General features: G+C 50.9%; 3 protein-coding genes across 11 annotated transcripts in view; 1 reads left to right on the top strand and 2 right to left on the bottom strand.

Moving 5' to 3' along the window:
* MYO1F (myosin IF) overlaps window positions 1-7,710 on the bottom strand; it is a gene marked incomplete at its 3' end in the record, with an annotated part of 30,253 nt that extends 22,543 nt beyond the window's left edge. The window contains 1 exon segment of the mRNA XM_053911407.1: window positions 7,573-7,710. Within this exon segment, the coding sequence (XP_053767382.1) occupies window positions 7,573-7,575 (3 nt within the window).
* Window positions 7,711-9,051: 1,341 nt separating this feature from the next.
* ADAMTS10 (ADAM metallopeptidase with thrombospondin type 1 motif 10) lies at window positions 9,052-27,364 on the bottom strand. 9 transcript variants are annotated; one of them, XM_053911402.1, is made up of 26 exons: window positions 27,251-27,364; window positions 25,096-25,156; window positions 23,689-23,910; window positions 23,111-23,457; window positions 22,601-22,757; window positions 21,444-21,661; window positions 19,959-20,042; window positions 19,722-19,867; window positions 19,265-19,308; window positions 19,013-19,118; window positions 18,774-18,920; window positions 18,438-18,579; window positions 15,539-15,646; window positions 15,116-15,261; window positions 14,963-15,026; window positions 13,945-14,047; window positions 13,562-13,695; window positions 13,349-13,472; window positions 12,465-12,545; window positions 12,228-12,391; window positions 12,014-12,140; window positions 11,797-11,926; window positions 11,237-11,441; window positions 10,792-10,968; window positions 10,557-10,716; window positions 9,806-10,133 (listed from the first exon to the last, which is right to left on the bottom strand). In XM_053911402.1, the coding sequence occupies exons 3-26, from the start codon at window positions 23,774-23,776 to the stop codon at window positions 10,006-10,008; spliced, it is 3,330 nt and encodes a 1,109-aa protein (XP_053767377.1). In that variant the 5' UTR covers window positions 23,777-23,910; window positions 25,096-25,156; window positions 27,251-27,364; the 3' UTR covers window positions 9,806-10,005. The 9 variants fall into 9 exon arrangements, with proteins under 9 accessions (XP_053767378.1, XP_053767377.1, XP_053767376.1 ...); XM_053911401.1 differs by having other exon boundaries at window positions 23,689-23,875; XM_071219239.1 differs by having other exon boundaries at window positions 23,714-23,875.
* Window positions 27,365-42,262: 14,898 nt separating this feature from the next.
* Window positions 42,263-43,090, top strand: LOC112304946 (superkiller complex protein 8-like). Its single transcript, XM_024560608.2, has 2 exons — window positions 42,263-42,301; window positions 42,581-43,090. The coding sequence occupies exons 1-2, from the start codon at window positions 42,263-42,265 to the stop codon at window positions 43,088-43,090; spliced, it is 549 nt and encodes a 182-aa protein (XP_024416376.1).
* Window positions 43,091-69,495: the final 26,405 nt, after the last annotated feature.

The following is a 69,495-nucleotide window of genomic DNA, read 5'->3' as shown; positions in this document are numbered from 1 at the left end:
CCAGCAAGGAAGACATATTGAATAAACAAGGGGACAGGGTGAAGAAAAAACCCCAACTTCCGAGGAAGACCCCCAAGGGCAAGGGATGCTGAGAAACAAAGTCAGGTCTTCAAAGGTGACCATCACTTGCCGGACAGATTCCAGGGAACAGAAACAGGCATGCTGGGCAGAGGGGACGCTGGTAGGTGTCAAGCAGGAGGGCCAGTATGGGCAGCTGTAGGGCAGAGGTTAATGAGAAGCCAGCCTCCCCTGGAGGTACTGGGGAGCCACAGAAAGTTCCTGAGCAGGAGAGGTGCACGGTCAGCATGTAGATACACTGACAGCCAGGGGGTGTTTGTCAAGGAATGTCCACAGATGTTAAACATGTCCAGCTTCTGGTGTGGGCAGGTCTAGATTCTGATCCCTGCTAGGTGGCCCAACACTGCCATGAGCCTCTGTGGCCTCATCCGTAAAATGGAAGAAATGACTCACTTCCCAGGGCTGATGTGAGGATGAATTGCTCTGGGGAGCAAAGTGGGGCAGGCAGCTGATGTTCTTCCAAGTGATTGTGAGGATGCACCTGGGCAGAGGGGCACGTGACAGAACCAACATTCACTAAGCGCCTACCATGTGCCTGATGTTGGGCAGGGGGTGTCACCAATATTAGCAGCAATCTTTATAGCAATGCCATGGGGTGTAGGCAGGGAGGAAACTGAGGCTTGGGGAGTGGCTTGACACTTGACTTAGGACACAGCTAAATTGTTTCCAAGGGTATGGGGTTCGAGTCTGGGTCCATCTGACAGCAAAGCCCAGGCTCTTTCATCAACACCCACAAGTGGCTGGGACCCATGGGGTGTTTGGGCTGAGACTGAAAGTTGAGAAGGGTTTTGATGCTGAGCAGGAAGGGGTGCACCACAGAGTGAACTATTCGGTGATGCTGCAGAAGTGTGACTGAGGCAGGGACAGACCACGGGGGGGTGGGGAGTGTGGGGCTCGAACTCCTCGAATATCTCCCAGCCTGGGCAGTAAGAGTGGGTTTCTCATCCAGCAGGTCTGATCTCCTCTCTTGGGGCTTTCCTCCTGTCTGCTGCTTCTGTCACCGTCCCATTCACCCATTCTGCAAAGCATTCTTGAGCACCTCCTATGTTGCCAGGAATTTAGATCTTTGGAGAGAACTCCTTTTCAAAAAAATTATATTTTAATCTTCACTTGAGGATTGCTTTCAGAGAGAGAAAAACATCGATTGGTTGGTTGCCTCTTGTACATGCCCATACTAGGGATCAAACCCACAACCTCTCAGTTATGGGAGACACTCCAACCAACTGAGCCACACCAGCTAGGGCTTTGGGAAGAACTCTCAGTTCTTTACTAAATTGCCTCTAAGCCTTTGTAGATACTGAGACCACTGCTCACAACACTCTTCCTGCCTGGTGAATGGCCATCTGTCCTTTAAGACTTGGCTCAGGGGATGCCTCCTCCAAGAACTTCCTGAACCCAGGCCAGTCAGGTGCTCCCTTGGGACCCCCACAGCCCACTGGGCTTCCTTCACCATTGCCCCATCCATGTTTTGGACACTCTCCATATTAGCCTCATCTTCTGGTTTGCAAGCTCCTGAGGTGAGGGGCTCCTGCCATGCCTGGCTCAAGAAGGTATCAGGGCTCATTTGAATGAATGAGTGACAGAGGGAGGGAGTGCATGAATGAATGGAGGAGGCCATCCAGAGCAAGGTCCTGAAGAGCCTTTCATGCTAAGCAAAGCAACTGGGACTTGATTGTCTGTGGCTTGGAGACCTCTCAGCAGGGCCATATTGCCTCTGGGGACATGAGGAAGGGCAGGAGCATTTTTGGTTGTCAGGGGGATGGAGACATGCCTGGCATTTTAAGGGAGCTGTAGGTGCTAGATTTACATTCAGATCATCATCCCACCTGCAGCTCCTCACCCACCCAGCAGGTGTCCATGTAAGTGACACACCTGTTTATGATCAGTCCTTGGAACCTAGAACCAAATTCGATTTTACCTATAAACAGAAAATGTTTTGCTGAGATTTTGTTTTGTTCTGATGATTTTTTTTGGAATTTGTTCAGTGTTTACTAAGAATTGTTCAGCATTTGGAAGCTCCTGCTGCTCGTGGTGGGGTTTGGTAGTGTGTGGAGATGCCCGTGGGTGGGTGCAAGCACCTGGTGGCTCCGGTGGGCCTTGTCAGTCCACTGTCCTGAGCAGTTCGTCTTTATGCACACGGTTCACTGGAAGTGACTTTCTCCAGGGTATTCCAAGGGATTACTGTAATGATTTCTGAAACAATGGTAGTCAGTGTGTCTTATTGTGAATTTCATTTCAGGGCTTCAAGGAGCCTGTCAGGATGGGGTGGCCTGCAGGTGACAAGAGCTGGTTGGGAGAAACAGGGAGCCGTTGATGGCACCACAAGCTACTGAAGAGCATTCTTGCTCCCTGGAGACCAAGAGGGACCCCATGGAGATCATTGGTGACCTCAGGATCATCAGTCAGGTTGGGAGGCCGGGAGGGGTAGAGGATGCTTTGGGACAGTCTGGCTGAGAAGGGGACAAGGGAAAGGGGAGAGATAGGGTCAGGAGAACATGTTTCCTATTTGTGAGATAGGGAGAACAGAGTGTGTTGGTGGTCCTGGTGGGGCAGGAGTGGCCGTGGGTGTGGATGCAGGTAGGTAGGAGCTACTGGGGGGACAGGAAGTGGATTCTCTCTCTGAAGACCTCAAGAGGTGGGGCCTTGGGTAGTAACTATGGTAACCGACAACAATAGCAAGGAAAGTTAACACCCCATGGGGTACTTATTCTGTGTCAGACTCTGGTTAAGGTTTTTCCCTGAATTACCTCATTTAATTCTCTCAACATATGCTAAGGTTGAGAGAACATATGATTAGGTCCACTTTGAGGAAGAGAAAACCATGGCCCAGAGAGGTCGGGTATAACCCCCCAAGGTCGTACAGCAGGAAGGGAGGACTTGGGTGAGGATGAGCAAGGCCTTTCGTTCCCTAGCCTGGTTTGGGTCAGAAGTGGTGGAGGGAGTCCTTTGGGCAAGATGAGGATGGGGCAGGGACAAGATTGGTCCTGTTCAGGGTTTCCCCTTTGGGGTCAGCCTGGTTTCCACGCCCTTGGGCCCCTCAGACAGAGCTGACCTTCAAGGCCACTTCCTTTCTTGGAGGTCAGAGTCTGCAGGGCTGGCTGTGTCTGGCTGCCTCTCCCGACTCTGAAGACTTGGTTCCTCTTCCTGTCCCTCCCCACTTCCCCTACTTGGCTGAGTGGCCCTTGGCCTCTTTCAGCCCCTACCATCTCTCCCTGAGTCCTGCCCCAGGCAACTGGACCCCCAGATCCACTCCTGGCTCCATGTAATCACAAGACATATGGGCTGTGAGCGGTAGAGGGAGAGAGGGTTTTGCTCAAGTGGGCACAGTGGGTGGGAGGACACTGAAGACTTTTTGGCATAGGGCCAGCTGGGTGTGAGGCCTGGCTTGACAGTTGACTCCAGGAGGCCACTGACTTCTCCAAGCCTCAGTTTCCCCATATGTAAAATGAATTTCATAATAAACTTCTGGCATGGGTTCACATGAGAGGAGCCAGTGAGCTAACGCAGAGAACTGAGGTACTGGGTGTGTCAGGAAGAGCAGTGGGCAGCCCCCGAGCATGGAGTGGATATGTCCGTCTTTGGCCACAGATATTTATGGAATGACTGACTGAATGAATGAGGTACCATAGGGATGACACTGCCCCCTCCCCTGTGTGTCATGGGTGTCCCTCCCTCTGAGGCCCTCAAGTCTCCATGGGTCAAGTTGAAACTGTTTGTTCCTAAGTCCCTTCTTTGGAATGTGGGCGTGCAACAAAGAGGTTGTGGTCACAGTTGACCATAAGCCAAGCATGACTCAACCTGCTGAGGCTCTTGTGAAAGACACTCAGGGCTGGAGGTGGCCAGAGTGGGAAGGGGAAGGTAGCTTCTTATTTCAGCTCTTTAGAGAGGTGCTCTTGACTAAAGGCATGGGTGTGTGTGTGTGGGGGGGGCTTCCCCGGTGCCAGAGGAGGGTGGGGCTGTTTGTGACCAGGGGAGGGCTCCTGCAGGGCTGGGCAAGGGAGCCCTGCAGGGGACACACTCCCTGAGCCCCTGATGTGTGTGTGTGGAGGTAGGTGGGACCAGGCCTAGGGGAACTCAGAGTGTCCCAAGCAGGCAAAGTGAGTTGCCCAAGACTGTGGGAGACTGTGGGTCCCCAGCAGTTGGTAGTAAGGAGAGATGGGGTGATCAGTAAGGGCTTCCTGGGGAAGGTGGGTCTTACAACATGAACTTCCCAGATGGAGTTGGTGGTGGCCGCAGGAGCCATGGGCCAGGAAGTCCTTGGGTGTATGTGGGACACCAGGATCCTAGCTTCAGAAAAACAGAGAGTCCAGGTCCAATTGAGGCCGGAATGGGTGGCCCCGGGCGTGTGGGGGTCTGCATACCCTCCTGAGTGGTCTCTCATTTGTAAGAGGAGGTTGTATGTCAAGGTGGCTGTTAAAAGTGTGACCTTGGGGGATTACTGAGTTGAAATCCTATGCACTTTTGGGTTATAGGACAGCTGGCCTAACCTCCTTGCCTCAGATTCAACAAGGTGAAGCGTGTAAAGAGGTAATGCTAGCTTTCCTCACTGTTGCCAGCCACAGTGGCAGCTGGGTTGGTCCTCAGATGCAGGGCGTGGAGCCAGGAGGAAGGGCTGGATGAGAGAGATTTTGCAACTTGCCCCAACTGCTCTGGCCTCCCTGGGTGGTGATGAGCAGAGCCCCAGGCTGGAGAGAGCAACAAAACAGCCACTTCCTTCCTTGCTAGGGTCCTGCAAGCTGTGGTTGCCAGCCAAGGAGGAGGTGTGAAGCTGTTGTGGCTGCTGAAGACAGCCCCTAGCCCCTGGCCTTGCCAAGTGTGCCCTCTGTCTTGGTCCTGCCCTGCCCCAGCTCAGTGGGGTTCTGGGGCCACACCCTGCATTCGTACACTGTGCAGACAACATTATCATCTCCAAAGGCTCCCAGGGTCTCCCCCTCCTTTTTGTCTTAGCCAGAGGCCATTCTCCAACCTGTGGGGACCCTTGTCCTTCTGGAGTATTTCCTCCTAATTCCCTCTCAGCCCCCAGCCTTCCCATGGCCACTGCCCCTGGATCTAGCAGCCACACCACTGGTCTCTCAGCTTCATATCTGTATTTTAAAAACCACCACCATCACCCTCATGTTGCCACCATCACCACCCAAGGACAACAAATTGCATCCCTTGTTCCCATCCCCCACCACCAAAGTCAAACACACTGCTAATAACCTCAGTGACAGCACCATCAGCCAACATCAAACAGAAACAGCACCAGTATCCTCCCATCACATTCCACCAACACCATCCACCCTCACCAGCACCAGCGACCCACCATAACTAACTACCATCAACAGCCACCATCAGGATCACACTAGCCTTCAGCAACCACACACAGCCAGCTTCCACAGAAGCAGCAGTTGGCACTACCCCAATCAAAAACCAGCTGTGCCTCACCATGGCTCCCGGGATTGCCACCACCAACAAAAAATGAATGCTCAACAGCAAACACTACCAAGGTCACCCAACTCTGAATAACAGTGACCACAAGCTGCCATCATTCCACGGATCCGGCCTCCAGCCGAAAGCACCGACCAGCATCCACCAGTGTTCCCCACTAGCTGGCACCCAGACAGCCATCCGCACTGCCCACACGCTCACAGAACCACGAGACCACTGGCTTACAGCGACCAGCAGCAGCCTCATTGCCACCACTGGCACCGGGAACCCAATGGCTGTCTTTCAACAGCAACTCCTCTCCAACAAGGAGAATGTGGCCTCCGCCCACGGCCTTCACTGACTCCAGCCCAGAGTGTCGCCCTTGGTGGCGGTGATGGTGCATGTTCCGTCTCTGTGAAGTGCTTTATGAACATTGTTCCTAAAGTTCCTGGAACTTTGAACACTCTCCCTGGCACTGTCACCCCTCCAGACAGATGTCAGAGGTATTGGCCTCATGGGTGGCTTCCACTCTGCTTTTCGTCCGTGGTCCTCTGGGGTTTCTCCCTCCCAGACCCCATCAGCCAAGCACATGCTGACTAAGCATATTTCACACAGCTTCCTTGGGAGGGGTTGCTTTTCTCTCAAGTAGAATATCATTTCCTGTGTTCTTTTGATCAAAGCCTGCCCACCTAAGGTCCTGGGTCTTCCTGGCTTGGCTTCTTCTCAGAAGAATTTCTTTCCCAAGCCCAGAGCTCTAGCTGATGGCTTAGTTATAATTTATGCAGATGATCCTTGGCTAATGTGCCCAGTCTGTCATCAGCTTTCTGAAATAAGGTGTTCTGAGACAAATACTATCTTGCCTCTTGGTCTGCCTTCCTGACTCCACCTTGGGCAGCTGTTTGCTGCAACAGCAAGAAGCCCCAGTTGTCACCATGAACTCTGTGACTGTTCTGGCCACACGCTCTCAGTGACAGAATGACAAAAAATGAAAGCCGAAGTGGTTGCAGATGCATGGAGCTGTGGGGGTGACTTTTGTCACCAGCCCAAGTGCTCTCTTGGTGTATTATGATGCTATTGGGTTTAAGTCCATGACCATGACAGGCCCCCACTCTGTCACTGTTACATCCCAGCCTCACCAGGCAGTGACGCCTTTGGCCACAGTATCTCCCCACTGTCCTGGCAGGGAAGGGTACCTGTGGTGGTGTGAGCCCTGTGACTTGCCATCTTCTGTGATTGCCACAGCCAGAACTCCCGTCATCCGCACTGGCTGTCACTACACTGTCACCACCCCTCCCCCACCCCCAGGTTGACACGGCTTCCTTTCCTGGGTGTGGACTCAGAGTGGCTGAACCCACAGACCCTCTGAAGTTCCAACTGAGAGGTTCCCAAAACACCTTCCACATCTTGATTGACTTCCAAATACGACATATGTGGGAATTGAGGTCCAGAGAGGGGAAGTGACCTGCCCAAGACTGCATGGGGAGATAAGGGACCAGGCTGAGCTAGAAATCAAGTTTCCTATGCCCTAAGGAAGGGGTATGTCCCTGTCCTTGCAGACACTGTGCGATCCCTCAGGGCCACCTTCTGTCCTTCAGTTACTGCTCCATTTAAAAAAAAAATCCTCACTTGAGGATATGTTTATTGATTTTAGAGAGGAAGGGAGAGAGAGAAACATTGATGTGAGAGAAAGAAACATCAATCAGTTGACTCCTGTACACAGCCTGACCAGGGATTGAACCTGCAACCCAGGTATGCATGTGCCCTAACCAGGGATCCTACTGGCAAACATTTGGTGTATGGGCAATGCTCCAACCAGCTGAGCCACCCAGCCAGGGCTATGCTCCATTCTTGGCCCCCATCATTATTCTGGCATCCTGTCCACCATTAGATGGACAGGATGCACCATTAGATGGGAGTTTGGTCCTGGTGAGGGATGCTGGGGGCACCTGAATGGAGGGACCCCTAAAGGGCCTGCCACGCCCCTCCCCATGTCTCTACTTTGTGATGGTGGCCTCCAGGACACCTCCACTTGGCTGGTACCCCCCGACCCCTGCACCTCAGGGCCCACACCCTTGAAGGACTTACCATGGCAGGGGTGGTGTCTGGATTTCTGGGGGTGCCTGAATGGGTTGTGGGAGGGGTGAAGGCTCAGAGGGCTCCAGGGGGTGGTTCAGGCATGGCCCTGCTCCTTCTCCTTCACCAGACTCCCAGCCCTAGTTCCTCTTACAACAGACCCCTCTCACTTCCTTTGGTGGGAGGGGCCCGTGGCTACAGGGGAGGGAAGCTGGGCCCAGGGGGCGGGGAGGGAGCTCCTGCAGCTAGCAGAGCTGAGGGAGCTGGCTATTTGGGGCTCTGAGCCTGAAGGGAGAGGTCAAGGATTGATGGCAGCTGCTGCCAGACCCCAGAAGTCCCCTTCTCCAACTCCTTGGTGACAGGGGCTGCAGCAAGGAGCATGCAGGTCAGCTGGCTGCAGGACTGACTGCTCTGTTCAGGGTGACCCCAGGAAGCATTTGGGCTGCCCAGGTCTCTACAAAACCACTTCAGACATGTGTCTTCTCTGGGCATCCCTGAACAAACACCTGCTTCCAGCACAGCCTCAGTTGGTCCTTCCTTCAGAACAGTTTTTGTAAGTAGGTGTGTATGTGTCAGGGGAAGGCAACGGGAGTGGAGGGACCAGGAGCCAGGTACTCCTGCCAGGTCCCACACTTTGCAGGTCAGCTCTGGATTTAATGACCCCCAGCTCTGCTACTTGCAGGGTTGCCCCATTTTCTCATAAAACAGGTGCATGAGCCCCCCCAACCCCCCAGCATCTGATACACGCTGGATTGATCAAGTATGAACTCATGGCCTGAACTTTGGGAGATCAGCAGGCCATGTACTGGTCTCCTCCAGATATTTGAAGAAATGGCAGTTCTGAGAGGTTGTCACCTCACTGTGCCACAGAACAAGGAGGTGGCAGAGGCCCTGGGGAAGCCTGGCAGGGAGGCAGGGGGGGCCGGGTTACCCCTGTGGTCCAGGGCTGCACAACATCCTGTCTTGGGGGTGCCAGGGCCCATAGCCCCTTCATGGCCACAGATGAGAAGGCACTCCTTTCTCCCTGGAACTCTTGCTGGGAACATGGGCCACGGGATTGGTTTGGCACCCGCACACCTCAGCAAATGCCTCCAAGCACTCAGAGTAAATAGCAGGCAGCAGGAGGACCCCCACCTTTTGGGAGCATAAAGGAAGGCTTCTGGGAGAAGGCAACCTTATGTTGAGACTGCAGGGTAAGTTGGAGTTGACCGGGTGAAGAGGGAAGGGAAGGGCACAGCTGGCTGAGGAAACAGCTCAAGCAAAGGCATATGCGGCTGGAGCTTGTGGAGGGACCAGGAGTGTGATGGCTAGGATGGCAGGTGCCAGACCCTGAGGCTTCAAGAGCCTCCCCAGGAAGTTGTATATCTGTCCTAAGGTCACTGGGCTCTAGTCTGGTAAAAAGCCCCCTTCCAGGCTGCTGGGGCTGCTTCCAGTCTGGGGCAGGGACACACACACTCCACGTGCGGAAATCTACACAAGACAGAGCTTTATTGATGTAGCACTTCCTGGCAAGGGGTGTGTGGGCCCCAGGGCAGGGCCTGCAGCACCAGGACGGGGCTGCCTGGATGTTGGATCCCCTGGGACAGGCAAAGGTCAAAGTGGTCTTCCCACCTCTAACCCACCCCTGTAGCTGGAATGGTCAGGAGAAGGGTATCAGGGAGGTGGTGCTTTCCCCTTTTCCTCATGGCAGACACAGACCCCGTCCAGCCCAGAGTGAAGGGATAGGGCAGTGCTGGGGGTCAGGGCACCACTGACTCCCTTCCCCACCCCCACTTTTCACAGTATATATTCCGATCAAAGATGGGGGAGTTTGGGGGACTCCCTAGGGGTGGGTGAAAAGGGCGCTAAGTCAAATAGTTGTTCCCTCTTCCAACCCACCCTGGAGAGCGTCTCACTGTGAAGTGGGAAAGGGGCTGAGGAGGGGCCCTGTGGATGGTCAGCCTCATTCCATTTTCCAGCCTGGGGCCCTGCAGGGGTTTCCAATAAATAACTTCCGGCTCCATCTCAACCTTTCACTTCCAGCTCCTGCCCTTGTACTCCTTCAGGCTGGCCGGCTGCAACCCGTTCCCGACCCCCTCCCAAGCCGGCGCTCAGTTGTGCCTCAGGGGTCCGCGCGCCCCCTAGCGGCCATGGCAGGTTTTGCAGCACATCTGGCGGAAGTAGGCTCGGCTGCAGAACTGAAATTTGAGCACTAGGGGGCAGTAGGCGACCTTGTTCACATCCTTGCACTCTGCAGAGGGTGGGAGCGGGGTGGGAATCAGGTCTTGGAGCCCCTGGGCTTCACGTGGATTATTTTATTCCACCTCTCTAATGCAGCACGCTCTCAAGTGACTATATTTTTTACCCCCTGACAGAGGAGAAAATGAAGGCAAGAGGTGGAAGATGAACCCAGGCAGTTTGGTTCCTGTGCCCCCCTAAGTAATCTATTGCTACGAAAAAGTTTACTCAAATAGAAAAAAAAAAGGGGGGGGTATATTTAACGCAGTGGTTCTCTAGGGGATGTGACTTTGCCCCACTCCAGGGGATGTTTGGCGATGTCTGTCCCCACTGGTGGAAAGGGATCCTACTGGCATCTGTGGGGATACAGGTCAGGGATGCTGCTAAATATCCTGCAATGCACAGGACAGCCCCACGACAAAGAATCATGTGGCCCAAGACATCAATTATACTATAGGTTAAAAACTCTGATTTAAAGAAAGAATAGTAGGAAAATAATGCTATCGGTGGAGGTGAATATAAGTTGAAGGTCATGGAGGTGGCTGGGGGAGTGACCCAAGTCTGGGCCCCCAAAAGGATCAGGTGCCTAAAATACTTGGCACACAGTGGCACTTAATAAATGTCTGCAGGGAGGGGACAGTGATACTGGCCTGCAGGAGACAAAAAGGCATTTCAGTGGTTGGGAAGGATTCTGGCCCACGGTCAGGACCCCCACACTCTCCTGTGGCTTCCTCTGGACAGGACTCTCCTGGTGCCCCTTGGCCTCCTGCCCCACATACCTTCAGGACTGTCCCCGGGGGGTGTGCTGTTGCACTTGGCCTCGCACTGCTGTGTGGCAGGTGGCCGCAGGGCCTCTGTGCACTCCCATGACGGTTGGCCGGTGTGGCTGGAGCAGCGCACCGAGCGCTGTTGCTGCCCGAGGCCGCACTGCACAGAGCACTGTGGGGCATCTTGGATGAGCCACTGCACAGCCGCTCCTGTCCTGGCTTCCACCCCCCAGGGGCACCCACCTACCTCGCCCCACTCTCCTGCCACCCAGCGGGCAGGGGGACAGCGCCGCAAGTTGCAGCGCATGGTGGTTGGCGGCTTGGCTGCAGGCAAGCAGTGTGCGGGGGGCAATGTTGCGCGGTGGTCTGCGCTCTTACAAAGGACTACGCGGTGTCGAAGGCCCGGCCCGCAGCTGGGGGTGCACTGCAGTCGGAGGGGGCATTTCATGCTCATTGGGCCATTCCACCCTCCTGTCCCCACGCGCACAGGGAGTGGGAAGGATGCTGCTGGTCCAGTGATGGCAAGGAGGGGCTGGCTAACCTTGGACCAGTCCAGGATGGTCCATTAGGGCTAGAGAAAGGGGCTGGTGACTATGGCGGTGGGACGGTACCTCAGCGGGCACCCAGCACCCATGTCCCGCCCTGCGCTGCACAGCAAGTGGGTTGGGCAAAGGTGGGAAGGGGTGGCTGACCTCTGACCAGTCAAGAGCGGTCCACTCCGGCGGGCAGGCGGGGCCATGGCAGGCCTCCAAGACCGGTGGGCGCGGCTGTGGGCATGCGTTATCATCCAGCGTCTTCTCCTCCGCAGCCGACATGCGGCGCAGACACACAACGGAGCGGCTACGCACACCCGCATCACAGCTGCGGCTGCAGCGTGACCAGTTTCCCACAACCCAGCTGTGGGGGACACGGGGGTCTGAGAGTATAGAGCAGGGCACCCTGACCCTGGGGCTCTAGCATATCCTCCCTCTGCCCAGCAACCAGCATTGCTATGGAGCCGACACCGAGTGGGAAGCCCATACTTGGAACATCGTCTCCCTGTGTCCACACTGGGGTGGGAAGACACATCACCCCAAGAGGAGGTGGCTAAGTTGCACTTGACCAGGAGCACCGACTCTGATTCCAGGAGAGCCCAGACCCGACCTTGGGGAACACTGTCATCCCAATCCTGGGACCACTCCCTCCTCTGATCTCAGCAGCAAGGCCGTTGCAGTATTTGTCACCTCGACCCTGCATGCTGGCGGGTACTCACTCAGGCGGGCAGGGCTCTGTGTTGCAGGGGCGCTGTCTCTTGGGGAGCTTGCTGTGGGCACTGCAATAGTGTGGGGCCACGGCCGAGCTGTCCAGCTGATTGCGGCATTCCACAGCCTGCACCTGGCTGCCTGGGGGTGGGTGAGAGGACTGCTCAGCCCTGCCCCATCAAGAAGGTCAGGTGACTAGTGCTCCACCTGGCCCCAACCTGGCCTCACCTCCAGCACACTGGGCAGAGCACTTGGTCCAAGGTGCATAGTGCCAGGAGTAGGGGGGCAGTGCATCGCGGGTAACAGGCGCGTTGAATCGGTAGCGGAGGGCAGGCAGCTCTGTGTGGGCCAGCACCTGGGGTGGGGAGGGAGTGCATCAAAGTGAAGTCAGGCTTGGAGTCCCCACAATGATATGTCCTCTGCACTTTGCTTCCACCATTACCATGACGATGAGAGATGTATTAATGGGTCCCAGGGCTTCTAGGCTCTGCGTCTGATTTGGCCCTGGTCGCAGCTGAAAGGTGGTCCCAGCCAGGGACAGGCGGTGTGGCTGAGGGGTCCCGGGCATCCCCTCCAGCAGCAGGGACTCCTGGTCCCCTTTTAGGGCTGAGGGGTAGCACAGGAGTCAGAATCTCAGCCAAGCTGACCCCCAGCCCTCTGCCCCTGCCCTCCAGCTCACCTAAGTGACTGAGGGAGAGGTTCAGGTCCTGGATGAAAATGTGGATGGAGCCCTTGGGGATCCAGACGACTTCCTCATACCCTGGACAGTGAAGCTAGGTGTCACCCACTTGACCTGTCCCCCACACCTGCCCGCCTCCTGTGACCCCAGATGATAGCAGCTAACCATTACTGTGCTAAACGCTTATAGGGACCTCATACTGTGTCCCCAGCTCCAGCCCTGGGAAGTAGATTATCATTATACCCATTTTACAGAGAACAAAACTGAAGCTCAGAGAAGCAAAGCCCAGGTTTGACAGCTAGGAAGTAGGCTGGGATTGCAAACAAACTTTCCTGCCTCTCTAACCACCAAAATAGTCCAGTCTGCCCCACCCTCACCCCTGCTCTCTCTCTCCATCAAGCAGCAGGTCTGGGCCTGGGCAGAAAGGTGGGGGTGCTGTGGAGGCTCTGCCCCACACAGGGTGACATGGCTTTAGCCGTCAGAGTGGGGTTCGCAGTAGGCTTCACAGTTTACAGCCTGGATGATCATGGGCTCCTGGGAATCCTCCGTCCCTGCCCACCTGTGTCCCAAATTCTGGTTAATCTGCCTGGACTCCCACTGTCTCCTGAACCACACTTGGGCAGGAGGTCCCCTGTATGGGGGTGGGGAGAAATTTTGGTTCCCACCCTCTTGGACATGTTAATTACCAAGATTTAGGCTCCAGAGCCCAGGCCAGTCCTTGACCTTGATCTGGGGCATCTCTGGGTCCCCCAAGACTTTTTTGGGTCTCAACACTCCACTGGGTCCCTGGGCCTGAGAATTTTCTAATCTTGACTACTGTGGTGGGGGCCAGCTTTGCCCTCAGCCCAGTGGGGAGTGTGGCAGTGCAGGGGGGTGTATCTCACCGGCCCCTGGTGAGGCCGGGCTGAAGACCCCCTCGATGGTTTCGCAGGCACTGCCGTCACCCCCACACACTCGGCACTTGTCTTCCCGAAGGTCAGAGCCCAAGACCCGGTCGCAGCCCACGTGCTAGGGAGGGCAGTGGTGGGGGGGGTGTCAGTGAGTGTCCATCTCCCCAGTCCCCCACCCCCTTCCCTCTCTCTGGGAGTCCCCTCCACCTTGCACTCGCCGCTGACACAAATGTCCACTGTGTCTGGGCGGCAGGGTGTCCCGTCCACCACGGCTGCTGCCCTCTCCGTGTAGAAGTTGAAACCTTCTGCCAGGCAGGTGAGTGAGCAGGCCTTCACGCCCCCTGGGGGGCATGGGCCCATTATACCAAGGGCCAGGAGGCCCTGGGGCTCCCTGCTTGCTCCCTGGGGCAAGGGAGGCCAAGAGGGACAGACCCCAGATTCAAGAATACTGGGCAGGCTAGGCAGAAGGAATAGGGGTTCCCAGTGTCCCGTCTGGCACTCTTGCATGAGGGGAGGGCTCAGGGCTGACCCATGATGCTCTATCCACCTGCTGTTGGATGCTCCCGTGGCCTCCTGAGCCCCCGGCTCACCTCCTCGGTACGTTTTCCATGTGTAGAATTTTCCACGGAAGGGGATGCTGTCAAATTCAGAGCACTGCATTTCCCTGAAGTCCTGGGAGCCAGGGGGACAGTCCTGGGGGCACGAGACGGGAGAGGGAGGGAGGCCAGGTGTCCAGGGATGGAGTTAGGGCAGAGCCCAGGGCAAAGAGCTACTGCTCGGAGCAGAGATGGGCTGGAGGAGTGAGGCTGGAGGTGGGGAGGAGGCTGTGAAGGACTGGGTGATGGCTTGGGCTAAATCCAGACAGTGGGCTGGAGGGACAGGTGCATCTGAGATGAGACTAGGTGATATTAGATGTCAGGTGCAAGCTGGGGTGGTGCTTGGGTTTCTAGTGTCAGACCCTGGGGCCTTTCTTGAGAGAACGGACCTAGAAAGGAGCAAGGCAAGCTGGGGAAGGTGCCCAGCTCTTTGTGAGTGTGAAGGGCATGTGGACTCCTTAGAGATAGTAGCCCACCCCTCACTCAAAAGCTCTCCCCTCTTAGCGCCCCCTTGTGCCTATTGGGTGTGTGCACATAAGATGTGTTTACACCCAGGACAAGACAGGGAGAACCCCAGCGTTAAAAAAGGGGCAGTAGAGAAGCTGAGAAAAGGAGACAAGAAATTGCAGGCTAGGAGGGGCTGGGAGTGTAGGACACTGGGATGCAGGCGAGGAGGCCAGTGGTCCCTGGTCAGAAGACGGCACAAGCAGAGACCGCAAACGTGGCTACTGGGTTTGGTGACAGGGAGCTCAGTGACAGCTTTGGGGCAGGCAGGGCTCTTTGGGGAAATTGGGCTATGAAGGGAGAGGGTGGTGGTGGCCAAACAAGTATTCAAGGTGGGAGAGTCATCTACTGCAAGAGTTGAAAGGAGCCAGATCCCTGGGGAGTTTCGAGGGGGGAACTGGGTGGGTGGCCCAAGTAGAGGGGCAGGGGAGGGAGAAGGCCCGCAGGTGGCCAGCAGTGGCATCTTGTGCCTCTTTTATTCCCAGGGACCTGGCTTAGGGGGACTCACGTCCGTGTTGCAGGAGCGATGCCGTCGTCTCTCACCCAGGCAGTACTTGCCCCCAATGGTGGGCCTGGAAAGGGTAGGGGGACATGAGAGAAATGGGGCAGGGGGAGTAGGGGAGCCCCTTCCATCTCCTTGCTGGCTGTCCTGAGGACTGACCTGGGGCTGTCGCAGTGACGGCTGGAGGAGGACACGCCACCCCCACAAGTCCGGCTGCAGTCACCCCATGGGGTCCACGGGCCCCAGGCCCCATCCACGCCCTCAGGCCGTGACCCGAAGGGGACGCACACCCGCTTGTAGCACCACTGTGGGTGGGATAGGAGAGGTGAGCCCAGCTTGCTTGGCTCTCAGGGGCTTGGTGCTCATTCCTGCATGCCCCTCCCACTCAGCCAGGGGTCTCTCAGCACCCCCTGGAATGGGGGCTGAAATAGGAGGACAGGGGTGAGATCCGAGGACTGGGATACAGTCAGGTGGCATAGGGCTGTAGCCAGGGAGCCAGACAACGTTCATGGAGAGCGCTGTTTGAGGTGTGGGGGTGTGGACTCAGGCCAGGGGCGGGGCCTTGGCCAGAGCATCTCTCACCCCCTTGTCGATGGTGTGCGTCTGGCACAGCGTGCCCTCCGCGGCTGGGATGCTGTTGGTGATGCACCGGTTGCTCTTGCTCAGACACCACAGCTCACTGCAGACCTCCTGAGGGCCAAGATATCTGCTCAAGCTCACCCTCTTCCTCCTCCCTTGGAGCGGGGGTGGGTGTACTCAGGAGGCGTGCTGGGCAGTGGGCCCCCAACGCTCCTCTACTGGGCCTCAAGAAATCTTGGACACTCGAGCAGGTCATGGCCTGGGACCTCCTCTCTGCCTACATATGTGCTACACTTATTGAACACCCATGTGTCATAAATCCCCTCCAGCATCATAATCCCAATTTTACTGCAAGAAAACCAAGGCTCAGAAAGGCAAGGTCATTTGCTGAAGACTGTGCAGCTACTAAAGGGCCTCTTGATTACTAACCCAGACCTTTGACTGAGGGGTCTATGATGTAACCCCTTTTCAGTTCAGCCCCTGGCACCTCCTGAATTTCCAGAAGGAAACGTGGGATTTGCCAAGGAATGAAGAGGAAGGATTCTGGATTCCTTTTTGGGATGGGTAAAGCAACCCCCCTCAAGAGCAGTGGTTTTGAAAAATCAGGCCTGGATGATGGCTCAGGTCAAGGGGCTCATCTCCAACTTTTTTCCAGTGGGTAGTTCTCTTTGTTCCCCTCACCTAAACTGGGAAAGTTCCCAAAGGCTTTCAACTGTGGAAGGTGGGAGAAGACCTGCCAGGCTGGGCCTGTGTGGGATGTCCTTCTGCTTCCACCAATGAAAAAGCAAACCCTTTTTTGCTGTCTGAATCCTGCTTGGGCTGGGCCAGGACCTAACAGCAAGTCCTGTACCAGCCCCAGGAAGTCCCTCTGGGCTTTTAGGTCCAGGGTAACATTCCTGGACAAGATCCCCTGGGTCCAGGTGTGGACAAATCTTAGACTCTCTAGTTTACACCCTGCCCCACCTCCCAGAATGTTCCCCTGTGAAGAGGAAATCCTTCAATCTCCTTTTTATAAGCACATGTAATCTCCTCTTCGAACATAATCCTTCCAAGCTTTGAAGATTTGGGATTGGACCACACAATAGCTGTAGGAAGGGACCTTTTCTGGGTCAGCTTCTGCGAGACACCTGCACACATGTGAAAAATTTGGAGCGTTGTTGTGAGACCTGCTCCTACAAATATCTTCCAGGGTTTCTGCCTTCTACCCCTGCATAGGATACTTTTCAGCTAAAAACTCAGCCTGGTCTTCTGGCTTCACCTGGCTGTGTCCTCCTGGCCATTTACAAAAATATCACATGCTCAATCCCACTTCTGACACCTCTGAAGCCTATTCCAGTCCCATTTCCCCTCCTCCCCACTAGGGCACACTGGAATATGTGGATGCTTCACCCCCACCACTCACTTGCAACACACCTGCCTTCTCTGGGCCAGTTTCCTCATCAACAAAATGGACCTTGCCTCCATAAAAGGCTGAGAGGCATGTGACAGGGTAGATATGAAGGGGCTTGCATGAATGTCCTGTTATTGAGTAACAATGACCTCAGCTATCTCTGGACCAGACACTAGGTAAGCACAGCTCCTTACACATATGAACCAATTTACATGCAGCCAACAACACCCCTTTGCCAGGAGGGCCAGGAAAAAGCTCCTTGGAAAAATGAGTCAATCCAACCTACAGCTAGCACTGGTCTGTGCTTGATATTCTGGCACTTCCTCCCCTCCCCAACCCCTTTATAAAATTTGGAGTCATAGAGAGACCTGGATTCAAATCCCAGCTCTGCCATGTTCTCCAACTGTGACTCTGGGAAAGGCACCCTCCCTATGCCTCAGTCTCTTCATCTGTAGTGTGGGGATAACAGGATCATCAAGAGCTTAAATGAGATGACGCACATTACATACTTAGCATATAGTGAATGCTCAGAAATACCAACCATTGTCATTATTGTTAGGATACCTGGGGCACAGCAGATGCTCAGGGTAGTTTCAGAATCCTTTTGGAATTCATTAGAGGGTGCTGTCCTTACCAGTTAGTTAGGGTGTGGGGGCGAGAGAGTACCGTCAATTACATATAAACTGATTCAGGGTTTACCTCCTTGTGTTGCACTGAAATGAAGCAAGGGCATTTTAACAGCTGCCTCCTGCCCCTTTTGAGTTAATATGGCCTTAGCTTGGACATGGCCTTGCAAACTCTGAGCTTGTGAGTCTGGAGGGTGTAAAGTACTGGGATATGGGGAGGTGGGCAGTAGAGGGGCAGACCTCAGCTGAACTGGTGGCCCTGGTGGCTGAAGCTGGAAGCCAGTAGGCTTTCAGCTGCCTGGGGGGAGCTGGGAGCACGACCCCAGCTCACTTCCCTCTGCACAGATGGGGCTTTGGGAGCTGAGTGTTAATCTCAGGAAAGAGCTGGAGAGTGGTCGGGAGGCTCAGAGCTTGTCCAGCCAAGGACTGGGGCCAGGAGTTCTGTTGGTAGGGGATGTGGGGAGTACAGACAGGGTGTCCCTGGAAGGCTATGTCCAGTTCTTTGCCAAGTGGGGAAAATGGTTCTTCCCCAGGGAAGCTATTTCCACCAAGTCTGCATGTTGGGTTAAAAATGGCCCATTTAGGGCTCTTGGGACTTCAGTCCCACTGCAACCTGCTATGCTCCACAGAAGGTGGCTCCCAGGCTCTCCCCGGCCCAGCCCCCAAATCAGGGGACAGGAGAGACAGGAGGTCCAGTTCTTGCCCCAAAGCTTGTCTGATTGTGATATTTGTATAACCCCAGGTCCCTCTGTGCCCCCAGCCCCATGGGGCTCTCTCCCCTTCCCGGCTGTCCCAACCCCACTGCCCGAGGTGGAGGTACCTGTGTAGAATTGCCCCCCTGCGGCCCCTCCCCTCCCAGGAAGGAAAGCAGGAAGGCTCTCTCTACCCCGTATTTACACTGACGCGATTTGACTCCATGCTGGAAGCGGCATTGCTCATCTGCGTCGTAGGCCTGGCCTGGTGCCACGGTTGGGTACACGAAGTCCTGTCTGGGGGGTCGGTTGTTCAGGCAGAGCCCCAGGCCTGAGCTGTGGCAAGAGGAAAGCAGCTGTCATGCTGGGGGGCTGCAGGCCAAGAACTCAGGGGGTCCGTCTGGGTAGGGTCCCAGGGAACAGCCCTGTGGGCAACAACAACCCTTCTCAGAGGTAGCCCTGACTTTCAGGGGACCGGCCCTGTGGCCTGAGTGGGAGCCTCTGGACAGGACAGGTGGCTCCATCCTCACTCCAGAAAGCTGGTGATGTAGTCGCGGCTGCAGGATGACCACACAAAAGGGTTGGTCTTCATGGTGATGTGGGCGGCCATGAGCTTCGCCGGGTCCTGGCCCCGGGCCCCGCAGCTGTTCCCCACGCCATCGTGGTTCATGCCAAACCTGTGGAGAGGAGTGTTGGCTCTGCCTGGTGCTGAGGCGCCTGCCACCCGCACTCCCCACTGTCCTCCCCTTCCCATGGCCCCTGGCCTCACGTGTGTCCGATCTCATGGGCAATGGTGAATGCTGTGGCCAGGCCAATGTCCTCATTGATGCTGCAACTTCTCTCTCGCTCACACATCCCTCCCACAGGGGCCAGGCCTGGGAAGTGGTCATGTGGGGTGGGGCTGGGGCTCAGGGCTGTGCTGGCCAGTCCATCCACCCTGCCAGGTCCCCACCCCCACCAGGGCCAGGGCCACCCAGCCCACTGCCTTCACAGATGTGTGAAACCTAGGGGGCATGGGTACCTAGTGTGCCACAGGGTTTGTTCTTGTAGATGCAGATGTCATAGCTGTGGAAGGAGAGGGGACAATGAGGAGGCTGGGTAGCCTCCCTAAGCCCTGATGAAGCCACCATGCCTGTTGCTGGGGGTTAAGTTCTGCCTGAGAGGCACTGCCTGCCTCTCACACAAAGCCTTATGCTCTATGTCCCCAGCTGGCCTTGGGGACACTGGGATGTACGAGTGACTGACTGACTGACTGACTGACTGAGTGAAGGAGTGCATCAGCACTCAAGTGGCCCAATACCCACCTCCCCATGTTCTCAGGCTCCCAGCTGCCCCTCCCATCTCTGGCTTGCCAGGGGGGCAGTAGCTGAATAGTCCCAGCCTCTCCATCTAGCAGGTGATACCCTGCTTGGACCTGGATGGTCCCTGGGACCACTGGTTCCCCTGGCCCAAGTCTTGGAGCCCTCCCCACCCCTCACCGCGTGATGAGCACCGCTGTGTCATGGTTGGCCACACCGTTCTCCGGAATGGCGTTGCCATGGCCGCTGCGGTTCACGATGGATTTCTGCCACTTACAGAAGCTGTCCAGTGACTTCCCGGCATGGTGGGTGATCTCCAAAGTGGGCTGAGGATGGACAGAATGAGGTGCATGGGTGAGCCACCCTGGAGAGGGTGGGCAGCACTGGGGTGCTGGGGAAGGGGTGGGGCTCCCACACCTGGTCCTCTGTGAGCAGGATGAGCCGAGTTACCAGGATGTTAACGATGTTTCCCAGACTTGAGTCTTGGAAAAGTTTGGCAACCTGACCTCCAAGAAACAAGAGAAACGGGGTCTTAAGAGGGGCCCAGAGTAGCAAACAGAAAAACAATGACAATAGCTTACTTTAATCAAGCACCTACTGTATGCCCGACCTCAGGCTAAGCCTGTGCATTTATCTTCACATGAGTAGGTGCTGTGATCATTCCCATTTTGCGGATGAACAAACTGATGCTCAGAGAGGTTAGGAAACACTGCTGGTAGGTGTCATAAATGGGGTTCAGGTCTGGTAAGACTGCCTGCAAAGCACTGCTTGCTTGCCAGTATGTTTCTTTCTAACTCACCCTCGCTCAGCTAGTCCATCTTTTTGTCCTTCATCCCTCCCCTGCCAATTCCTGGACTGCCTCCCATGTGTCTGCCCAGAGGTGGCCTGAAAGATGTGAGCATCACCACAGAAAGGTGAAAGTGTGGGGAAGGAAGCTCTACAGACAGTGGTCGGAAGGACAGAAGAAGTGGCCCGGGGTGAGTGGGCACAAATGATACAGTGACCTCGGAGCCCTAGGACATCACTGCCCCACGAGTAAACCCATGGAGACCCTGGCAGATTTTAGGAAACTTTGAAAACCCAAGGGAAGGAGGGAGGCAGGGCTGAGGCAGAAAGTAGTGGAATCCGATATAATGGCAGATCAATGTATTGGGCCATCTGTCTGCTAAACTTTTTCTTCCCCTTTTTGCTTCAGTGAGACGGAAGCACCGCTCATCAAACCCTTATTGTGTGCGAAGTGCTCTACCTAGCTCCCCCCCCACCCACCAACTCTTATGCCCTGCTGTAGATACTATTATAACCCCATTTTACTGAGGGGGAAACTGAGGCTCAGAGAGCTATAGTCTTGAGATCTAGTATGGGCATTGCGTATATCTCAGTGTGGGCCAGCGAGGTCAGCTGTGTGAACGCACAGGTAGCTGTTGGAGCGAGAACTCTGCACATATACTGATGTGAGCCCATGTGTGTACTGGTAACCTCAACAAGTACCTGCAAGCTGCATGCTAATTTTTATATAGCAAACAATTATGCATTCCCTACTGTGTCCCAAGCACTGTCCTAAGTACTTTATCAGTTCACTGCATCCACCTTAGTCTTATGAAGTGGGTCGTCCTATCACTACCCTCATTTTACATGAGTTAACCAAGGCAGGGGTGAAGTCATTTGTCCAAGGGCATGTAGCTAAAAAGTGGCAGAGCCGGGATTTCAGCCCAGGCTGGCTGGCTCCAGAGTCCTGCTCCTAAGCACTGTGCTATGCAGGCCTCCTTTCTCGCCCTGCCCCTTCCCTTCTGTTTCTCTAGCCTCAGGCCAGAAGCCGGGGGTGGGATGGTGACACTCCTTTTCCTGATGTCTGCAGGCTCCAGGCTCTCTGGGCTTCGTCCCCAGGGAGGGGGAGGCACTTACAATGTTCATGATGGCCAGCACATACTGCTCCACATCTCGGCGCCCGTGGTACGCCACCATCATCTTGTCGGCCACCACCAGGGTTTCCACATAGCGTTCTCGGCTGACTGAACGCTTCAGGCCCAGCTGGCTGCGCTCTGTTTCATTGCTCAGTGGCCAGGCAGGTGGCAGCTTCAGGGTGCGCAGCCACCATGGCCGCCCCTTCCATGGTTTCTCATCTGGTTGGAGAATTTCTGGTCAATACATCGATAGCTCCTTTGGTCCAATTCCCTGTCTGCTGGTTCGCCTGCCTGACAGACTGTCAAATATCTTGTTCTTTTGGGTATTCTGGTTGTACCACATCAGGTTCTAGAAATGCACCCTTTCCTGGATGTCTGGTTCTCCAATGATGTGGTTGCCCCACTGCCAAACTGGTTGGTTGAATAGCTGCCCAGCATCCCACGATAACCAGTATGACTACACAACTTCCTGGCAATCCCACTACCTGAGTGTTTGTGTGCAGCAGCTGGACTTGCTGCTGGAATGGTGTGACTGTAGAACCAGCTGCTTTTTGATGGTACCACCCAGCTGTACTCTAGCCTGACTGTCCACTGGCCACCTACCTGTGACACCATCCATTTTTCTGTTTGTACAACTGACTGTGGTTGTGTGTCTGCCAGGGTTTCCAACCACACAACTCACTGCATGTCCTAGAGCACTGCATTTCCACCGGACAGCCATAGTTTTCTAGCTGTATGATCGTCCGGGTAAATGTTTTGATACTGTTTAGCTTCTTTACTCTCCCATCTCCTAAATGTCTGGTAGTACAGCTGTTCTCCTGCAAGTCTGGTTGTGAATCTGACCTTCTAAAAGGTGGCTGAGCCCTTCTTAGGCCTGGTGTTTTAATTGTGCAACTGCTCAAGTATCTGCTATAGCCACCCTGCTGCTCAACTGTCTGATCAGACAGGAATCCCGGAGATGGATAGTTTTACACCTGAGCACCTGTCCAGCTGTCTCACTATGCAGGGCCACTGGACTATGAGAGTGATGGATGGGCTGTTCCTCTGCCCCACTGCCTTGCTGTCTGACTGATGCCACCCCTCCCCTTAGGTAGCTTGCCTACTTCTCCCTCAAGGTAAAGATGTGTGACCTCTTTGCCTATCCCAAGACAGATGTACCTCTCACTCCACAGGCTGTGTCCAGATGTGGGTGACGCAGGGAGGAACGCTTGTACACCACGTGGGGGCCACTCTCCTCTGGGCCCCGGCCCCTCTTAGGTCCACTTTGCAGGGGCTCAATCAAGTATTCTTCCTCATCTGCCACAATCAGGCCATGCTGGAGGTGGGGAGAAGTGGGACAGAGCCCTTGGATCAGGTCCTGGACCCCAGGACCCCTGGGCCCTATCTCTTTATTTTGTTCCTTCTACCTTCCTGGGTTTAGGTTGCTATTCCTTTCCTAATCTTTTGAAGGTGATGTTCAGCTCATCACATTTCAGCCTGACCTAAGGCTATACATTTTCCTTTAAGTACTGCTTTAGCTGCATCCTAAATTAACTAATTCTTTTGATTAGCTCAAAATTCTTTAAATATCTCTACTATGATTCCTCTCTGACTTACATTTAGAAGTATTTTTCTTAACTCCCAAACTCTTGGGCATTTCCTCCCTGCCTCCCAGAATCCTCTGCTCACCAGGCCCCCACAGGTGCTGATGGCCACATGAGAGCTGTCAGCTTGGCCCTGCAGGTGGCCAGCGTAGAGGCAGTGGGGCCGGGCAGCCCTCTGCCAAGCCAGACCCTCCCGTGTCCAGTACTCCACAGAGACGTGCCCTGCCAGAAGGCGGGAGCTGTGGGTCAGGTTCAGCAGGAAGTGGGTGCTGGGCGCGGCCACCTTGTAGAAGAGGCGGGACTCTGCTGCAGGCCCTGTGCCCCGACGCTGCCTCCGGGGGGCAGGAGGCGAGAAGGCCAGCAGTGCTCCATTGTCATCCACTCGGGTGGGGAAGGCGATCTCATAGTTCTCCAGACTGGACAGGAACTCATCTGTGGGCGAGGGTCAGAGGCCTAGGGTGGGCCTGGGGAAGGGGCCCCAAGTCCTGGCTGCCTGGCATGTGATGCTAGCCTCAGTGGCTCCTGAATCTAGGTAATCAGCTGCAAGAGTCTGGACTTATTGACCTCAGGGCCTCCCCCACCCCCTAAACTTTGGCTGCAGTCTCACTGATCCCACCTTAGCTCCTTGCTCCCTCCCCACTGCCACCCCTGGACCACCCCTACCTTGAGACCGGAAGGCATGTGTCACCTCGAATGTGAGGCCCAGCCCCAGGGCAAGGGCCCAGTGGAGGATCTGGCAGGCAGGAGCCATAGAGGCCACGTGTCCACATGTCTCTCCCGAGCCCTGGCTGCCGGCAGCCCCCACAGCGCCGCCTTTCCTGTTCACAGCCTGGGCAGCATCACTGGGCTCCTGGGAGGGAGGAGCCGGGTCAGTGGGGCTGGATCCTGCAGTCAAGCACAGACACTGCCAAGGTCCCTCACCAGGTTGACGGGGGGGACCTGTAGCTCCTCACTCCCAGCCTCGAAGAGGTGCAAGGTATTTCCCCTAGTTGGAAGATTCCAAATGCATTTCATTACACAGTATCTCCTCAGGCCCTATCCTCCCTACCCTCTAGGACATGTAGGGTCTTGGTTCCATGAGCACCTACTATGTGCCCACTATAGGCCTGATCAGTTTCATACCACTTTACTTCATTTTTGAGAGGATCCATTCATTAGGTAAAGGCTGCATGACAGGGACACAATCCCTATCTTCCCTTTTTGGGGGTTTAGTCTCCAGGGAGTGAGAGATGACAGACAAGTAAATAAAGAGACAAACAAGAATAGTTCAGATGTGACACTTTCTCTAGAAGAAATAATGGGGAGGCTCAGAAGCAGAGGTGTGAAGGATGAGAAGAAACGGGAAGAAAGAGACAGGCAGAGAACAGCAGGATCAAAGGCCCAGAGGCAGGGAGGGGTTTTCTGTGGATCCAGGACCACAAAGGCTCACATGCAGGGGCCTGCCCTGGGAGGCTGGCGAGGGACACACTTGAAGGCAGGTCAGTGTGAGGTTTTACCCCAGATGAAACCTGAGGCCCGTGCTCACACCTCCCTCCCCACCCCACCATTTTGGGGTGAGGGGCTCTACCTTTGGATGCTCTGCCCACAGGTAACACTGTTTACCCTGCCAGCCAAGCTGGAGTCCCTTGTAGCATGGCACTGGTCTCTGTGGCCCCTCTCCCACCTTACCCATCCAGCTCGGCCCTCAGTCCTGCTTCCTCTCCCTTAGGATTCTTTCTGGGAGCTCCAGGCTTCCTCTGGTATCTGCCCCTGGCCAGCCTGACACAGACACCACTTTGGGCCACCACTCTGTGCCAAGTCCTCCTGCCCCTCCTGTCTCCACCCTCCTCCCCCTTAATCACACACTGTCTTGTTTTCTTTGCAGCCTGGCCAAGTCTGGAAGCCGATCCCCAAACAGGGCAGTTCAGCTTCAGAGGGATGGAGCCAGGTTTTCTCTAAGATACTGACTTAGAAACCAACATCCCTGCTTATGCTTGGATACCCCCAGTGATGGGGACCTCACTCTCTGGAACCCTGTGACCCAGCTGCTCCTTTCAGCTAGGCTGATGTTTTTTTGGTGTTTTTATTTACCTTATGGGGGCTTCCATTACTGCCACGATGGGGGATCCCTGTGGGTCAGCCTCAGTTTCTTCTTCAGAGCATGGACAGGGAGAGGGTATTGAGGAGGAGCTGGGCTAGGTCTAGAGTTAAGGGGTCACTGAGAAAATGCTGCCCTTCTCTCTGGCCCTGGTGAACCTCCTCTTGGATTTCATCCTTTCTCTTTCCCAGCACCTCCCCCCACCAAAGCTCCCTCCTGCCCTGTTCTGCCTCCCCCTCTTTTCCCATAGCCTCCTCAACCCTGTCTCAGCCTGAGAGGCCTTGGCCAGCTCTGGGATCAAAGCCCTTCCTGGGTGGGCTCCCCTGGACTCCCTCCTGCCTTAAAGGCCCTTCCCCATGCCAAGGTGGCAACATTTTCACTGCAAGTGAGGCTGGACCACCCCCCCAGCACTCCTGTCCCTCTCCTCCTTCCCCCAGTGGTGCTGCATCTTCCTCCCTAAATGGCTCTGTGGTTCTTGTCTTGGCTGCCCTGTCTTTTTGCCTCTCTGCCCACCTCCTCCAAATCCTCACCACTGTTCTGAGGCTGAGCTCCTCCTCCCAACAACCTCATACTCCTCTGTGCTTCTGGTTCAGGTTCAGGTGGGGTGTGGGGGACAGTATGGGCATGAGTGGGTGGAGGTAGAGGCAGGGGGAGTAAGGAGGGGGGCCTGTGGGACACGGGGAGATCACCTGGGGCAGTGGCCCAGTCCCCCAGTGGCTGGGAAGTGTGACCTGCCTGGGCACTGGTGGGGCCACTAGAGGGTCATGGGTCTGGAGGGGGATATGAGGCTGTGTGGGGATGGGGATTCCAGGACCTGAGCCTGGCTGGGGACAACAGATGTCAGCAGGGGATCTATTGTGGTATGTGTGGTTGCAGGAGTGTGACTGTATGGGTGTGACTGTGAGCGTGGTGTGTGCCCATGTGACTCTGTGAGGCTGTGTGTATACCCAGGTCAAACCCCCAGTCCCTCCTCCCAGAAGGCTGGAGGGAGGCAGCTAGCGGGTGTGTGTGTTGGGGGGTGGTGCTGCCAGCAGCTGGAGGAGGAAATGTCGGCGGAAAAGGCCAGGAAACAGAGGCTCCCTCCCCTCCCTAGGATCCTGCAGGGACCCGTGGCTCCACACCCAGACCTCCTGGGCCAGCTAGGAGGACCGGGCTGCTGGGCCTCCCTGTGAGGCCAAGACCTGGGCTGCCCAGGCTGCCAGCTGCCTCCAGACACTGCACATCTGACTGGGCAACCTTGCAAGGCCAGCAGACAAAGGCTGGCTGTCCACTAACCCACCCTACCCTCCCCACAGCCCAGTGGGTCCCCCTAACCAGCCACTAATTAAAGGCCTGGAGCCGGAAGGGCTGGAGACACCCTGAGACAGAAGGCTGCGGCCTGGAGGACCAACTCTGGGGAAGTGGGCGGCGCCATGCTTACACCCGGACACACAAATGCACACTGGCAGCAACACACACACTTGTGGGTGATCACACCTGCACAGCTGGGGACCAACAATCTGATACTACAGACCCACAAAGGATCCCCCCCCACACTCAGTACATAATCATACACCAGAGACACAACTATACACTCCCTAGCCCTATGTGCACACACACACAGAGACAACCCAAACAGACACACAAACACACCTGGCTGACACACACAGACATGCACACACTCATTCACACACATCAGACCAGGGACAGTCACCAAGTCCCACAAACCTTGACACACACCGCAGACGCACTTACATACAGGCATTTACACATTGTTACACTCAGACACACCCGGAGACAAACTCACAAACTCGGCTGTTTGGAGACACACTCATCTAGGCATAGACACACAGCAGACATGATGCCCACAGGCTGGCTTACATTCACACTTCGACACACAATGCCTCACATAATCACACACACATTTCCGTGCAGACTCACAGACATGCAGGGACTCACGTATTTACATATACGTGGATGTCTACATGCACACAGCACACACACCCCACGACAAGGCGCTCACTTGAACTCAGTGTCTCGCACACTTAGGAACATCGCACACCGACACAGCCCCCACAGCAGCAGGATGGCCACGACCGCCCCACCCGACGCGGGCACACCTCCCCTAAGCCATGCACCCCTCCCAGCCCGAGAGCCCCGCGCCTTTACCCGCGGCCGCCCGCCCGCCCGCCGGGGCCTCCTTCGCGACTCCGCCGCCGTCTCGCCGGCCGGGCGCGGGGAGGAGGAGGGAGAGCGCGCGGCGTGGCCGGGGGAGGGGGCGCTGGGACGGCACTTCCTGAGCAGCCGGCCAGGGTTATAAAAAACCCCCCAAAGCGCGCGTCGCCAGAGCCCCGCCCAGGGCCGTGGGCTGGGCCAGAGCCAGGGACCCGGGAGCTCCGGCGCCCCGCCTGGCCTGGCGCCGTGGAGGTGGGGAGGCTAGGGGGCTAGGGTGCGGGGAGGGAGGAGGTGGGCCGAGAGGGGTGAAGTGGGCGGGGGTGGGAGGAGGGGAGAAAGACTGTAAGGGGAATGGGGAGGGAGGGAGAATTGGGTGGGGGTAACGGGACCCAGAGAAAAGGGGGACCCGAATGATTGGGGGAGGGGGAAGATTGACTGGAAAAGGCAGAGGAAGTGGGGGGGCTTGGGGGAGGAGGGAGCAAATCGGGTCGGGGTCCTGAGAAGGAATGGGGTGCGAAAGAAATGGGAGGAGGTGGAGGCGGGGGGAAGGGAGAGCCCGCGCCTGGCCAGCATCAACGGCATCGACAACAGCTGTTATTTATTGAGAGCTAGTCCTCCCTCAAACAGGCACTTATTGGGCGCTTCCCGTGTGCCAGGCGTGATGCCCGGGGCAGCTGCGTCCATCTCAGCTTGCTCTGCCCTCCCAGAGCTCCTCTCTGGGGATTGGACCTGCTTTGGGCCTGGCTGGTCCGATTTGCAGAAACGGAAACTGAGGACAGAGAGGGGGGCAGGGGCCAACCCTGGTCGGTGCTAAAAAGATGTGGAGCTAATGCATGAAGGGGGAGGCGGTGAGCTGGGCAGTTGGAAGGGGTGAGATTGGAACCCCACGTGACCAGCTGCCCCAGGGCCTTCCAGGTGCCTGGCCAGGACCTGGTTCTTCAGCAGGGGGCAGGGGGTGACTCCCAGACTTCACAATTCCAGGCTCCAGGCCTGGTGCCCAGGGAGCTAGGCAGAGCCTGGCCTTGCCCTTGGCCTTCTCTTAGTCTTCATTGCCTCATCCCTGGTGGTGGGAGCCTTTATGGAACTCCCAGGGGTGGGGTTCATTCAATAGCAAACATTTGTTTGTCCTGAACTGGGAGTGACAGGCCAGGGCTCTTGCATACAGCAGGTACAACATCAATACCAATCTCCTTCTGGAGCTCCCACTGGCTTGTGGCTTCACCTCTACCCCATCCTTGTCCTAGGCCAGACTAGAGGAGCAGGGTGTTCTCTTCCCACTGCTCCCAGGGCCTCTTGAGTCCCTAAGAAGAACAGGTTCAGGAAGGCAGCTCTGGCCTCTGCCAGAGGCCCCTCCATTACCTGCAGGCCTACTGGGAGCTTGCCCCACCTGCCTTCCATGGGCCTTTTTCTCCATCCAAGAGGTGGCTGCCTTTGCATTCTGTTTGCCCTGAGGCTAGAAGCTCCCACGTTCAGCCCAGTGGCTGCTCTGGCCACTAACCTTTAGTCTGGTGATAGGTGGCCACCGTACAGCCCTGGGAATTTCAGGCTGCTTTGAGCCAGGACTCCAGGCTCTGCCACTTCCCAGTTGTAAACCTCTTCTAAACAGGCCCTCCCCCAATGCCACAGCCCCAGAAGTCCCTTGGGCTCTCCCTCTCCCTGCTGGGTGTGGTCTGGGTGGGCATGAGACAGGCCCTAAGCCACTGCTACCTTCCTAGTCTTGGGCTCACCATTGACTGGGGGTGTGGGGGGGATGGGCAGATCAGGGCTTTTGGATCTTCAGTAGCATTTGAAGCTGAGTCCTCATCTTAGACAACCTCTTGTAAGAATGAAGCCACCAGATGGAGGAGGCTCATGGTCCCAAGGTCATCATTTCAGCCCTGAGCAAGCTGTCCCTGAAGCCCATAGCTGGGCTTCATGTATGCAGTCTTATTACTGGACACTCTTTGGTGTCAGGTGCTGGTTTAGGTACTAGGGACAAATCCAGGAACAACAATTCTCTCCACCCCTGTAGGTCATGGCTGGCCTTGGGACCTTTGCACTTGCTATTCCTTATGTCTGATATACCCAGGGCCCACTTCATTTCATTCTTCAAGTCTGAATGCAAACAATGTGCATTCAGTGAGGCCTTCCCACCCACTCCACACTTCAAGATTACACCCCACAAGCCTTCTCTTTCATTCCCTGGTTTACTTTAATTTTAGCATGAATAACCACCTGACATGCTCTGTGGAACACTTAACTTATGTTTGTAGCTTCTCTGTCTCCCTCTCTGAAATGTTAGCTCTGAGGGAGGCAGTCTTCAGCTGCGTGGTCCACAATGGTATCCCTGGTTCCTAGGACAGGGTCTGGAGCACGCAGCTGGTGCTGTGTTGAATAAAGAGAACCAGGGAAAGGCTCCCTGTGGAGGTGGCATTGACATTGGAGTTTGAATGTTAAGAAGGAGACAGTGGGGATGAGGGCACAATAAGTTCAAGGCTTCTGGGGCCAGTAGGTTCTCTTTTGACTTAAACCACTTTGGAATGACTAAAAACTCTTTTTTTTGGTAACTTGAAACCTTTCCATCTGGAGTGCTGTAGTGTGTTGCGCCTGGAGGGATGCAGTACTCAGACGCTGCCACAGGAGGGCGCAACCATTGTTGTCCTTGGACTGTGGGAACTGGGAAAATAAGAATATAACCGTTATGACTAAGATGAGGGAGCACTGGCTTCGAGTCCTGTTTTAAATTTACATCAGCCCTAGGAAGTAGACACCACACTCATTTCTCAAGTGAGAAAACCGAGTCACTTGCTCAAGGCTGCTCAGTCAGCAGTGTCAGAATTAGAAAAGAACCAAGATTAAAGTCACAGGTTATATGACTACCAAGGGGAAGGCAGATGAGCTTGGAGGCTGAAGACCCTGCAGGGTGGGAAGGAATCCTCTAGGGCAGGGGTGTCAAACTCATTTTCACTCTGTGAAAATGGGACCACATGGGACCACATCAGCCTCACGGTTGCCTTCAAAGGCCCGAATGTAATTTCAGGACTGTATAAATGTAACTACTCCTTAACTAGGGGCAAGGATCTAGGTGCCGCTGCCGGGTAGAAACAAGCTGCTGGGCTGGATAGAACAAGGTGGAGGGCCCAATTGGCCTGTGGGCCTTGTGTTTGCCACCTGTGCTCTAGGGGCCCTGGGATCCCTGCATGGAGGGTAGGGGCTTTCTCAGAAGCTGCAGCCCCCAGCTCCAGTCCACCTGTTGGATGCTGCCTGCAGCCCTGGGGCTGGTGCCTCTTTAAATGTTGAGATGAATCGCACATGCTAAAGGTCAAGTGAAACTGACTAAAAGCCCTACCTGTCCCAGCTTGGGAGTCAGGGAAGGCTTCCTAGAGGAAGTCACATTTAATAGGGCATCTGAAAGATGAATACGAGTTGGGCATTTGAAGAGGTGAGGAAGACAGTTTCAGGCCTAGGGCTGAGCCCAGGAAGTGAGAGAGTGGAGGGTGTGCAGTCAGTTCCCTTTGGGATTCCCCCTCTGTCTGGAGCTAGTATTTACTCAAACTCCTCCCTGCTGGCAAGTCAGACAGAGAAAGACAAATACTATATGATCTCACTTACATGTGGAATCTAAGTAGATTGGTGGTTGCCAGGACTTGGGGGAGGGAGAATTGGGGAGATGGTGGTCAATGGGTACAAATTTCCAGTTATGAGTAAGTCCTGAGGCCCCAACGTACAGTGTGGCGGTCATAGCTAATAATAATAATAACACTGTATTGTGTGCCTGAAAGTTGCTAAAAGAATAGGGCTTCCAGCCAAGATGGAGGCATAGGTAGACACACTGTGGCTCCTTGCACAACCAAAAGAAGGACAACAATTTAAAAACAAAAACCAACCAGAACTGACAGAAAATCGAACTGTGTGGAAGTCTGACGACCAAGGAAATAAAGAAGAAACATTCATCCAGACTGCTAGGAGGAGCGGAGAAGGGCAGCCGGGGCAGAGAGGACTCGAGGCAAGGCGGCGGCTGGCGGACCCAGTGAGGTGGCCGATTGTGGAACGGGGAAGGCCAGGCTGCAGCTAGCAGACCCCACAAGCTGGTGGCTGGCAGACCCTGTGGCCCCACATTCATGCATAGATAAACCAGGAGGAATGCCTGGGGAGTGAAACAGACCACGCAACCCAGGGCTCCAGCACGGGGGAAATAAAGCCTCAAACCTCTGATTGAAAACACCTGTGGGGGTTGAGGCAGCAGCGGGAGAAACTCCCATCCTCACAGGAGAGTTCGTTGGAGAGACCCACAGGGGCCTAGAGCGTGCACAAGCCCACCCACTCGGGAATCAGCACTAGAGGGGCCCAGTTTGATTATGGATAGCGGAGGGAGTGACTGAAATCTGGCAGAGTGGAGCAAGCGCCATTGCTCCCTCTTGGCCCTCCCCCAAATACAGGGTCACAGTGCAGCGACCAGTGTTACCCTGCCCCGGTGAACACCTAAGGCTCCACCCCTTTACGTAACAGGGGTGCCAGCAAAAAAAAAAAAAAAAAAAAAAAAAAGCCCAAATGAAAGAACAGATCAAAGCTCCAGAAAAAATACAACTAAGCGAGGAAGAGATAGCCAACCTACCAGATGCACAGTTCAAAACACTGGTAATCAGGATGTTCACAGAATTGGTTGAATTTGGTTGCAAATTAGATGAAAAAATGAAGACTATGCTAAGAGAAACAAAGGAAAGTGTACAGGGAACCAATAGTGATGGGAAGGAAACTGGGACACAAATCAATGGCGTGGACCAGAAGGAAAAAAGAAACATCCAACCAAAAAAGAATGAAGAAACAAGAATTCAAAAAAATGAGGAGAGGCTTAGGAACCTCCAGGACATCTTTAAATGTTCCAACATCCGAATTATAGGGGTACCAAGGAGAAGAAGGAGAACAAAAAATTGAAAACTTATTTGAACAAATAATGAAGGAGAACTTCCCCAGTCTGGCAAAGGAAATGGACGTCCAGGAAGCTCAGAGTCCCGAAGAAGCTGGACCCAAGGAGGAACACACCAAGGCACATCATAATTACATTATCCAAGATGAAACAGAAGGAGAGAATCCTAGAAGCAGCAAGAGAAAAGGACACAGTTACCTACAAAGGGGTTCCCATAAGACTGTCAGCTGGTTTCTCCAAAGAGACCTTACAGGCAAGAAGGGGCTGGCAAGAAGTATTTGAAGTCATGAAAGGCAAGGACCTACATCCAAGATTACTGTACCCAGCAAAGCTATCATTTAGAATGGAAGGGCAGATAAAGTGTTTCTCAGATAAGGTCAAGTTAAAGGAGTTCATCGTCACCAAGCCCTTATTATATGAAATGTTAAAGGGACTTATCTAAGAAAAAGAAGGTAAAAAATATGAACAGTAAAAATGACAGCAAACTCACAGTTATTAACAACCACACCTAAAACCAAAACAAAAGCAAACTCAGCAAACAACTAGAACAGGAACAGAACCACAGAAATGGAGATCACATGGAGGGTTATCAATAGGGGAGTGGGAGGGGGAGAGAGGGGGGAAAGGTACAGAGAATAAGTAGCATAAATGGTATGTAGAAAATAGACAGGGGGAGGGTAAGAATAGTGTAGGAAATGTAGAAGCCAAAGAACTTATAAGTATGACCCATGGACATGAACTATAGGGGGGGAATGTGGGGGGGGGTGGGCAGGATGGAGTAGAGTGAAGGGGGGGAAATGGGACAACTGTAATAGCATAATCAATAAATATATTAAAAAAAAAGAAAGTTGCTAAGAGAATAGATCTTCAATGTTCTCACCACAAAAAGAACCGGTAATTATGGGAGGTGACAGAGGTGTAAGCCGATGCTGCAGTAGCCGTCATTTCACAATATATGCATGTTTCAAATTACTACATTGTACATCTTAAACTTACACCACATTAGACTCCAGTCATATCCCAGTAAAGTAGAGGCAAAACAAAACACGACAAAAAAACAAACTCCACCTGGCAAATGCAACACAACCTTTCTACCTGCCCCCTCAGTCTTCCATGAGCCCAGAATTCCCCCTCTTACTCCCAACACACCTCCTATCCTAGCACCCACAGGCCCCACTCTCACCCTCCCTAGCACTGGGGCTTGCTGTTGGGAACATCACATTTAAAAAAAAATTTATTTACTTTTAGAGAGAGGGGAAGGGAGGGAGAAGGAGAAGGAGAGAAACATTCATATGTGAAAGATACGTTGATCAGTTGCCTCTCTCATGCCACCAGCTGGGGACCTGGCCCACAATCCAGACATGTTCCCTGATTGGGAATTGAATCCGTAGCCCTTTGGTTTGCAGGCTGGCACTCAATCCACTGAACCACACCAGTCAGGGCTGGGAACATTCCTCTCGATCTTAGAGTGATGGTCTGAGGGCTGGCCTCAGTTTTGCCTCTGCTGTCGGGGCAGACATGGCTCAGCCAGCCCCCTCTGCCACCCCTAGTGTGCGTTACCTGCCTTACCTGGACTTCCATGCTGCTCCTAGCACACCAGGTGAGTGGTGGTCCTCAGCCTTCTGCTCCTGTCCCAGCCCATGGCCACCCCAGAGGTGTTTGGGCACTTGGCAGAGTGTGAATAAACACTCCCTTCATGCCTGAGTGAGAAACTCCAGTGTGCTGTGACCTCCTCTTGCCTGTGTATATGTGTGTGGGGGGTGAGGGGCCCTCAGGCTGTGGGCCTTGCCTCAGCAAGGCCAAGTTGGCTTCTTGGGTTCTGATTCTCCATTCTTAAATGGCTCTCTGTTGGCTTTGGGGACCAGAGACCCCCAGGTGGCCTGTGTGCCTGGACAGCCATCTTGCCCACACAGCAGTCATCCAGATGTGCTGCCTTCTCCTGGGTGGGGGCACTGGTCTTACTGAGGGGGCCAGGGGCTGCTGGGGAAGACTAGGAGGGACCAGGAGCGTGGGGAGTCCAACCTGAGAAGGAAGCAGGCCTGGTGAACACCTGAGAGGTTGGCTTCCACCCCAGAGGATCACCCGAGGGGCAGTGTCCAGGGCAAACCAAGAGCCTGGTGGACACCCAGCCCCTGGCCTCCTGCTGAGCCCCATCAGGGTTTTGTCCCTGGCCGAGGGAGCAGAGAAACCTCGAGAGAGAGCAAATGTGTGTTCTGGTCCTTAGACCCTGTGCATACAGGGCTGGTCCAGTGGGGCTGGGGGCATGGTAAGCAAAGTGCAGGTGACCCTGGGAAGGGCCCCGGGTGTGGGGGCTGCAGAGGTTAATGGGAGAACTCCTGACTCTGGCTTAGCTGCTGTGTTTCTCTGGAAAGTGGCATGGCCTCTCTGAGCCTCATTTTGTGTGTCCATGAAATGCAAATGCCAACGTTGGCACTTACTAGGTGCTCAGCTGCCTGAGAGGCTGGGAATGGCACCGCAGGCAGGCTTGGTGGGAAGGCAGACAGCTCAAGACTAGCTTCAGTACTCTGTTCCTAGCAAAGACATGGAGCACACAGTAGGTGCTTTAAATGAAACCTGGCCGAGCCATTGTTAAGGTCTGAGACTCCTGGGATGGAGGGTCCTCACTTGGTGCCTGTGAAGGCTCTTCTGCAAATTTTGAGGGTCTTTTTCCATTTCTTGCCTGACAGCCTTACCTGTGCAGCCCTGGCAGGGCCACTGGCCAGAAAGGCACATGTGGTAGCTAAGTGTAGACTCTGGGGGTCAGGCAGCCTGGGTTCAAGTCCTGGCTCTGCCACTCACCAGCTGTGTGACCTTGGGCAGGTCTCTCCACCTCTCCGTGCCAGTCCCCATTTCTCTAGGCAGGGGTTCCTTGTGAAGATAAGATGAAGGACTAGACCTGGGGTGCTGGGCATGTAACAGATGCTGTAGAGCCATATTGCATACCACTGGTCATTATTACTGGCTTTTGTTTTTGGCTGCAGACTGTTCTGAGGTTGCAGCTGCCAGGCCTCTCCATGCTGGTCACTTCCTGTTCATCCCAATGGGCAGGATTAAGGCAGTGGTCCTCAACCAGGGCAGTTCTTCCCTCCAGGGCAAGTCTGGCAATGTCCGGAGACATCTGGGGTTGTCACAGCTTGGGGAGGATGCTATTGGCACAGGCCAGGGATGCTGCTCAGCATCCTGTGGTGCACAGGGACTGCCCCATTAGAAACAGTATTCTGGCCCCACATGCAAACTGTATGGAGGTGGACAAACCCTGGGGTAAGTAAGAGTGGGGGCTTGAATCACACCCCCTAGTTCCTTGCCTAAGGCAGGTGGCGTGACCTTGCAGTTTCCTCATCTGCAAGATGGGGATGACAGGTAGTACCAATGACAAAGGGCTCTTGGGAGGACTGAGTTAAGAATGTAGGGGATTAAGGATAGGATCTGGCTCACAGTAAGGGCTCAATTAGTGTGGACTGTTGTCCTTGTTATTAGTGACAAGGGTGGAGGTGGCAGTATGTATCTCTCTCTGCACTGTCCCCTGATTTCAGAACTCTCCTAGAATAACCAGCCATGCTCAACCCTTGCCCAGGCCCCAGCCATCCCATAGCCAAGCAGGATCACTTCTACACCAGAACAGGCAGCGCTCAGCTTATCCATGGCTGGAGGATGCCCTTTGTAAGCACTAGGCTAACTGGGTACTCCTGCAGGAAGGCCGTACAAGAAATAGAATTAGATGTATAATAACCCACTTTACCCTCTATTCTGAGCCCTCATTCAGCTGCAGTGGGGGGTCCATAATCCCAGTGGATTCAGGGTGTCTCTCCCCACCCCCAGAGATTTGTTAAGAGAAGAAAGAATGATCAGCACCCAGGCAGCCTGGGTTGGAATCTGGCTTTGCCATTTATGAGCTGTGTGACCTTGGGCTAGTGACTTAACCTTTCTGAAAAGGAGGACAATAATAATAGTAACCTTTTTACAAAAAGATCACTATGAGGATAAAATGGTCAATGTGTATCAAGCCCTTAGAACAGGACCTGGTACCTAGTAAGTGCACAATTGATGTAATTGATGATGGCATTGGTGATGATAGTGGAGGGGCCTGAGCTTGCCCACAGGGACTGGTACAGGGCTTCTCGCCCTCAGCAGCACTGGCACTTTGGGTCCGATACTTCTTGGTTGTGGGGGGACTGTCCTGTGCATTCTTAGGTGCTGAGCAGTATCTCCAGCCTCTACCCACCAGATGCCAGTAACATCCCCCAATTCTGTTGACCAAAACCGTTGGCATACTGCCCAGTGTCCTTGGGTGGAGGCCAAACTGGTTGGGTGAGATCCACCCCACCTGTCCCAGGTCATCTTTTGTCTGTACTGCTGGCATCTACTGGAATGAGTGGTGTCCCTCTCAACTTGTGCTGTTGATTCTTTCAGCATCCCGACTTGTTTTTTCTTTTTCTGAGACAGCCTTCCTTTAAGACAGTGGAAGCCAATGCAACAGCTTGTTTGTGCTCCAATGAAGGAAGAGGCTCCATACTGGAAAACGCCTGGTGAGACCAGCATCAGTGAATGTTTTACCTCCTACCCAACTGGCTCTCCTGGTGACAGCCCTTAGCAGACAGGGACCCAGAGGCTCAGCTGGACTAGTGTGCCGTCTGAGATCACACACAGTGTGTGATAGGGTGTCTGAGCAGCTGAGTGGGCCTTCCTGCTGAAGCTGGACACACCCTAGGACCATGAGTGTGATCATCCCTCAGACTGTGTGGCCCCCAGCTGGCCAGCCTGCCACCTCCTTGTGGTCTTCCCCATATCAGAACTAGAGGCCATGAGCCTGGTGGCCTCTCTGGTGCATTTGGCTTCTGGACTGGATGAGTCCCCTTATTTTTTAATACACGCACAGTTGATTCTTGTTATTCGAGGTCCTCACCAACACTGAATTGGTGGATACCGTGTCACTGCTCCTAGGAGGGATCCAGGGTTAGGTTCCTGTGGTCATGGCTCTTTTATCACCTGATCAATACATCACTTTGCGCCCAGCTGGTGTGGCGCAGTGGATTGAGCGCTGACCTGTGAAAAAAGGGTTGCTGGTTCAGTTCCCAGTTGGAGCACATGCCTGGGCTGCGTGTTCTCTGGTGGGGGGCATGTGAGAGGCAACCAAACACTGATGTTTCTCTCCCTCTCTTTCTCCCTCCTTTCCCCTCTGTCTAAAAATAAATAAATGAAATATTAAAAAAAAAACAAAAAAACATCACTTGGCATTGTATGTGTTTTGGTTGAAAGATGCCTCATTTAATATACATTGTTGATTCATTAGCACTGAATTGATGGCCAACAGCAGCATGGCTGAGGCCTGAACCAAGCTTGTCTGACACACATGTTTTCTCTGTAAGGTGCCCCCAGCCTTCCTGTGCTCAGGAATGCCAAGCAGAGCTTCAGCACTATACATGGGACTGTTGACAACAGTGACATCACTAACAAAAGCACAGAAATGGGAGCAGTGTGGCACTATAGACTGTGGAAGGGACCCAGGTTTACAGCACAGGAGCTGAAGGAGGCAGAGCGTCGCTGCGTGAGCCTAAGCTGGGGACGTGTACCCAGCACTCCACGTGCATCTGCGTACAACCCCGGAAGTCCCACAGTATTGATTTTGGAGTTGCAGACACATGTTAGTGAGAAAGCGTATTTGCAATTTTGGGATCCATGAATAATGAGGATCACTCGTGGGTGTCTCAGGTGGTGATGAGTGCTGAAATGAGATGAAAAGCTGGGCTGGGGTGTGAGTCCCCAAGGTTGTCCTAACAAAATGTGACAAACTGGGGGCCTAAAGCAGCAGACATGCCTTCTCTCACAGTCCAGCTGGACAGAAGTACAGGGTCAGGTGTCGGCAGGGCTGCGCTCCCTCTCGGGCTCTGGGGAAGGTCCTTCTCAGACTCTTTCTAGCTTCTGGTGGTGGCTGGTGAGCAATGCGTTCCTTGGTTCATAGGTGCACCACTCCAGTCTCCGCCTCTGTGGTCACATGGCCTTCTTGTGTGTCTGTGTCCCTTCCCTAACTTCCCTCCCCTATGAGGACACCAGCCATATTGGATTCAGGGCCCACTTTAAGCCAGTAGAACCTCATCTTAATGTGATCACATCTGCCAAGACTCTTTTTCCAAATAAGGTCTCATTTACAGCTTCCAGGTAGACAAGAATTTTGGGGGAGACCCTAATTCACCCAGTCCAGGGGGGTATTTTAAAGAGGAAGGTTGTGGAGGGCCTCTTGGAGGAAGTTGCATTTGAACAGAGACTGGAAGTGAGGGAGATTTGGAGGAAGCGCAGGGGGACCAGCAAGAGCAAAGGCCCTGAGGCTGGCTGGGCCTGATTTGTTCCAGTGTCCTAAAGAGGCCTGAGTGGCTGGAAAGCTGAGAGTGAGGGAGGGAGAGGGCGGTGAGGATGGAGAAGGGATGGGGCAGGTTGTGCAGGGCCTTGTGGGCAAGGGGAGGACTTGGGGTTTTACCCTAAGGGAGGTGGGGGGCAGTGGGCAGAGGAGGGCAAGAGCAAGCCAGGCCCTGGATTCCGGATCTTGCAGAATCCACACAGCCACCCAGAGGCGATGCCTTCCCTGGCCCTGTTTCCCAGATGAGGTCTGGAGAGTTTAACTGGCTGTCCTAGGATCATACTACTGCCATGCTGTGATTCATGATTCCACCTCGCACCTCTCTGCCCTTCTGGTGTCAGGAACATACATGAAAGGCTAACTTGTTATTGTCTTTGTAAAGTAACCACGTGGCCTTGGGTGGGCTCATGAGGTGATAGCTCTGGGGATGGGCATAGGACTGAGGCGCGGGGGAAAGGTGTCTAGAGAAATCTGAGGCTTAGCAGGGAACAGTGGGTGTGGTTGGAGGGCCAAGAGCTAGAGTGAGGACCAACGTGGTGGCCGTGGGGGCTGAGTCCCCTTCCAGTGCCTTGGAGACATTCTGGTCTCTGAGTGAGGCCAGAGGTCCCTCAGCAGCGTGACTGCCCCACGCCCTCTGGGCTCTGGGGTTAACAGTGGGCGTTTCACTAGGGCCTTGGGTGATCAGAGTATTTCCCTGAAATCGTGGCCAAGTGTGGGGGTTAAGCAAAGAATGGTGTGGTTCTGTGCAGGTCTTCTCAGAGCCCTTAACATGCTCTATGCGGCTTTCCAGAACTTATCCACCCCCCTGACGTGTTCTCCTCTGAAGCATTTGTGGGGCACTAGGGGTTTCTGGAACAGATAAAGGAAACACTGCCTTAACCCAAAGGGGAAACTTGAGTGGTGGAATTTCAGGCACAGACTTCTGGCTGAGCATCAAAGCTCTCTTCCGCCTCCTCTTCCCAGGACCTGGGTACTGAGAACAAGGTGGGTGTCTCACAGCTTGCTCTGGGGTGGCCCAGTGGGGCTGCAAATGCTGGGCCACCAAATTAGGAGCTCAGGACAAGGCTGGATGGGGTCAGCCCAAGCAGAGCTGGGTCTGGGCTAGAGGGGATAAAGGGGCTAAGGGGCTAAGGTGAAATTCCTGAACCCATAGTGTCCCTTGATCTCTGAGGGTTCTGGGGGTAGGGAGAGGCATGTTTTCTGGGAAGGTTGTGGAGTCCCCTGGGACAAGGCCCAGCAATTAGCTCAGGAGAGAAACATCTGAACCCCCCAGGGCCCAGTCCAGGGTCACAGTAGGAGGCTGCAGATTGTCCCCGCTCTTTCTAAAGTAAACACAAAATGCTGGCCTGGCTTCCCCTACTCCAGCTGCCAGGGCCTCTTTGCCCAGCCCCCTTCTGTGGAGGCTCCAGTACATCAGCCTCACCCCCTTCATACTCCATCTCCTTTTGTTCACCCCTCTCGCCTCTCCCAGCACCTCTGATTGTGGGGACCCTGGGGACTTGGTCACTCCAGGCCTTGCCCCTGTGTTCCCTGATGGGCCCAGTCTAGCAAGGCATGGGGAAGTGGGGCAGTGCGGGGTTGGCTTCCCCTGGGCCCACCTGCCCTGCAACGTGGTTGTTATGATGGCTGCTGTCATTGTTAGGCCAGAGAGATGGGGAAGCTGGGACAAAACTGAGGATGCAGAGGAAATACCTGTTTCTGGGACACCTTGACCTTGGGCCTTTCCCAGGTCTTAGAAGGTCAGCCTCCTGCCCCTCTGGCCTCACACACCTCTGGCCGCTGGAGCTACACTGTGGCCCGCATGGGGTGGAGCTCCTTGAAGTACACTGAGGATGGTTTCCTGTCTCAGCTTCCTGCCCCAAGACCTGCTTAGTTGTTCCTGTCTCTTCTCTCCTGCCCAGACAAGCCCCCACTTAGTTGCACGCTGATTCTCTGCAGGGAGGAGGGTATGGAAATGCAGCAGCTCTGTGAGTCCTCAGGGCTGGGCTGGTGGATTTGGGAGGCCTGGGAGGAGTTGAGGCATAGTGTGCAGTGGAGGACCCATAGGGGTCAGTTCTGAGGTGTGCTAGAAGGGAGGCGAGTGCCCAGGCTAGCTGCCCAGGCCAGGGAGTTTAGATTCAGTGAGGCAGGGAAGAGGGAGCCATGGCAGGTTCTTGTTTTTTCTAATTGTGCTAAAGTTACATAACATATCATTTTCAAGTGGTCTGGTTCAGGGTCATTAAGCACATTCAGCCTTGACCGTGTAGCTCAGATTCCTTAGAGCATTGTCCCCACTCACCAAGGTTGTGGGTTTATCCCCTGTCAGGGCACATAGAAGAATCGACCAGTGAATGCATAAATAAGTGGAACAACAAGAATTGAGGCCTCTCTCTTTCCCTTCTTCTCTCTCTCTAAATTCAATGAATTAAGAAAACACACACACATCCATGATGTTGTGCAACCAACCCCACCCACCAACCATCTCCAGAACTTTCTCATCTTCCTGAACTGACACTGTCCCCATTGAACACTAGCACCCCCTTCCCCTCTCCCAGTCCCTGGCTCCCACCCTCTACTTTCTGTCTCTATGGATCTGACTCCTCTAGGGACCTCCTGTGAGTGGAATCATACAGTAATTGTCCATTGTGTCTGGCTTATTTCCCTTTACATGTTGTTAAGGTTTATTCGTGCTGGATCATGTGTCAGAACTCCATTCTTCTTAAGGCTGAATCACATTCCATTGTCTGGACGGGCCACATTGTGTTTAACCATCCATCCGTCGAAGGATACATTTGCACATTTTAGCTACTGTGAATCATGCTGCTGTAAACAGTGTGTACAGATATGTGTTCAAGTCCCCACTTTCAGCTCCTTTGGGTGAACACCTAGGAGTAGAATTGCTGGGTCATATGGTAACTCTTGGCTTAATTTTTTGAAGAACTGCTGTACTGTTTTCTGCAGTGACTACTCCATTTTCATTCCCACCAACACTGCATAAGGATTTTAATTTCTCTGTATTCTCACCAACACTTGTTATTTTTAAAGTAGCCATCCTAGTAGATGTGAAGTAGTGTCTCATTGTGGTTTTAATTTACATTCCCCTAAGGAGTAATGATGTCACTCATCTTTTCATGTGTTTATTGGCCATTTGTATGTCTTCTTTGGAGAAATGTCTATTCAGTTTGAATTTTTTTTTGAGTTGTAGGTGCTCATTAAATGTTCTGGATACCAACCCCTTATCCGAGATGTGATTTGCAAATATTTTTTTTCCCATTCTGTAGGTTGTCTTCTTGCTTTCTTAGTAAATGTCTTTTATGCACAAAAGTTCTTAATTTGGATGAAATCCCATTTATCTATTTTGTCTTTTGTTGCCTGTGCTTTTGATGTCATTTACATGGAATTGTTGCCAAATTTAATGACATGAAGGTTTTCCCCAATGTTTTCTTCTAAGAGCTTTATGATTTTAGCTCTTAAGTTTAGGTCTTTAATACAATGGTAGTTTCTTGAGCAAGGAAAGCTGAGGGAAGACTTGCCAAGCAGTATCTTGAGGCCCCAGAGCACAGCTCACGTGGGAAGCAGACTGGGGGCTCAGCCAACCACAGGCACAGTGTGAGCCAGATCTGGATTCTAGGCCATGTCAATAGAAATAGCTTGTGGGGATCACTGTGCATTGCAGTTGTGCCAAGTGCATCAGATGTGCGCCTGTGCTGCGCGAGGGGGCAGAGAAGCAAGCTGTCTGGCCTTCAGCCCTTCATCCTTGGCTAAGGAAATGACCAACCAGTACAGTATCCTCTTCAAACAAGAACAAGCCCATAATGATGCCATTTGGTCAGTAGCCTGGGGGACAAACAAGAAAGAAAACTCTGAGACAGTGGTCATGGGGTCCCTGGATGACCTGGTGAAGGTCTGGAAATGGCATGATGAGAGGCTGGACCTGCAGTGCAGTCTGGAGGGGCACCAGCTGGGCGTGGTGTCTGTGGACATCAGCCACACCCTGCCCATCACTGCATCCAGTTCTCTCGATGCTCACATTCATCTCTGAGACTTGGAAAATGGCAAACAGATCAAGTTTATAGATGCAGGACCTGTGGATGCCTGGAGTTTGGCCTTTTCTCCTGATTCCCAGTATCAGGCCACAGGGACTCATGCGGGGAAAGTGAACATTTTTGGTGTGGAAAGTGGGAAAAAGGAATATTCTTTGGACACAAGAGGAAAATTCATTCTTAGTATTGCATACAGTCCTGATGGGAAGTTTCTGGCCAGTGGAGCCATAGATAGAATCATCAATATTTTCGATATTGCAACTGGAAAACTGCTGCATATGCCGGAAGGCCATGCTATGCCCATTCACTCCTTGACCTTTTCCTTGGACTCTCAGCTCCTCGTCACTAACTCAGATGATGGCTACATCAAGATCTATGATGTACAATACGCCAACTTAGCTGGCACGCTGAGTGGCCACACGTCCTGGGTGCTGAATGTGGCATTTTGTCCTGACGACACTCACTTTGTTTCCAGTTCATCTGACAAAAGTGTAAAGGTCTGGGATGTGGGGACAAGAACATGTGTTCACACCTTCTTTGACCACAAGGATTAGGTCTGGGGAGTAAAATACAATAGAAATGTTTCAAAACTTGTACCTGTTGGAGATGATCAGGAAATTCACACCTATGATTGCCCAATTTAAATGTCAAGGTCTTCAACGCTAATGCTGCAGAGAGAATGTACAGATTGAATATAATGTTCCTTATCTTTGCAGCTTGTTTCAAAGAAATATAGCATTTATTATGGCAGAAACATAAATTTTGTAGATACAATATAAACCTTTTCATATTTTGTTGGAAAAAAAGAAGAAATAGCTTGTGGAGATCCAAGGAGGTGATGTCAGCACAAATTGGCCCCTAGAGAGTCTTGGGTAGGTGGGTCGGTAAGACAGGATGGCCCAGGCAGAGAGTGAGGAGCTGGGGGAGGCACCCTCAGAGACAGAGGCTGGGGGCGGGGGAGGGCGTAAAGGGGAGGAGGTGGAGAGAGAGAGAGAGAGAGAGAGCGAGCTGTAAGTCTTAAGCAGGAGACAGAGCTCTCCAGTGTCCACTGCTCTTGGGACTTACTGACAAGGAGGGCAAGGAGAATGAAAGGGATGAGTGGCCCTTCCTAGCCATTTGCCTGTACTTGGCCAGTCAGTGGAGTTGGGTCTCAGTGAAAGTAGACTCTGAGGCTGGACAAGAGGACAGGAGGTGAAGAGGTGAGCTGGAAGGTATAGACAGCCCTTCCTTTCCTGTTCAGCCATGAGCTTTACAGCATAGCATATCTCTTCTTCCTGACCCTTTCCCCTTTTTATTTAAGAAAATTAAGGTATAATTTACATACAGTGAAATTCATCCATTTTAGTGCACAATTCCAAATTTGACAAATACAGCCCTAGAACTATCATCTCAATCAACCTACAGAATAGTGCCCCTTCCCCAGCCCCTGGCAGCCACTGATCTGCTCTCTGTTACTACGCGTTGTCTTTTCCAGAACATGTGCATATATATGGAATCATGCAGTATGCAGCCTTTGGCGTGTGGCTTCTTTCACTCAGCGGAATGCACTGCAGGTCCAGCCATGATGCTGTTGGTGCATCAGTATTTCATTCCTTCTTATTGCTGGAGAGTATTCTGTGGTATGAACATGACACCTTTTACTCATTCATCTCTTGGGGAACATTGAGGTTATTTCCAATTTTTGGCAATTATGAATAGAGCTGCTATAAGCATGCAAAGGCTTTCGTATGAAGGTAAGTTTACATTTCTCTTAAATGGATACTTAGGACTCCTGACTGTCTCTTCTTCATTCTAAAACGTAAAACACCTACCATGCAGTTCATCCACTTAAAGTATACAGTTTACAGAGTTGTTTAATCATCACCTTTATCTAATTTTAGAACATTGTCACCTGCCTGAACAGAAACCCGGTATCCATTAGTAATCACTCCCTAGTTCTCCACCCCTTAGACCTTCCCTTTCTGTCTCTATAGTTTGGCCTAGTCTGGGTATTTCACGTAAGTGGAATCATATAATATGTGGTCTTTTGTGACTGACTTCTTTCACTTAGCATCATGTTTTTGATATTCAAATGTTGTGTGAATCAGTATTTGATTTCTTTCTGTGGATAAATAATTTTCCATTGTATGGATGGACCACATTTTATCTCTCCATCCACTGATGGGCACTTGGTTGTTTCTACCTTTGGCCATTATGAATTGTGCTCCTATGAACACTCCTGTGCAGGTTTTTGTTTTAATACATGTTTTCAATTTTTCTCGGTCTATACCTAGGAGTGGAAACTATGTTTAAAAATTTGAGGAACTGCCAAACTATTTCCCATGGTGACTGCACCATTTTACATTCCTACCAGCAGTGTGTGAGGGTTCAGACATATCCTTGCCGACACTTACTATTATTACTTTTTGATCCTAGCCATCCTAGTGCATGTGAAGTGATTTCTCATTGTGGTTTTCATTTTCATTTTTCTAATGGCTAGTGATGTTGAGCATCTTTTCATGTTGGCTGTTTGTATATCTTTCTTGGAGAAAGGTATATTCAGAACCTTTTCCCATTTAAAAAAATTGGTGTGTCTGGTTAGAATGAAGATTCTGGCTCCCTCTTTAGCTGCCCTGACCCAGACCTCACCTAATTCCCACTCCTGTAGCTTCCCTTTGTCCCGGCTCTATCCCTGAATGGTCTCTGTCACCCAGGGGACCAGCAGCACATCTCAGTCTGCAAACCCTCACATTCCCCTAGCACTTACAGGTCTAAGAAGTACCCTTTTCCAACACAGATCTGTGCAACAGTGTCCTTGCTGGTTCCACTTTAATAGAAAAATGACTGGTAGCTGCTGTGGGAAGACAGGTTTTCTCAACATTAAAAACCTTTCAGCCCTGGTTGGTGTGGCTCAGGGGTTGAGTGCCGACCTGTAAACCAAAAGGCCACCCGTTCAATTCCTATTCGGGGCCCATGCTGGGTTGTGGGCCAGGTCCCCGGTTGGGGGCATGTGAGAGGCTGCCAATTGCTGTTTCTCTCACAAATTGATGTTTCGCTCCCCCCTTCCCCTTTTTCTAAAAATAAATAAGTAAATAAAATCTTTTTGAGAAAACACCTTACAAATATACAGAAAAGTGGAAAGAATTGTACACTGGCCTGCCCACACTCAGATTCCACAGTTAACATGTTATTATATTCATTTTTATCACTTATCTGTCCATCCCTCCCTCCCTCCGTCCATGTTATTTTTTGAATGCATCACCAGAACCTGTCACCCTTAAACACTTAAGCATGCACACTATGACCTATAGTTCAATATTTTATGTTTCTTGGTTACTGGGGAGGGAGTGAAATTTACATACAAGAAAGGGACATGTCTCGTGTGTATTCATGGAATTTTGAGAAATGCAGGCACCTGTGTAACAACCTAGATCCAGATATGGAATGTCACCTTCCCCTCCAGGAAGTGGGGGAGTTGGCAATTTTAAGTTATCTGCCTTGCTAGATATCTGTTTAGATATCCAAGTACCTTTAATTACCTCCCCTTGGATAGGATCATACAAATGTCCTATTTTCCTCTGCAAATAGCTGTGGACTTGTTTCCATTCCAACCCTCAGTCGCACATCTCACTCCCATCTCTTGAGGATGCATTCAGGTGAGCTTACACTTTCTAGAAACTTGTCCATGGTGGGGGCCAGGCAGGGCAAGGAAGGGCTTTTCAGGGTGGTGGAGGAGAATTTCTAAGGCTGAGGGAAGGAGTCTTGTGGAGCAGAAGGAGGACAGGCTGTGGAGCAAGGCCCTGTAATGGGCACAGCCCACTCCAGCCTCGGGGCCTTTGCACCTGCTGTGACTCCTGCTTGGTATGCTCTTCCCTGGCTCTTCAAATGGCCGCCAGCACCATCCTTCAGAGCTGAGCTCAAATGCACCTCTTTGGAGAAGGTGGCCATTCATCTCAGCTGGAGGCCTGTCTCTGTCTCACATTCCTTGCTGGGTCATTTGTGGTGCTGCTCTCGGTCTGTCATCACATTCCTTTCTTCCCCCAGGAGTGTTAGCTTCAAGAGGGCAGGGACTATGACTGCCTTCGCCCTGTATCCCCAATACCAGGGCTCAAACACAGTAAGATTCAATATGTGTCTGTGCAAGGAGCATGTGGTCCTAGGTGCTGGGCATGGTGACCAGAGCAGGTGTCCAGTGCTCTGTGCAGTCTTTGAAAGGCTGGAAGTGGGTTTGGGGGTCCGGGATCTGAGCCCAGCAGGCTGGGGCTGTACTCCTGCCTTTCCTATTACTTTGACCCTGCTGGGTCCTTTGAGGCTTGGTGAGGTGGTGGGGACATAAGACCCACACACTTAGTCCTCACCGGCATCCTCCCTGTGAGACCCCAGAGCACCTGAGTTGGCAGGCAAGACCCACGTGCCATTCCTGGTGCGCCAGGACCTGTGCTCAGGGGAGGAGGCGCTCTCGCGTGGGCACGACCTGCTTACACCCTTCCCCATCGAACGCCAGCGCAGTGGCATCCACTGACTTCCACTCTCACCACAGGCTAGGTGCCTGCATGTTGTGCAAGCGGTAGGTGTGAAGCATTCTCAGTGAATGGAAGCTGCTGGGGGTGAACGTGGGGCCTTCTCTGGGGGCCTGGGAGAGTCCTGGAGTGGCTGAGGGACAGAACAGACTCATAGGGGCTGAAGGGACCCTGATGACTGGGGTACATGGGCGTCTTGGCCAGCCCGCACCACGCAGTAGTGAGCAACCAAGTGTTTGCACTTGGAAGCTGGGGTTGAGGGTGTAGGGATGCACATCGAGGCCTGGGTTGGGGTAGGAGGGGCTTTGGGACAGAGGAGACCAGCCAGGTCCTTCTGGGAGTTTGTCCTTCTGGGGGCAAGTCTTTCTGGGGCGGGGCCATGGCTGGGGCAGAGCCTGGGAGGAGGCCTAGGGGGTGTGGTTGTCAAAGTGGGGGCTTTTGTCCCGTATTGTGAGCAAAGCCTTGGTCCTGACTCTGCTTTCTGGTGCAGCCCGGGTCAAGAGTGGGCTGGGAAGGTAGGTTGTGGGAAAAGTCTGAGGGGATCTGGGGCTCCAAGGCTGGGGGATGGTTGGGGAAATCTGTTCTTTTGCAGCCTGTGCTGTGCCAAGGTACACGACTGCCTGCATCAGACATGGAAGGTGGAGAAGCACGGGGTGGGGGGCGGTGAAACTGGGGTGCTGGCATGGGTACGTGGGGAAGGGTCATGGAGACAGCAGGGACTGTCCTCAACAGCCTGGCACATACTCCCCAGGTTGGGGGTGCTATGCAGATTCTGCCCATTGACAGGGCCCAGGAGGGGCAAGAGGGTTTGTGTGGAGGCATCCCTCGCCACACCAGCAACTCTCCCCAGCCTTCCCTTCCTAGGTCGAAGTGCTGGACCTGGCCATCACCAGCCTGGACCCCAGGTGGGTGGCCCATAGCTGTAGTGGCTTATGAGCAGATGCCCTGGTGCCACAACAGCCTGACTGCCCCAGGAAGCTGAATATAAATCACCACAGGATGCAGACCCACAGCTAGTTCCTGCCTGGGGTGTTGGGCCTGGGGGCTTGAGGAAGTGTGGCTGGGCACCGGGAGCCTAGGAGCTAAGGAGGCACCCAAGCGAGGGGTGTGCTTGTGGGTAGTAAGTTCTAATGGATGCTTCTGGTTGTGAAGGGTGTGGGTGGGTGTGGTGTGGACCCCGGCCCACAGGATCCATGTGTTGTGGCTGCAATGGACAAATTCACACAACGACAGAAATCCTGTGGAGAAAAAGGGATGGCATGGCCACTCTGAGTGAGAGAGAGTGAGAGGGCCAGAGGGTCCGACCCCTGCCTGGACAGGCTTTTATTGCTGTTCTGGGTACGTTACATTGGGGATGGTCCTCATTTACTATGCACAGGTTTGCTGTAGGTGATTACCTTTTACAGATAACAAAGGAAAGAATGTTGCTAATTACTTCAAAGAGAAGGATGTTACAGATCAAGGGGGAAAGTGGTTGAACTGGTTACACTCCATACTTGGGAGGTTTAGCACAGACTTTAGGAAGTTAAAGATACTCAGTAAACATTTGCTGCTTCAATTCAGGGTGAGAGAATTTTAGGAAAAAGCAATCCTCAAAGTGGCCTAGGTATAATTCTCCGTGGGAGAACCTATCCACGGGCATGAGTCCTGTGTGCTGGACCTTGCACCCACGTTCTCATGTTGTTTCTTGGCCTGATCGTCCTTTTGTGTAACAGATGTTATCCAGATGTCAGCCTTTCCAAGTGGGAGCTGGGCTACATTTCCCACATGCGGAATGGTTCCCTATATGTGTGTGTTTATCGTATGTTCTTGTGTTAGCTCTTGTGTGCCTTTGGGAGTGTGCAAAAAGATGTGCTAGGGAAAAGGAGCGCAGTGGTTAGGAAGCCTGTGAAGCTGTACTGCCTGGGTTTGAATCTGGCTTCTGCCACTTAGGGACCGTGGACCATGGGCCTTTTGCTCAACTTCTCCCTGCCTCTTCTTTTATTGTGGGTTCATTCATTCTGCAGATATTTACTGAGAGCCTACTGTGTGCTAGGCACTGTCCCAGACACTGCAGGTTACAGCAATGAACCAACCAGACACAAACCCCTGTTCTGGCCGGGGGGCCAGGCTGATGGTAGAGATGGAATGAAGTATGCAGTGTGTTGGAGGATGGTGGGATCTATGTGTGTATGTGGGGAGAGGGTGCCATTTGAGATTGAGAGGCCTCCCTCAGAAGATGACATTGAGATATTGAATCGAAGAAGGTGAGGAGTGAGCTGTGCAGTGCCTCAGGGAGGAAGAGACCCTCTGGCTGAGGGCGGAGCCTGTGCACAGGTGAGGCAGGGATTGACTTGGCATGTTCATAGAACAGCCAGGAGGCCCATGTGGCTGGAGCAATGAGTGAGGGGGAGAGAAGGAGGGAAGAGGGGCAGGTGTGCAGAGCCTTGTGGGCCTGGGGAAGTGTTGGGCTTTATCCTGGGAGGGTGTTGAAGCAAATTCCTTTGGCTCCCGTGTGGATGACAATGGCATTTACCTCAGGAAGTTGTTACAAGAATTAGATGAATGACTATGTGTAAAGTCACAGTGCAGTGACTGGCACATACTAAGCATGGCATTAAATATTAGGTTATGAGTAACTGTGGTGGCCACGTGTGTCCTGGGGTGTGTCTGAGCCACCGTTGAGCTGGGTGGCTTGTTAAGAGTTTGTTGTTATGAAACAATCTCTCTAAACCTATTAAAAAACAAACCACAAAAACAACCCTGTGGAGTGTTTGAAAGCTCTGCTGAGGTTACTGTTTTCTTGCTGGGATGGTCCTTTTGTATAACAGATGTTATCCAGATGTCAGCTGGGGTCACACGGGCCTCAGGGTTTTGGTGCCTGGCTCTCTCTCCCATGATCTAAAGGAAGCCTTGAGCCCTCTGGGAGAAGTCTACATTCTCAGGGCTGGGTTCTCGTGTTGTTTCTTGGCCTGAGCTCCTGCCTGCTGAGCCTCACTCTCACTCACCTTCCGGGTGCCACCCCCTAGACCACCACATGTGACCTTGGCACACTACCCGATTGCCCACTCATCCCCCACAAGATGTGGGCACTCTCCTGAACATTCCACCATTCTGATGATTTTAACATGGGTGGAGCTTCTGTAAGATGTTGCTTGACAAATATTCCAGTGCCCAAAAGAAAAATTTGCACACTTCTTGCACAACGTGGCAAAGTTTATGACCTGCTTAGAATTAACTAGGCTGTCGTGTGAAGAAGACTGTCACTCAAGATGTCCAAAGTCAATGGCTATGAACGGCCAGCAATGCTTTTGATGTGGAGGCTGGTAGGAGGAGCAAAACTAGCTGTGGGGTGTCAAGGCCAAGGCCGGAGGAATTGGGAGCTGGCAGGGAACTGAGATCGAGGACAGCAACCCATTTTGGGGAAACATCAAGAGATCGGAAATAGCTTCAAAAAGCCAGACTCCTGGGAAATTAGGCAAGGGCTGCTTCATACAGAATCTGCTCTTGATTCTCTTGGCAGTTCTGTAATAACCACTGACTTCTTTCTCAGGATGTGGATAGTCAGAGCTTAGAGGTCAAAGCTGTAGCAACAGAACCTTGTGTGGGGCAGGGGTGAGAGGAACCTTCCTGGGCAGGTTAGGACATGGGGACAAGCCCAGGACCATCTAGGTCCAAGACAAGAGTTCTGGGTGTGTTACAAAGATGCATTTCACTCAAGCCTGGAGTTAAGACCAGGGTCATGCTTAGCCTTGATCACAGGTCAGCACTGCTCTCATATGGACTGAATTGTACCCAAGACTGTTCTCTGTAAGGCACACTTGGTTTCTGCATAATTGTAATTGTAGCATTTGGTATCAACTTGATTAGAAACTTGATCCTTGGCATGGACCTTCAAGAGCATATTGTTTGGCATTTCTTTTCTTTTCTTTTTTTTTTTTTTAATACTCACCTGAGGAGGAGCTACAACCAAGATGGAGGCATAGGTAGACACACTGCACCTCCTCGCACAACCAGAACTGACAGAAAATCGAATGGCAAGGAAGTCACCAAGGAGATAAAAAATAAACATTCACCTAGACCGGTAGGAGGGGCGGAGATGGGCAGCCGGGGTGGAGAGGACTCGCGTTGCCGTGGCGGAACCGAGACTGGCGGAGTGTGGGGCGAACGGGGCAGGCAGTCTGACCACTAGCAGACCCTGCAGCCCCACATTCGCACACAGATAAACCAAGAGGGCCAGACTCAGAGTGGCGGAGAACGGGGCAGGCAGAGCGGCGGGTAGCAACCCGAGACCCCACATTCGCACATAGATAAACCGGGACTTACGGCGGGGGATAAAGCCTCAAACCTCTGATTGAAAACACCCGTGGGGGTTGGGGCGGCAGCAGGAGAAACTCCCAACCTCACAGGAGAGGTTGTTGGAGAGACCCACAGGTGCCTAGAGTGTGCACAAACCCATCCACTTGGGAACCAGTACCAGAGGGGCCCAATTTGATTGTGGGTAGCAGAGGGAGTGACTGAAATCCAGTGGAGAGTGGAGCAAGCGCCATTGCTCCCTCTCAGCCCCTCCCTCACATACAGCGTCACAGCGCAGCAACCAGCGTTACCCTGTCCCAGTGAACACCTAAGGCTCTGCCCCTTTAAGTAACAGACACGCCAAGACAAAAAAAAAAAAAAAAGGCCCCAATGACAGAACACTTCAAAGCTCCAGAAATAATTCAACTAAGCAGTGAACAGAGAGCCAACCTATCAGATGCACAGTTCAAAACACTGGTAATTAGGACGCTCACAGAATTGGCTGAATTTGGTCAAAAACTAGATGAAAAAATGAAGGCTATGCTAAGAGAGACAAAGGAAAATGTACAGGGAACCAATAGTGATGCGAAGGAAACTGGGACTCAAATCAACGGTGTGGACCAGAAGGAAGAAAGAAACATCCAACCAGAAAAGAATGAAGACACAAGAATTTGGAAAAATAAGGAGAGGCTTAGGAACCTCCAGGACATCTTGAAACGTTCCAACATCCGAATTATAGGGGTGCCAGAAGGAGAAGAGGAAGAACAAAAAATTGAAAACTTATATGAACAAATAATGAAGGAGAACTTCCCTAATCTGGCTAAGGAAATAGACTTCCAGGAAGTCCAGGAAGCTCAGAGTCCCAAAGAAGCTGGATCCAAGGTGGAAAACACCAAGGCACATCATAATTACATTAGCCAAGATTAAAGATAAGGAGAGAATTTTAGAAGCAGCAAGAGAAAAGGAGATAGTTACCTACAAAGGAGTTCCCATAAGACTGTCAGCTGATTTCTCCAAAGAGACCTTACAGGCAAGAAGGGGCTGGCAAGAAGTATTTGAAGTCATGAAAGGCAAGGACCTACATCCAAGATTGCTCTATCCAGCAAAGCTATCATTTAGAATGGAAGGGAGATAAAGTGCTTCTCAGGTAAGGTCAAGTTAAAGGAGTTCATCATCACCAAGCCATTATTATATGAAATGTTAAAGGGACTTATCTAAGAAAAAGAAGATAAAAAATATGAACAGTAAAAATGATAGCAAACTCACAGTTATTAACAACCACACCTAAAACAAAAACAAAAGCAAACTCAGGAAACCACTAGAACAGGAACAGAACCACAGAAATGGAGATCACATGGAGGGCTATCAACAGGGGAGTGGGAGGGGGAGAAAGGGGGGAAAGGTACAGAGAATAAGTAGCATAAATGGTAGGTAGAAAATAGACAGGGGGAGGGTAAGAATAGTACAGGAAATGTAGAAGCCGAAGAACTTATATGTGTGACCCATGGACATGAACTATAGGGGGGGAATGTGGGAGGGAGGGGCTGGGTAGGATGGAGTGGAGTGGGGGGGGGAATGGGACAACTGTAATAGCATAATCAATAAATATATTAATAAAAAAATACTCACCTGAGGATATGTTCACCGATTTGAGAGAGAGAGAGAGAGAGAGAGAGAGAGAGAGAGACATTGATGTGAGAGAGAAACATTGATTGATTGCCTCTTGTATGCACCCTGACCAGGGATTGAACCTGTAACCTAGGTATGTGCCCAGACTGGGAATCAAACCTACAGTGTTTTGGTGTGTAGGGTGCCTTCCAACCAACTAGCCACCTGGCCAGGGCTATTATTTGGCATTTCTTTTCTTTTTTCTCCTCATTTGATAACATTTTGTCATTGCTTTTTATTTGTTTTTAAAGATTTTTATTTATTTATTTTTTAGAGGGGAAAGGAGGGAGAAAGAGAGGGAGAAACATTGATGTGCAGTTGCCTCTCGTGCACCCCCTACTGGGGACCTGGCCTGCAGCCCAGGCATGAGCCCTGACTGGGAATCAAACCAGTGACCCTTTGCTTCACAGGCTGGCACTCAATCCACTGAGCCACACCAGCCAGAGTTGTCATTGCTTTTTAGAGGGAGAGGAAGGGAGAGAAACATCGATTGGTCGCCTCCCTTAGGTGCCCAGACCAGGAATCATACTTGCTCAGACTGGGGATTGGACCCGCAACCTTTTGGCTACTGGACAACACTCCAACCAACTGAGCCATACCAGTCTGGGCTTTTTGGCATTTCTTAACTTTTACTGTATCACAAATTCATTGGGGATTCTAACCCAATCTGAAGACCACCTTTAACTCACTACCTTCCCTTCCCCCCCCAAATATATTGAATATTTACTCCAAAGATTTTTCATGGTTGCCCTACCCAGGTTAAAAACCTCTGCTTTTAGCTCAGCTCTCTCATTTTACATGAGAAGAAACAGAGTCACAGAGCATAGCACCTCACTCATGGTTACACATACAATCAGTGACGCAGCTGGGTGTTAGTCCAGCACTGCGAGGAACCGCATTCAGAAAGAGATGTACTCTCCCTGTGCCTCAATTTCCTTGTCTGCAAAATCAAGCTACTAATAATAGTTGATTCCTTAGCCTGTACTTCTAACTTAAGGTAAAGTCTGAACCAAATGAATTTCTGCCACCTAGTGGTTCTGTGGTGAATAAAGTAGAATTCAAGGCACTAAAACATGGTGTCCACACCCATGTGTTTGTATGTTATTGTCAGGAAATTAGTGACTGCTCTTTTATGAGTGTGGATTTCTTCTTCCAAAGAGAGTATATTTGAAAATTGTATCAGTTACCCTTTGCTGTGTAACAAAGTACCCTGCAATGTTAGTGGCTTAAAACAATGGTCATTTATTAACAGTTGTGGGTTGGCTATTGGGCTGAGTTCCGCTTGGTGGTTCTTCTGAGGAGCTGCACTTAGCTAGTGGGTTGGCTTGGACTGAGTGATCTTGGAGAGCTTCATGCACATGTTCGGTTGTTGCAGGCTGTCAGCTGGGTGCCTTGGTCTCCTCCACATGGCCTCTCTAGCAGTTCAGGCTGAGCTCATTCCCGTGGTAGTTGTGGAGCTGCCAGAGAGGGCAAGCCCCAAGGTGCAAACCCTTCACAAGCTTACACTTGTGTCACATTTGCTCATATTTCATTGGCCAAAACAAGGCACCTGGTTAAACCCAGATCCAGGAGGAAGAGAAATAGAATCCATACCTTGATGGGGGAGCTGCCAAATATTGTGGGTATTTTTTTTTTCCTTTCAGTCTCCCACAGGTTTGCTGGTGAATGTTTGGGCATTGTCAGTTTGCCATTTAAAAGGTTTCGACCCTAAGGGGTGTTTCCACTTCTCAAAAGAAGAGAACTTATAGTGGGAGACTGTAACCTGTAGGCTAGCCCACCGGTCTGGTAGTGGAAAGTGACTTCCTCTGTACGGGATATTTGCATTTCTCTGTTGCAGGGATCGCTCTCTTACCTGTCTGCATGGCTCCCCAGTACTCCTTCTCCATTGCCTCCCTCACCACCTTTCACCTGCCTTCTGGGTTAAACAGACTATTGTGGGCTGGGCTGGGGACTGTATAGTCATTCCCTGCATTGTTCTCAGTGCAAACTGCTCTTCAAAAATGTATGGGATGGTCACAGCCACCTGCTTGTCCCCTGCCATGGAGATTTAGGGACTGTCTCTCTGTTCCTTGGCTTATGAAAAGGCCCACTGGCAAGGTGGGCTCACATCTGTCTTGTACACCACTTGCCTGGCACGTGGCTGACGTTCAATAAATATTCGTCCAGTGAATGAATGTGCAGGGGCCGGATCCAAGCCCTGTCTGAGCATTTCCATCTTTGCTCACTCGTGTAGCATCTCATGGCTACTTCCTGTTGCCCAACACCCTCCAGTCCTTCTGTAACTTTGAGTGCAACCCCTTAGTGACTTGGTCAGCTGCCCACAATGTCCACAGACTACTCCCCTCCCCAGGACAAACTCTCCTCCCCCCACCACTGGAAATCTGCACTTGACCCTAGACTCAACCTTTGCACAATGACTCCAAACAGAACTCTTTTGTGGTAGATAGCTGGTTTCGCTGTGGGCTGTGAGTGTGCAAGTGTCTGACTCTGAGATGGCCCTGTGTGTGTGTGTTTTGGGCTGGGATACAGATTTTCTCTGCACTAGAGCATTATCTTTGGGGGGCACCATTCACAACAGAAACATGGTCGATTTGTCCATTATTTTGATGACTTTCCAGCAGAGGAAGGTCAAGAGTCCCATGCAATCAAAGCCAGTCTATTACGATGACAAGTGACTTGTTTTAATTTGCCTGAAGGTGTCTTGTGAGCCAGTCATGAACCTGTTTTACCTGTGTGGTGTCCATGTGTATGTGGTAGCCAGAATAATTCCTGCTGCCCCCAAAGTAGTGCACATCCTAATCCCTAGAACCTGAACATGTTCCCTTGCGTGTTTATGGGGTTCTGCAGATATGATGAAGATTATTGATTTCGAGTTGGGAGATGATCTAGATTATCTGGGTTGGCCTAATTGAATTACATGGGCCCTTAAAATCAGAGAACCCTTCCTGGCCAGGTCAGAAATGAAATGGGAGAAGAGGAGGGGGGATTTGAAGAGTGAGAGGGACTTGACCTGCTGCCACAGGCTTTGGGGATAAGCCAGGAGGCTGTGAGCCAAAAAATGTGGGCTCTTCTGGTAGCTGCGGATGGGTCTCAGTGGACAGCCAGCAAAGAAATGGGGACCTCAGTCCTACAACCGCAAGGAGGCGACATCTGCCAAACCTGAGTGAGCACGGGAATGCGTCCGCAGGTACCTGTGGAATGAGCAGCCTGTGGACATCTTTTTAGCCCATGAGCCCCTGGGACTTTTAAGGCCGTGGGACTTCTGACCTCTAGAAATGTAAGGTAATACATTTGGGCTGTTTAAGCTGCAGAGTTTGTTGTGATTTGTTTTGGAAGCAACAAAGAGCTAATACAGTATGGAAATGGCTCCCTCGCTTCCCCAGCAGAATGGTTTCACACCCAGTAGGTAGAGGCAGTGTGTTGCTCTATTAGTGGCCAAGGGTCCACCATGGATAACTGGGTGTCCGGCTGGGTGTCTGTCTGCGGGAGACATGACACTGCCACAGAAAACTGAGTGTCTGCCTGTGAACACTATGACTTGTCTGCCGGCTATTCTCCCACCTGTTACCTGGGGGCCTGGAGGTTGGGTGGGGCCTGCCCTGTCTCTCCCCAGTCCATGCTGCTTCTCCATGAAGTTCTAGTGGCCAGAGCCTACACCTGTGTTTGGGAAACTGAGGCCCAGAACTTGGGGCACCACGAGGGAGCCTAGGATGCTGCAGTGGTGACATCCCTTCCCTCAACCCTCCATCTCCAGGCTGAGGTCCCAGAGAAGGGGAGGTCCACGTGTGCTATCCCTGATCTATCATCCAGGACCAGGTGGGCCTTACCGCATCCCGAGGGGTTGAGCCTGACACTCCCCATGTCTGCCCAGTGCTGGGGAGATGCTGTGGTGGTGGGACACTGTGGTGGGGGGATGCTGTGGAGGGGACATCATGGTGGAGGGAATCTGTGGAGGGGACACTGGTGGGGGGATGCTGTGGAGGGGAGGTGGCTCCAGTCTACCTCTCCCCAACCAGTGCCCACAACCAGGAGGTGGTAGACTTGCGGTGCAGAGGAGCTGACTCCCAGCACAAAGATGCCACACAGCCATGGATAATCCTGCATAGAGACCTTTAATTGCCTGGGCTCTGACAGGAGGAATATTGAGAAATGCTAAAAGGGGAGGGAATGGGGAAGTGGAGGCAACTGTAGCATCCCACTGCTGGAGGATGTGGATTGCTTGGTGGTTTCTCTGGGAGATGTCACCCAGTCAGTGTGTCCAAGGTGTCTGAGGTGTCTGGGCCTGGCTCATGGGTGCCCAGTGGCCTCAGGGGAGCGAGGGCTGGCCACTCTTGGGTCACTAAGACCCCCCTTTAACCTTCTAGCACCACTTGGAAAGGCCAAAAGAATGGTCTGCTTAAAGCAGCAAATCATAGACTTTTCATATCAGGAGTGGCCCCCAGAGTCTATTGATGAGTGATCATCTTATCTCTACTTGAATACCTCTAGGGATGGAGAACTCACTTCCTCACAAACCCTATCACCACTCCTCTAGAGTCAAAACCCACTTGTTTCAGACTCCCACCTCTAATCCTGTTCTCACCATGGGTGGGGGGAGCCACTTAGACCTCCTGCCTCATCCCTCCCTCTTGTTCCAGGTAGCTTGCATAATAGAAAGAGCCTCTGGTTCCCCCCTCTAAAGTAGAGACCATTACACCTACCTCAGATGGTTTGAGAAGATTAAATCTCATTTATTTTGTGCAGAGCACACACAGCAAGAGTTCCACAAAAGTTCACTCCTCTCTCTTCCTTTCCTTCTTAGACAGTTCTCAGTTTCCTAGGCCCAGAGTAGTGCTCCCTTTAGGGGAAATGTCCTCTCATTTTTGAGAAGTCTTTTCCTTTGCCCTGGCCTGGCTCTTATTATTATTTTTTTTGTCAATGCTATCTATATATGATGGCTCCTGGAACTAAATATGAATCATTTCTTCATTCATCACATATGTTTTTTTTTAACAAATATTTTTGAACTCCTACTATGTGTCAACCAGGAAATGGGTGAGGGAGGAAGTAATCCAGGCTGAGGAGTTTGCAAGGGGAAACTTGCACAAATATCTAGAACATTCACCCTAGATGTGCCAATTACTCTCCTCTTGTGCTGGGTTCTGGGACCACAGGTATGTCCTCTGCCCTCCAAGAACCAATGGGTATCTGGCAACCTCCCATCTGGCTGCCCCAGGACTGTTTATGTAAGAACTCTAGCATTATGTGCCACCCTGGGGCTCCCACAGGCCTTTTGATTTATATCTGCTACATTCATGATTGACCTGGGGACCGAATTTAGGACATTGTGCAAGTGCATGTTACTTTTCCTCTTCCAGCCATCCTGGAAGGCTGGTGAGGTCTCTTTGGCTATGAAGGCATAAAATTCCCTTCCTGCTTCAGTGTGTCTGGCCCATGTAGAACATGCAATATTCATTGAATGAAGTCTGCTCAATTGGGTGATGCCAGAGAGAACCTGAGTTGAAGATGCTATGAGGTCACATTTCTCTGATTGTCTATGATGCTTCACAGATACACTCTGGCTGAACCCTGTGTTACCTGGATCCTTGATAGTCAAATCGTGGTCCATGGGCCAGTAGTAGCAGCATCATTTGTGAGCTTTTTAGAAATAAATCATGTTGGGCCCCTCCCAGAATGGCTGAATCAAAACTTGCATTTTAACATGATCTCCTGGAGCTCCCTGTGCATATTAAAGTTTGAGAAGTGTCAATTCAGAGCATGGTTCACAAACTTCCTGTATGTGAATGAGGGAGTAATATGTTTTGGTTTTGTGGGACAGCCACTGTTGCCCGTACTCAACTCTGTCATCGTAGTGTGAAAGCAGACAACCAGCATGGAAAAAAGTGGGTGGAGCTGTGTTCCAATAAAATTTTATTTCCCTAAACAGGTGTAGCAAGGCCTGTGGACTATTGTCAGTTGATGGTGTACACTCAAGAGTGGAATCTCGGATCCTGTCTCCAACCTTAATATTGCCAAACTGTTCTGCAGAGCAGTATTGATGACTTACTTTCCCTTGCATGTAAAGGAAGTTTGTGTTTTGCCAACACTTGGTTTTCATGGACTGTTTAACTTTTGCCAATCTGGTGGGTGTAACCTGCATTCCTCTATTGAACATCTTTGCCAAAATCTATTGGTCACTTGGGTTTCCTCGTCTGTGATTGTTCTTTCTGCTGGGATTTTTACCTTTTTCTTATTGATTTCTTAGAGCTCTTTGTATTATCTGAATGTCACATATGAACATCACAGACTTCTCATTTGACTTGTCTTTTCATTTTATTCCTGTTGTGTTTTATTGTGCAAAAACTGGAAAATTGGATGTAGCCAAACTTATTAATATTTTATGGTTTGTACATTTTTGTCTAAGAATCCTTCCATGTCTCAAGGTCATAAAGATAGTCTCTAAATGTTCCTCTAAAGCAGAGGTGTCAAACTCATTTTCACCGGGGGCCACATCAGCCTCGAGGTTGCCTTTAAAGGGCTGAATGTAATTTTAGGACTGTATAAATGTAACTACTCCTTAACAGTTAAGCAAGAACTCAGCACTGCTGTGGGTAGAAACAAGGTGCTGGGCCAGATAAAACAAGGTGGAGGGATGGATTCGGCCCTCGGGCCTTGTGTTTGCCACCTGTGCTCTAAGTGTTTTAAAGTTTTGATTTTCACACTTGGATATTTAGCTCATCCTCTTCCTGCTTCTCAGATGAAAGGAGTCACCTGGAGGTGCCTGTTTAACCATAGGCCTCTTGAGCTCAGATTTTCCAGGAGACGGGCCTTGGATTCTGTGCTTCTCGCAGCACCCAGGTGGATCTTACAATCAGAACAGTTTGGGAAGAGCTCACTTAGTTGTTAGCAGATGGGTTTGGGAGCTGTGCAGAACCAGCATCCCATTCTGGTTGGCTGATCTTGCTCATCACTGATTATCTTCCTTGATTATCTGTAAGTGGGGATTCCAAATATGCTCATTTTGCAGAGATTTCCTGTGAAGACTAAATGAAAAGAAGTACATAAATGGGTTGGCACAGAGCCGTTTCCTGGAAACTGGATTGTTTTGGCCTGAGGGAGAATGCAACTAATTGTATTTCCCTTTTTGCTTTGGCTGCCATGGGGCTCAGGGCTAAATTTATAGCTCAACCCTAGCAACTGTTTATTCATTTATTTATTCTAAAAATTCCTGCCCTGGGTGTTGTGGCTCAGTGGATTGAGTGCTGGCCTGTGAATCAAGGGGTCACTGGTTTGAATACCAGTCAGAACACATGCCTGGGTTGCAGGCCAGGTCCCCAGAAGGGGGCGCATGAGAGGCAAACACACATTGATGTTTTCCTCTCTCCGTTTAAAACATTTTATTTATTTATTTTTAGAGTGGGCAAGGGAGGGAGAAAGAAAGGGAGAAATATCAGTGTGTGGTTGCCTCTCATGTGCCCCCTACTGGGGACCTGGCCCACAATCCAGGCATGTGCCTTGACTGGGAATTGAACTGGCAACCCTTTGAGTCACAGGCCGGCACTCAATCCATTGAGCCACACCGGACAGGGTAAAAAAATAAATAAATAAAATATTAAAAAAATAAAAATTTGTTTACTCACTTAGCAAATGTTTATTGATCATATACTATGTTCCAGGCACTGGGGAAAGAGCAGTGAAAAAACAGCTGTGCTTCCTAACTCCATGGTGCTGGAAGCCTAGTGGAGGAACAGATAAAAAAATAAACAAGAAAAATATATAACAATATCAGTGGTGATAAGTTTATGGAGAAAAGAGAGGTAGGGGGCTTGACAGAGGTAGCAGTGGGTGGGTTATAAGACTTGAAATAGGTCAGGAAGGGTGTTGTAGAGGTGACACTTGTGCAGAGACTCAAGGGAGCTATGCACGTGCTGGTGGATGAGCTGTCCCTAGACAGCGAGGACAGTCCACGCAAAGGTCCTGGGCAGGACTGTGCCTGGAGAGCTGGAGAAGCATGGAGGAGCCCACGTGGCTGGAACAGAGTGAGTGAGGGGGAAAGAGGAAGGAGGTGAGGACAGGGAGGGGTTAGGGCAGGTCATGCAAGGCCTGTGGGTGGAGATGAGGACTCTGTCTTCTCTGAATGAGATGGGGGTGTGGGGAGTTTCTGAGCATATCTCTGCTATAACTATTTCTTCTCCAACACTCCATCCTGTGTTGTGTGAGGCTGAGTGAAAAGTTAATAAACCCACCACACACGCAGAGGAGAGCTGGTTCATCATCTGAGAAAGGGGGGTGACTGACCACAGTGTCACTGTCACTCATCTCCCCACAGGAGGCCTGATGTCCCCCACAAGATAGGAGGAGTACTTGGCTTATCCTATCTTGTTTGAGGCTCTTTCTGAGATATGAGGGAGGGTCAGTCTAAGCTGCTCCATGAGGCAGAATCGTGGAAGGGAAACACAATGGTTTCTCTTTTTTCTTTATAGAGCTGCCTTTCATTAGATAACCATATTGGACAAGGCTGGGAGGGTGGGCTTTCAGGTGTGTGTGTGGGGGTGCTGGAGAGGCAAAAGGCTGGCTGAAGTTGTGGAGGAGGCCAACAAGGAAGTGACCGGAAGCAGCTGAGGTTGAGAGGCTCAGGTCAACTGGAAGAACTGGAGATAAGTTTGGGGGAGCTTTGCCCACAAAGCCCCTCTCCGCCACGGATGAAAATAAGTCTACCAAGACATCTGCTTGGGGAGGAAAAGTGGCCGATCTCTCAAAGGAGAGGGACCAAGAGCCTTTTCCTCAATGGGCTTTTATTGGGTTCAATTTGTACAGGAATACAGGTAAAGCTCATCAATCATTGTCAGGCAGTAAGGATCAAACAATAGATAACATACAAAGAACTCTGAGGGCTTATTCTGAGTCAGGGTCAGTTAGCTAACGGGCTATAAAACTTTGGGAAACAAATTCATTTCATGCTTGGACCCTTATCAGAGAATTGAGGGCATTCTTAGCAAAGCAGGTTTCACAAGGTTTTATGTATTTTTTCTTAGGCCTGATTGCCAGGGGAATCCGCCCATTCCAGCACAGGACTGCACTGCCCTGTCATTGTTTCAGGCTTAAGTCAGGCAGGGGAAGTAAGGCAGCCGAGAGATTAGGAGACTTCTGAAGACAGAATGAGGACTTGGGGCTATGTCAAAGCCAAGGGGCAAGGGTCCATCACCCCCTTTGTCTTTAGCCCCCCAAGTCCTTCCCTGAGGGTCTCTTCATGACCATGCCTGTCTTAGGTCATCCCTCCGTTGAGGAATCTTACCCGGCATTGGCTAACCGGTCATGCACTGGGGGCCAAGCAGGGTAAAGTAAAGTGGGCAGAGGTGGTGCTCCTGCCAGGGAGATAAGCTTTGTCTCCTTAGTGGCTTATGGTCCCAAGGTCTCTCACTCAGCTTAGCCATGGGGGGTTACAGCTTCTGAAACCAGGCAGGGTGATTCCCAACAGATAAGCTGGAGATAACATGGCTCCAGCCAGTGACAGTGGGGATGATGACCATGCAAGACCAGGGAGTGAGAAAGAGATGGAGGATTGCATCTGCCCCACAATGACTGTGATGCCTGAGGGTCTGTCTCCCAGGACAAGTTGGCTCATTTCCTGGTCACCTGGTCTGGGCTGGTGCCAATGCCTTAGGTTTTGTTTCACCCTCTGCAAAAAGCTTCATTGTTGTTACTAATAGATGGGAAAACTGGGACTCAGAGAGGTTCCTTACCTTGCCTAAGATTGCACATCCGATGGTGAATGCCCCCCCACTTCCCCACATGTCACTGCACAAGCTTCATGGACAACTTTCTCTTCCTTGAATTCCTTTTCTGCCTCAGGTCTTCGCATTTGCTGTTCCTTCTGCTACAGTAAGTTTCCCTCTGCCTTATTTTCGTTATATTTCACTTACTTTATTAATTTTTTTAATTTAAGTTTAGTTGGTATACAATATTATATTAGTTTCAGGTGTACAATATAGTGTTTCAACATTTTAATTTTATTTTTTAAAGTATATTTTATTGATTATGCTATTACAGTTTTTCCAATTTCCCCCTCTTTATCCCCCCTCCACCCTGCACTCCCCAGCCCTCCAGCTTTCCTTGCCCCTTAGTTCATGTCCATGGATTGTACATATAAGTTCTTTGAGTTCTCTGTTTCCTATACCATTTTTGAACTCTCCCTACCTATTTAATGCCTACCAATTATGCTTCTTCTTTCCCGTACCTTTCCCCCCTATTCCTCCCCTCCCCCTCCCCACTGAAAACCCTTCATGAGATGTCTATTTCTCTGATTCTGTTCCTGTTTTAGTTGTTTGCTTAGTTTTTGTTATTTTTCAAGGTTCATTTGTTGATAGTTGTGAGTTTGTTGTCATTTTACTGTTCATATTTTTAATCTTCTTTTTCTTAGATAAGTCCCTTTAACATTTCATATAATAAGGGCTTGGTGATGATGAACTCCTTTAACTTGACCTTATCTGAGAAACACTTTATCTGCCCTTCCATTCTAAATGATAGCTTTGCTGGGTACAGTAATATTGGATGTAGGTCCTTGCCTTTCATGACTTAGAATACTTCTTTCCAGCTCCTTCTTGCCTGCAATGTTTCTTTTGAGAGATCAGCTGTTAGTCTTATTGGAATTGCTTTGTAGGTAACTGTTTCCTTTCCTCTTGCTGCCTTTAAGATTCTCTCTTTGTCTTTAATCTTGGGTAACTTAATGATAATGTGCCTTGGTGTGTTCCTCTTTGGGTCCAACTTCTTTGGGACTCTCTGGGCTGCCTGGACTTCTTGGAAGCCTATTTACTTTGCCAGATTGGGAAAGTTTTCCTTCATTATTTGTTCAAACAAGTTTTCAATTTCTTGGTCTTCCTCTTCTCCTTCTGGCACCCCTATAATTTGGATATTGGAAAGTTTGAAGTTGTCAAAGAGGTTCCAAAGTCACTCTTCATTTTTTTGAATTCTTGTTTCTTCATTCTGTTCTGGTTGGATGTTTATTTCTTCCTTTTGCTCCAAATTGTTGCTTTGAGTCCTGGTTTCCTTCCTGTCACTGTTGGTTCCCTGAATATTTGGCTTTATTTCATTTTGGGTATCTTTTATTTTTCAACCAAGTTCAATCAGTTCTGTGAGCATTTTGATTAACAGGGCTTTAAATTCTCCATCAGATAGGTTGGCTATCTCCTCATTGCTTAGCTCTCTTTCTGAAGTTTTGCTCTATTCTTTCATTTGGGCCCTATTTCTTTGTTCGGGTCCCTTGTTAAGTTGTAAGGGGGCGGGGCCTTAGGTATTCAACAGGGCAGGACAACCCTCCTTGCTGTGCTGCCATGCTGCTTGTGGGGGAGGGGCCAGAGAGGGAACAATGCAGCTACCCTGCTTATCTCTAGCACACTTTTCAATGAACTCTGGTGTGAGACTGGAAGTTTCTCCCACTGTGGCAACCCCCACTGTAGTCTACAGCCAGCTCTGAGTCTCAGTTTCCATTTAAGTCAGCTCCGCCCACACAGCCTGCTGCCTCATTGCAGCCAGCCCACCCCCTCACTGTCTGCTGCTCCCCACCGTTTCTCTTCCTCTGAAGCCTTACCAGTCTAGTTGTTCTGTTTGACTGTTTCTTCAGTTCCATGGTTGTCAGAGTTCCATGCAGTTTGATTTTCTGGCACTTCTGGTTGTTTATTGATTTTAGATTGGTTGTTACCCTCCCTTTGGTTGTGCGAGGAAGCAAAGGGTTTCTACCTATGCCTCCATATTGGCTGGAAGTCTCTGTTTCAACATTTTTATACCTTACAGTGTGATCACTCCACTAACTCTAGTCATCATCTGTCACCATGGCAATGTATCCTCAGCCTCTATAGGACTCCCCTTTTCCATATTTAAGTCTTGGCCCAAGTGCTACTTCCTCAGGAAAGGCTTTTCTTGAACACTTACAAATATTTATGTCAACCCTACCCATAATAGGTGTTCAATAAATATTTGTTGAATGAATAAATGAGTTGGATAGGAACAGTAGATACTCCTAGTAAAAACTCTGACTGCAGTTAAATCCTGCATCACCAGGTTTGATGTCTGCCTCTAACTTGATAATGAAGGTGCCATGGGGACAGAGAGCCTGTACATTGTGTCTACTGGAGGAGTCCCTGTGTTTGGGACAGGATCTGTCATACAGTAGGTATGTGATAAATATTGTTGAATTGCATCCAAAGTTTAACAAGGAGGCAGGGGTCACATTTTGGGTCTGGGGGAGACAGGGAAGAGGTGAGGTGTCACATGGGTCCTTCATTCTTTCCTTCCTTCACTCAAACCTTTCCTGAGAGGATGAAACCAATGAGCCTGATTCCTTACCCTTCTGAGTCAGTGAGAAGGAGGTGAGCCGTGAGAAGGAGGTGAGCCTTGAGAAGAAGGTGGACAACCATAGAGAGGACAAGTTCAAGGTCAGGATTATGTCAGGTGCTGCTGAGGGCCATGAGCTGATCAGCAGGAGGCTGGGAGGTCAGGGAATATCCCTAGGAGGAGGTGACATTTGAACTGAGACCTGGAAGACATGACTGAGTGAAAGGAGCCAGTCACAAAAGGCCACATGCTGTGTTGAATCCAGAAAAGCTGGATTTGTGCTGCCTGTCACCTACCAGACCCAATAAGCAGAGATAGGGATGGAATCTTTATGGGTACTTTTTATTTTATTTTATTTTATTTTATTTTTATTTATTTTTATTTTTTTAAAATTTTTATTGTTATTCAATTACAGTTGTATGCCTTTTCTCCCCATCCCTCCACCCCACCCCAGGTGAACCCACCTCCCTCTCCCACCTCCACCCTCCCCATTGGTTTTGTCCATGTGTCCTTTATGGTAGTTCCTGTAATCCCCTCTTCCCACTGTCCCCGGCACCCCCCCCCTGCCCCCCCGCCCTGGCTATTGTTAGATTGTTCTTAACTTCAATGTCTCTGGTTATATTTTGTTTGCTTTTTTCTTCTGATGATTATGTTCCAGTTAAAGGTGAGATCATATGGTATTTGTCCCTCACCTCCTGGCTTATTTCACTTAGCATAATGCTCTCCAGTCTCATCCATGCTGTTGCAAAGGGTATAAGCTCCTTCTTTCTCTCTGCTGCGTAGAATTCCATTGTGTAAATATACCATAGTTTTTGGATACACTCGTTTGCTGATGGGCACTTCGGTTGCTTCCAGTACTTGGCTATTGTAAATTGTGCTGCTATAAACATTGGGGTGCACAGGTTCTTTTGGATTGGTGTTTCAGTGTTCTTAGGGTATAATCCCAGCAGCGGAATTGCTGGGTCAAAGGGCAGTTCCATTTTTAGTTTTCTGAGGAAATTCCATATTGTTTTCCACAGAGGCCTCGCCAGTCTGCATTCCCACCAACAGTGCACTAGGGTTCCCTTTTCTCCTCATCCTCTCCAACATTTCTTTGTGGATTTGTTTATGTTGGCCACTCTGACTGGTGTGAGATGATACCTCATTGTGGTTTTGATTTGCATCTCTCTGATGGCTAGTGATGCTGAGCATCTTTTCATATGTCTCTGGGCCCCCTGTATGTCTTCCTTGGAGAAGTGTCTGTTCAAGTGTTTTGCCCATTTTTTAATTGGGTTGTTTGTCTTCCTGGAGTGGAGTTGTGTGAGTTCTTTATATATTTTGGAGATCAGGCCCTTTTCTGAGGGATCATTGGCAAATATGTTTTCCCATACTGTTGGTTATCTTTGTAATTTGGTGCTGTTTTCTTTAGCCATGCAGAAGCTTTTTATTTTGATGAGGTCCCATTTGTTTATTCTTTCCTTTATGTCCCTTGCTTTAGGGGATGTGTCTGTGAGGATGTTGCTGCGTGGAATGTCTGAGATTTTCCTGCCAATGTTTTCCTCAAGGACTTTTATGGTGTTACGACTTATATTTAAGTCTTTTATCCATCTTGAGTTTATTTTCGTGTATGGCGTAAATTGGTGATCGAGTTTCATTTTTTTGCAGGTAGCTGTCCAGATCTCCCAACACCATCTGTTGAAGAGGCTGTTTTTGCTCCATTTTATGCTCCTGCCTCCTTTGTCAAACATTAATTGACCGTAAAGACTTGAGTTTATTTCTGGGCTCTCTGTTCTGTTCCATTGGTCTATGTGCCTGTTTTTATGCCAGTACCAGGCTGTTTTGCTTACACTGGCCTTGTAATGCAGTTTGATATCAGATATTGTGATCCCTCCTGCTTTGTTCTTCTTTCTCAAAATTGCTGCAGCTATTCGGGGTCGTTTATGGTTCCATATGAATTTCTGAAATGTTTGTTCTATATCTGTGAAATATGTCATGGGTACTCTAATAGGGATTGCATTGAATCTATAAATTGCTTTGGGTAGTATGGCCATTTTGATGATGTTAATTCTTCCAATCCATGAACACGGTACATGCTTCCATTTGTTTGTGTCTTCCTTAATTTCTTTCTTCAGTGTTGTGTAGTTTTCTGAGTACAGGTCTTTTACCTCCTTGGTTAGGTTTATTCCTAGGTTTTTCTTGTTGCTATATCAAATGGGATTTTTTTCCTCATTTCTGTTTCTGCAGTTTTGTTGCTGGTGTACAGGAATGCCTTTGATTTCTGGGTATTGACTCTGTATCCAGCTGTTTTGCCAAATTCATTTATTAGGTCGAGTAGTTTTTTGGTGGAGTCTATAGGGTTTTACATGTACACTATCATGTCGTCTGCAAACAGTGACAGTTTCATTTCCTCCTTTCCAATTTGGATGCCTTTTATTTCTTTTTCTTGTCTGATTGCTGTGGGTAGGACTTCCAATACTATGTTGAATAGGAGTGGTGAGAGAGGGCATCCTTGTCTTGTTCCTGATCTTAGTGGGAAAGCTCTAAGTTTTTTCCATTGAGTGTGATGTTGGCTGTAGGTCTCTCATATATGGCCTTTATTATGCTGAGGACTGCTCCCTTTATTCCCACTTTGCTGAATGTTTTTATCAGAAATGGGTGCTGTATCTTATCGAACGCTTTTTCCACATCTATTGATATGATCATGTGATTTTTGTCTTTGCTGTTGTTTATGTGATGTATTATGTTTATTCATTTGCGAATATTGTACCATCCTTGCATCCCTGGGATGAATCCCACTTGGTCATGGTGGATGATCTTTTTAATATATTGCTGGATGCGGTTTGCCAATATTTTGTTGAGAATTTTAGCGTCTATGTTCATCAGCGATATTGGCCTGAAGTTTTCTTTCTTCGTTGTGTCTTTATCTGGTTTTGGGATTAGGATGATGTTGGCTTCATAAAAAGAGTTTGGGAGTCTTCCATCAGTTTGGATTTTTTCGAATAGTCTGTGAAGGATAGGGGTTAGCTCTTCCTTAAATGCTTTGTAGAAATCTCCTGTGAAACCATCTGGTCCAGGGCTTTTGTGTGTTGGGAGTTTTTTGATGACTGCTTCAATTTCGTCTGCTGTTATTGGTCTGTTCAGGTTTTCTGCTTCTTCTTCATTCAGTTTTGGAAGATTATATTTTTCTAGAAATGTGTCCATTTCATCTCGGTTTTCAAATTTCTTAGCATACAGTTCTTGATAGTAATTTCTTACAATCCTTTGTATTTCTGTGGTATCAGTTGTAATCTCTCCTCTTTCATTTCTAATTGTGTTTATTTGGATCCTCTCTCTTTTTTTCTGGATGAGCCTGCTTAAAGGCTTGTCGATTTTGTTTATCTTTTCAAAGAACCACCTCCTGGATTCATTGATCCTTACAATTGTGCTTTTAGTCTCTATGTCATTTAGTTCTGCTCTGATCTTGGTTATTTCCTTCCTTCTGCTTGCTCTGGGCTGTCTTTGTTGTTGTTCCTCCAGTTCTTGTAGGCATAGGGTTAGGTTGTTTGTTTGAACTGTTTCTAACTTCTTAAGGTAGGCCTGTATTGCTATGAACTTCCCTCCCAGGACTGCCTTTGCTGTGTCCCATAGGTTTTGGGTTGTTGTGAGTTCATTTTCATTTGTTTCCAGGAAGTTTTTGATTTCTTCCCTAATCTCGTTCTTGACCCATTCATTGTTTAATAGCATGCTATTCAGTCTCCATGATTTTGAGTGTTTTGGGTTTTTTCCTTTGGGGTTGGTTTCTAGTTTCAGACCCTTGTGGTCAGAGAAGATGCTTGATATGATTTCAATTTTCTTGAATTTGTTGAGGCTTGCTTTGTGTCCTATCATGTGGTCTATCTTTGAGAAAGTTCCATGGACACTTGAAAAGAATGTGTGTTTTGCTTCTTTGGGATGAAAAGCTCTGTATATATCAGTTAAGTCCATTTCCTCTAGGGTATTGTTAAGTGACACAATATATTTGTTGATATTTTGTTTGGAAGACCTGTCCATTTTTGATAGTGGGGTGTTAAAGTCCCCTACTATAATTGTGTTGCTGTCAATCTCTTTCTTGAAGTACTCCAAGATTTTCTTTATGTATTTGGGTGCTCCTATGTTGGGTGCATATATATTTACAATGTTTATGTCGTCTTGGTGGATTCTTCCTTTGAGTATTATGAAATGACCTTCTGGGTCTCTCTTTATGGCCCTTC

The sequence above is a fragment of the Desmodus rotundus genome, chromosome 9, assembly GCF_022682495.2.
Source record: "Desmodus rotundus isolate HL8 chromosome 9, HLdesRot8A.1, whole genome shotgun sequence".
In the NCBI taxonomy this organism is placed as follows: domain Eukaryota; kingdom Metazoa; phylum Chordata; class Mammalia; order Chiroptera; family Phyllostomidae; genus Desmodus; species Desmodus rotundus.
The sequence above is the reverse complement of the archived record's forward strand: the minus strand, read 5'-3'. Positions and strand labels throughout refer to the sequence as shown.

What these genes read in the sequence shown, in the direction of transcription:
- ADAMTS10 (XM_053911402.1), bottom strand. Translation starts at nt 23,776, where the DNA reads ATGGCTCCTGCCTGCCAGATCCTCCACTGGGCCCTTGCCCTGGGGCTG. An exon ending in ACATGCCTTCCGGTCTCAAG is followed by an intron (nt 23,458 to 23,688) that starts GTAGGGGTGGTC and finishes CCTCGCCCACAG; the next exon opens with ATGAGTTCCTGTCCAGTCTG. An exon ending in ACAGAGCCCTGCCCGCCTGA is followed by an intron (nt 11,442 to 11,796) that starts GTGAGTACCCGC and finishes TGTCCCCCACAG; the next exon opens with CTGGGTTGTGGGAAACTGGT.
- LOC112304946 (XM_024560608.2), top strand. Translation starts at nt 42,263, where the DNA reads ATGACCAACCAGTACAGTATCCTCTTCAAACAAGAACAA. An exon ending in TCCTCTTCAAACAAGAACAA is followed by an intron (nt 42,302 to 42,580) that starts GCCCATAATGAT and finishes GATGCAGGACCT; the next exon opens with GTGGATGCCTGGAGTTTGGC.